At 40.4% G+C, this 72,089-nt stretch overlaps 1 protein-coding gene across 1 annotated transcript; it reads right to left on the bottom strand.

The window, feature by feature from the left end:
* Window positions 1–31,267: 31,267 nt before the first annotated feature.
* LOC142160588 (uncharacterized) lies at window positions 31,268–69,606 on the bottom strand. Its single transcript, XM_075215459.1, has 2 exons — window positions 69,585–69,606; window positions 31,268–33,160 (listed from the first exon to the last, which is right to left on the bottom strand). Exon 2 carries the CDS (start codon window positions 33,096–33,098, stop codon window positions 31,458–31,460), a length of 1,641 nt encoding a protein of 546 aa, XP_075071560.1. The 5' UTR covers window positions 33,099–33,160; window positions 69,585–69,606; the 3' UTR covers window positions 31,268–31,457.
* Between the last annotated feature and the right edge of the window lie 2,483 nt (window positions 69,607–72,089).

Here is a 72,089-nt window from a genome sequence, read left to right as displayed (position 1 = left end):
TTACACAAAACAAGGTCAAGCCTCAGTGGCATGTGCAAGGTACAGTCTTTGATCAGATCAGTCTTTTCAAGGTTATGTTGTCCCCTTATACATCTCTTATCAGTACAATATCACTCAATCTTTACAGGAGCGAAGGATTCTTATAGTGACCTCTCAAACCCAAGGACAATCATCTACACAAAACAAGGAGAGGTCTCAGCAACAAGTATAGAGGAATGCCTTTAATTATCGAGGTCAATTAATGAGTTATGTATTTGCATCCTTTTATATACATCCTGTATCGACACAAACACATACATTCACTTATCTATTTTTCACAAAATAACAAATATATATCAGGAAAACAGGTTATTCAGTAATTTGTTCAAATACCCGTTATACCATCCCCTACTGAACCCCACCTTATATCTTACAGGAAGAGCAGATGGAGTAGAGAGTTGCAAATGCAAAAAACTTCAATACATAGACACTGCCCCAAGGGTTTATAGACAGCCTCAGTATTTTGGCACATGCCTTGCATGACTGTTTGCAATCTTTACAACCAATAAATGGGTTTGTTCTATAATTTAGTATGCATTACTGTTGTGTTCTTAATAGTTTATGTCATCAGTGTCTGATGCTTAACATTTGTTGCTTTATTTCTCAAAAGCAGGACAAAGGTTGTGAAGGATAAATTACAGCCATGCCAGTTTAAGGTCAAATACTTGAGATACTGACTCACCCAGCGGCTAAGACTGACATAGTCACAAAGGTAGCTAAAGGTTGTGTTTTATGCTTATAGAAGCTGCTGATTTTAAGCAAGAGTTTTGTTGTGGAAATATGATTCAACTTTTATAGATTTCATGTGGTATCTGCCCTTCCAAGTTCTGCTTAAACTACATATGTCTCCTGAGTAAAGTGTACAAAGTGAGCCTCTAGATGCACAAAGGGTGGAAGGAGGCAGGAGCCAATCTGAAGGTGAATTTGGCAGACATACAGATATGCATGACTGTGTGAAACATTTGAATAAGGCTTTTGCCACAAGACCTGACATAAGTGAAACCCTTTAGAAAATGTTAAATGTTCATGTTTTTCTATTTGTCATAGTCAGACAGACATTTACTGGATATTGTTATAAATGACTAAGGTGCTATAAAAATTGACCCCTCTGCCCCCTTACATATCCAGGTAGCTGAACTTGTTGGATCGAGAATGGCATGTGAGTTGGCAAAGGGTAAATCAGTTGGTATACACTGGTTTTGAGTACGTTTCTAGGATAGGGGGCGACGTTGAGGCGACTGAGGAACTTTTATGACAATAGCAGAACATGAGTAGCGCACTCACATTACATGGAGGACTGGTGACAGTGACACAGTTACCAACTGGAGAAGCTGTTATTTAATTTAAAGCCAACACACATGACTGTACATGACTTTAATAACAGGGTGGACAAAGCTGTCAAGTGGGCAGCAGGTTTACATATGACAACCGACAAATCAATGTTTTTTGCTTTTCTTCTAAATTATAAACACACAAGAATTAGTTAAAATGTAAGATTTGGATTGGAAAGTATAACCGCCACCCTCAACGATACTCCAATTCAATTCAAAGCTGTGTGGAACCCCTGGACATCCTTTTATGAAGCAGAACCGCCCCTCTCTACCGTTTGACATTCACTTGTTTTAACTTATTATCTATTTGCTTCTTTTTGATTGGAGATAACTGACTAAATACGCCAATCTCTTGCTCTAGCTACCATAGACAAACTCACTCATCCTTATTTTTTTCTCTCCCTCATCAGATACCTCCCTTCTCTTCCCCCCTAACCCCCTGTATGTCTCCCCTCACCTACAAACTATTTCTCTTTGTATTATATACACCAAATCTACATTTAGATTTTACATCACTTTATTTGTTATACGCCTGCAAATGTTGTTAACATGTTATCCTTATATATTTATGTTCTTCTCCATATATACAACTCATTGCTGATGTTTTATACGTGTAATCCTGTTTAAATAAAAAATAAAAAACTTTGTTTCAAAAAAAAAATGTAAGATTTGTGTTCCCTGCAGAAAGAGGCAGTCAGGAAGGTGAAGGGATGTGGTCAGGAGTCCTCTGGACTCTGGAGAGATGAATGAGGTAGGCCCGTGACTCCCAGGTCATATCTTCCAGGACTAGCTGAGGCAGCACATGGTCTGATGGTTAATCTGGTAAGAGTATACTGGTGTGCACCAGACTTTTCTTCTCAAGCTAGTAGGAAGACAATGTCCTGTCTTACTTGAGTGAGGAAAAATGTCATGAAGACAATACCAATAGAGCCATCCCATACCCTTCCTACAGATGGACTTTTTCCAGGTAAAACAAATCAACTTCATCCAATTGCCACCTTACAAGTTTCTCAAGTATATACTGGTGTACTGATGTAACCTATATCTGGGTAAAGGTTCCTTCAAATGTTTCTAGTATTGCTGTGTCATACTCAGCATTTTTATTAGTAGATATGGTATCCCTAGAGTTATATAGAAAGTGATAGGGGTATTCATTCTTACTGGTAATAACTTTTAGATAATGAATTCAACGTATGGGCAGTGATAGTGCGTTACATACTCTTTATCAGCTACAAGCCCATGGGAAAAATAGAGTGAACGGTACCATTTAGAACAAATTGAATAGAGTGATAGTTGAAACTAGATTGGAGTGCCCGGAATCTTGGGCCACTAGTCCTCCCACACTATCAGAATCATTCCTGAGCCACCTCTTAACCTGTCTCCTTTTGAAATACTTTTGACTTTTCCTGAGATGAGTTTATAATGGAGAGACTGTTCAAAAACTAAGTTTATAATGAAGAGACTGTTGAAAATCTGAGTTTATGATGAAGAAACTGTTTGAGATTTGGTAAAGAAAATTAAGTAGTGATACAGCAACAAAAGACGTACGAAACACTGTCTCCTGATATGTTACACTAACTGTCATGATGTTGGACTGGGAGAGTATGTTATGGACTGTAATTTACTACACTCAAGTTGTACAGACAGGTACCAAGTGTTGATGACCAGCATCACATCCCTAAGAGTAGCAGAGGGACTCTTGGACCCATTCTACCTACTGCAGGGAATCAACAGCCAGAGAAGGTGCAAATTACAGCCGAGAATGACACTCGTGAATCTGATCTGTGCCGGGAGATCCAAGGTCGCAGTTAATAACATCTGAGCTAAGGAATTTGCAAAGACTGTTATCCATCATGGAGCAGCATGTTTTCTGCTTTTCCTGTCCAGTGTTTCTCTCATTTTATTCTCTTTCCAGTACAGTCAATTAGAGGCTGGATCAGGTAGTGATACTGAAGAGGTGGGGATGAAGGAGAAGGTGGTAGCACAATCGGTCCAGCCAATTACACTCTTCAATTCAGGGGTAAAAGAAAAGTGTTGCTAACCTTAGAGCTTGGAGACAGTGTGAGGGGCTATTGTCTGAGGAGCAATGTGTCTGTAAGTGCTGTGACCCCATAGTTGAAGAGAAATGCATCCAGCAATGCCAGTCCAGTAATGATTTGGACTTGAGCGGGCATTCATGAGAATGATTATCATTCTTTGGTGGGTAAACTTTTAGACCAAACTGAGTGCTAGGTGTGCTTTCACGTGCCTCGGAGACTATATTAAGTAGGACTTGTTATCTTTCCACTAAATATTTCTGAGGTACTAGAATTATTGGGTGGGAGGTCAGTAGAGGGAAGGTAATATGGCTAGGTCCCTTAGTTTGAAGTATCCTAATATTCGGCAGGCCGATCACCGTTTCATGTACAAAGAAACTTGTATTGGGAGTATTGGGAGACAGGACAGAATGAACAGACAATAACCCCTCCCACAAATTAAAAACTTGTTGATATTATTATAGTGTATTTAACTACAAAAGGTTGAAGGGGAACATAAGTAAAATTATGTTAACAGACATAGGAAGATGTTATTGGTGAAAATGTATTGTTTAAATGTTATATAAGCTAAGACTTGCCTTGGACAGATGGAAATACTAGGCATGAGGAACTTTAATAGAATATTGTGCATTGTAATGTATTATATTGTGCCTTATATCCTTTCAGATAATGTGTTATATATGTCAGATGGTTAACTCAGAGCTCCAGTGGTATATGTTTTCTACAGTAATTTCTGAAATTATGACTTTTTCTCGTGATAATGCAACTGATATCCACCGACAGTGTGATGATACCAAGAGGAACAAATATCACAGAAAATGAAATCTTCTACTGAGATCCTGCAATAAAATCTTGAAAGGGTGAGAGTGTTAGGTGATAGTTTTGTGCACTATCAAAGGGTGGTCTGTGGAAGTCGAATAATTGGATGAAGGAGGTAAATAATATTTCTTGTACACTACAGTCAGTTGCGATGCAAATCATATGCGTCGTAATGTTTCTCACAACATTTAAGTGTGTTTAATGTATTTTACAGTCTTTTTCATATAAATTATAAAATGCGGGGTTAAAGCTAAATAATGTTTCTGACATCTGAATTACAGTTTGGTATCAATCTGCTCATAATTTCATTAAAAAGATTCCAGTGTTACTTGCGAATGCTAGATATAAATAATATTATACACCAAATAATCAGTACACAATAGTCCTAAAAAAACAATGTATACAAGTCTAGAGACGGGAACCTGAGGAAAGGACACCTAGCAGACGAAGAACAATGACCAGAGGAATTCACCAGTGCCATGTTGAGTACCTGAGAGTGCAAGAACCTTTGACCAATGAATGAAGACCTTACAACTGTAACGGTATGTGATGTAACTACTTTTACAACTGTATAGTGTATAAATTGTTGAGCTCTGTGTTTTGGACTTCAGATCGTTCTCATAGAAGCTTGTGTCAGTACTGGCAGGCGTATGCTCATGATTACCAAACTTTACCTTTCAATATACTTTGCAAATAAAACCTATGTGCTTTTGTAACTACAGTGATCGCAGCGGACAATATTTATTGGTAACAAAAAGATGAACATAACAAGGGATAGAGATCTATAGTCACCATATTGGATTACATCACCAAATCTTTTAAGACTGTGGCTACATCCACAGAAAAGGTTACCGACACGCTGTTAAGAAAAATGAGCAGAGTAAGATTTAATCAGTGTCAGAAGATGGACATCAGCTGGTGTGAGATTACAATGATTGACAGACAATGATAATTGTAAAGAGTTTTGAATTCATTTTTAAAATAATTGAATATTGTCCATATCAACTGTAGATGTTGTAGCAAAAATATGTTTAATGTTACATTTTCATATACAGCAAATAGTAAAAGACATAGCACATAGATTGCATATAACCTGGTCTTTCATGATTTCAATGAGAGAGAGACTCATGTTTGGATGCAGGCTTATTTATAAACTTTTTACAATGGTGGGTGTGTCAAAATTACCTCATCACAGAGGTCACATGAGCAGTTACACAGCAGTTTAATGAAAGAATCATCATGATTTGAATCATCAACATGAATCTACATTCTAGGAAATATCCATCAGCCATTTGAAAGGTTAAATAGTACACATCATTTATATATTATTTTATAGCAATTCCCAAATAAACAATATGTATAATAATAATAATAATATATATAATAATATTGCAAATCAGGTTGCACACAACTTATTGTATTATTATTATTATAAATCCAACTTTAACAGTCCACTCTCTGGTAGCACCCAAAACTATCATACGTTTAAATTAATAGTGTAATAATAATAATAATAATAATACAATTCTTCCCTTGTATTAACTATGTGGTAGTTATCTAATTTGTCCTAATCTTATCATAACCCTTTCCTCAAATCTAATCTCTAAACTCTGAAACTCTTTTAAATTTGTGGATTGAACAAAGAAATGTGCTGCTTTTGTTACCACTTGTTACCTTTTTTAAACCCTTAACAGCATTTTCGGTATCACATTTTAAACCCTCCCCTTCTTTAGCTAAGAATAGATGATGCTGGAACTTATAGAAATCTGTTAGTTTTGTTAAAAGTTACTTCGACACATGTTAAAAAAAAAATAGTTTTTTCTCTCACAAGAAGCCTGCTATGGAGAAAGAGCCAAGCTATGTCAAAAAGCTTTGGAGGAAGCCTAGGCATATTGAGAAATTTCAGACTACCCTCCAAAGTGACGCAAATCCAATACTTTAAGACGAGCTGAAATGTACAGGAATTGTAAACTATGTGAAAATACAACTGGCTTCAAGGAGAAGAATAATATATTGTATAGCTTATTTGTATACTGAAATGTAAAGTTGATATTTGTGTGCTACATGAAAAAACAGTCAGTATTTAACTTTTTGGACCCATTTTTAAGGTCCTTGTAGGTGTTTGATCACCAGGGGGTGCTGGTCTCAAACTGTTTGCCCAAACCAGTTATTACATACATAGTTGATCTCAGAATTGGTTTTTCCCATTTTTGCATCCTCTTGGTCAAGTAGAATGTTCCTTTAAAGGATTTTTTAACTTATGTGCAAAATAGAATACTAATTTGCACCCCTTGCATTGTAACATGGTTTTGTCCAGGAGACTGAAATAAGAAGTTTCTCAAGTTAAGATCCTTAGTGAATCAGGCCCCCCCCCTCTCTCTCTCTCTCTCTCTCTCTCTCTCATTTTATATATATATATATATATATATATATATATATATATATATATTATAGTATAGTATAAATATGGGGAGTTAATAGTTTGAAGCATATAGTTCAAATTGTTTACAATATACTGATTATATTTTATTCTTTTTCCTGTTTTCTCTCACTTCACTTAGCTTACACCCACAGGGTTTAAGGACTGTAAACTCTGAAAAGATTTTTGGGATATTTCTAGGGATTAATAGATAAAAATATAATACATAATGAATTTAGACATCTGCCTGTATCCATAGAATTGATATTTTAGTCAAATTGAAATAACCACTGATATAAGTACATTTTATAGAAATAAGTGGATATGTATTAGTGGATATTTATTTAATTTTTCATAAATCACTTTGTTGATCTAGACTATTTAAAGGTTTGAGCACATATATTTAAGAAATAACAATTTATGCAGATGTATTGGTGATTTGCCAGCTACAGATACATATAAATAAATGAGATGTATAAATGCGGTATACTAGTGTAATTTTAGAGATGTATTGATAGAACTATTATCTGAACAAAGCATATGGATAAGTATATTAATGAGTATTAAAAATACAAAGACTAATTAAAATATATATTTTCTTATTTTATGCAAGTTGGTGTTTTTTTTAGAAACAGGTATAGTATGATGATATATATCAGTGGAAGATCACAGGTTTTATATGTTAAATGTCCAAATTATGTTGATAGTTTTTTTCTCTCTCTTGCCCTTGAGTAAGCTCTGGAAATGTTTTAGAATGAACTAAAATGAAAACTGAAATAATTATAAATGTTTGTTAATGACGTAACCTTTTTGTTTATAATTAAATCGGGAGTCTAGAATTAAATTACTGATGGTGTAATAACCTCCAGTGGCAGAAAGGGGCACTCTAACAGCTCAACTGAGGTTTGGTCTATACGGTTGAGACTCAGTGAAAACTTTTTCAAGTCCCTACTTGGGACCTGGGGAATTCAATTTACCAGAAGAGAATGTAGTGGAGATATGTGTCATATAAGGTAAGAACACATATCGTTCTATACTTTTATATACATTTTGTGTTGATAAACCGACTTTCTGCTTTGAGAGTCTAAAAGAGGTGCTGGAGTGGACTTGAAGGGACAGCGCTAATATTGCTGTACATAGTCCTATTGTAATTGCTATGCACAGTTTTTGTTTAGTTAAATAGCGCATATTACGTTTCTATATTGCCACAGATTTAAATATAGATATATAGATATATATATGTGATTCTGTTGTGTTATAATATAGTAAAGTAAATTGTTAAACATATCTAGGTAAGAAGGTTGGCAGCATAGGAAATTGTACTAAAAAAGTGTGTTTGTGATTGTGTGCATATGTGTGTGAATACTTTGTATTAGTACGCAAAGTGGATGGTTAATAGTACCATCTAGCCAAGCTATTAGACCATAAGAATAAAACTATGGTAGAGATAAACCTCAATGGAAGAAAGGTTTTCAGTTGAGAAGAATAGAATATATGTTATATTAGATACGTCTAGCCCTGCGAACGCACAATCACGGACTTTGTGCCTGTATTGGTTAAGTGATCATAAACAGAAGACCATGGAAGTTAGCCAGTCATGACAGGGGCCAATGTTGAGTATGGTAGAACCCCAAGGGTCTGCAATATACATTATGGGTAGAAAATAAGGTATGAAAGCAAAAGTGTATTGTAAGAAGTGGAAAAAAATAACTGCTGAATGTGTGCAACCTTTTCCTAATGTTGGTAGTTTTAACCCTGAGATATTGAGTACAGGTGAAAAGACTAAATTTGTATGTTAAGTTCACAAAATTCTGACGTAAACTTATCAGGTCTGATTCATTAAAGGAAAGTGAATTAAAAAAAATGACTAATTTTGCACCTTGGCAAAACCATGTTGCATTGGAGGGGGAGGTAAATTTAAAATGTGATGGCAGATTTATAGTTGAGGTAGGGCATGTCCTAGATCAACTTTAAATTTCATTGTACAAATAAAGTTATCAAGAATTTGTGTGCTACATGAATAAACAGACAGTATATATCTTATGTGCAAAATAATAAACTAATTTGCACCCCTTGCATTGTAAAATGTTTTTTTTCCAAGAGGAAACATACTAATTTTTATGCCCTACTTTTCTTAATGAATTAGGCCCATCGTGTGTTTAAATTTGTGGCAATATGAGGCAGAATATAAGAATGCCTCATTTGTTGCCCCCATTATCCATGTGCTCCACAGCCAAAGTGGCCGACCAGAACAGTGGGGAGGTTTAATGCACGGCTCAGCCCCAAAACTATGGTTGACCATCAGGATGATGGTACATCTGGGTTAAGTACACAAAAGATGGCTACGAGTAATGAGGTGATAACAGTAATTACAATATTAAAACCGTTTATTGCAAATTTGAAAACACTAAAATATGTAGAATCAGCTCATGTAAGTTGTAGCTTAGAAAAAATTACTGATTGGAAATAAATAAAATAGTAGAAGAAGAAAAGGGGATATTGATAAGTTGTGATAATAAGAAGATGCTGAACAAAAAATCTGCAATTTTTGGATGAATGACAAGACTCCATCTTACCTTGCCAAAGACTGACATCATGATGTCAAAACAATGAAAATTTCTAAGATTCTTTGTCAGGGATAAGATATAGCTTAATTAGGAGTTGTGTGAAATCTGTGTTTCACTATCCAGAGGTTAGCCTGGTGTCAGAAGCAAAATAAGGCAGACGTTTTTGTTTTATCTCTGCATAGTGGAATGGAATGGAAGACAATTGTCTCTTCTCCTATAGTCAAAGATTACCGTGAATTGTAAAAATATATCTGTATTGGCACAAATAATTTCAAAATTGTATTATATATAACAACAATGGTCAGTAAAATGCACACAGACACATTCTGCACGATCCATATTTGAATTAGAAATTATTGAGTGGAGATGTGATCGTGCTTTTGTCCCTTAGGATATTGACACGGATAGATTACTGTCTTGTAGAATTTCTCATTTATGTAGGGTGTGGGAGTTGTGACGATGTATGTGTATAGTACAGTGGATCTTATAGTCTAGTGATATATATATATAAAGAAAAGGATTAATTATGCAGACCTGATAAAGAAAATGTTTTGCTGTATAATAGATTTAAAGAAATTGAAAAGTAGGTTGTCATATCTTAGATGTTTTATTACCTTAAGAAATGCTTATTGCTTTTATTGTTTTAAGAAAGACAGCACGCACCTTAGTTTAATGATGAACAAGGATATTTTGCTGAATTATTGATAATTTAATAGGTGCTGCTGTTAGAAATGAATAAAGTAATAAAGTAATGGCAGATCCCAGCTCGCTGTGGCCAGAGGGTTGTCTTTTGAGTTTTGCACAGCATCAGAATCACTTACAGACCTCTATGTAACCTTTCATTTTTTTAAAAATATTTTTTTGGAGAAGCAGCCACATGTAATGACATATGAACTGTAACAATGAAGTGACCTTTCAAATATTTGATTAGCACAAGTCAAAAAACTGAAAGGACAACAAATGAGTTTGAAGACCTACTCACCAGAATTGTAAAACACTGACTGTTACAAGTAGAAATTTATCGCGTTCTGGTTGTGTAATAAAGCAATGGAAAGGATATTACCAGGTGATGAAGACCACATTACTGAAGGTTGTGAAAAGAGACACTTGGATCCATTCTACCATTTGTAAGAAGAACACCAACCCATAAAAAGACCAAGAAGAAGATGGAGAAATAATTCCACAGTTTAAGAATGTGTTCCAGGAAGCAAAAAATTCAATGGTGCAAGAATCAGCGTACATGGTGCCACCTTGTGTTTGCTTTTCTCCTCATTGATTTCTATAAGTTACAGAATTATCTATTCTTAGCTAAAGAAGGGGAGGGTTTAAAATGTGATAACGAAAATACTGTTAAGGTTTTAAAAAAGTAACAAGTGAAGTCCAGCACATTTCTTTGTTCAATCCACAAATTTAAAAGAGATTCACTAATTTAGAGATTAGATTTGGGGAAAGGGTTATGATAAGATTAGGACAAATACAAGGGAAGAATATTATTATTATTATTATTATTATTATTATTATTATTATTGTTATTATTATTATTATTATTATTACACTATTAATTTAGACTTATGGTAGGTTTTCGGTACTTCTAGAAAGTGGACTGTTAAAGTTGGATTTATAATAATAATACAATTAGTTGTTTGCAACCTGATTTGCAATATTATTATATATATTATTGTTATTATACATATTGTTTATTTGGGAATTTCTGTAAAATAATTTATAAATGAAATGTACTATTTAACCTTTCAAATGGCTGATGGATATTTCCTAGATTGTAGATTCATGTTGATGATTCATCAAACTGCTCATGTGACCTCTGTGATGAGGTAATTTTGTTTAGACACACCCACCATTGTAAAAAGTTTATAAATAAGCCTGCATCCAAACATGAGTCTCTCTCTCCTTGAAATCATGAAAGACCAGGTTATATGCAATCTATGTGCTATGTCTTTTACTATTTGCTGTATATGAAAATGTAACAGTAAACATATTTTTGCTACAACATCTACAGTTGATATGGACAATATTCAATTATTTTAAAAATGAATTCAAAACTCTTTACAATTATCGTTGTCTGTCAATCATTGTAATCTCACACCAGCTGATGTCCACTGATACTTTGTATGGAGATTAGCCTGTTTATTGTGACGGCTATCTATACAGCTTTGACTTAAGTCTTTTGTCCTAGTTAATCTGTTTGATTTAATTACCAGGAACAGTATGTTTAATACACATAGGAGGGACTGAGAAGGGGCTGTAGGAGATAGGCAGCTGCCATCCTTCCCTTATCTGATCCGATCATAATAGATCACTGATTACATGTTTTTAGTCTGGATCTCATTACTTATATTTAGCAGGAGTTTAATAAATTACATTATTTATAAATAACATATTATTATCTCAATATTATAATAGCTGTGTGCTAGGGTAGTTTTAAGCTACTTTTTTTAGCAGATAATTTCAATTTTCTCAAGAATTGCTTACATTTCCTCATTTTTTAATATTTTGCTATCCCATTTGTATTAACAAAGAGGTGTGTTCCGTATATAGGGACATTTTTAATGCATACTAATAAAGATTTATAATTATTAATTTAGACTAAAGAGTGCCCCTGATCACAGATCTTTTTCTCTCCTCTCTTTAAAATATCCAGTAAATGTCTGTCTGACTATGACAAATAGAAAAACATGAAAATTTTACATTTTCTAAAGGGTTTCACTTATGTCAGGTCTTGTGGAAAAAGCCTTATTCAAATGTTTCACACAGTCATGCATATCTGTATGTCTGCCAAATTCACCTTCAGCTTGTCTCCTGCCTCCTTCCACCCTTTGTGCATCTAGAGGCTCACTTTGTACACATTACTCAGGAGACATATGTAGTTTAAGCAGAACTTGGAAGGGCAAATACCACTTGCAATCTATAAATGTTGAATCATATTTCCACAACAAAACTCTTGCTTAAAATCAGCAGCTTCTATAAGCATAAAACACAACCTTTAGCTACCTTTGTGACTATGTCAGTCTTAGCCGCTGGGTGAGTCAGTATCTCAAGTATTTGACCTTAAACTGGCATGGCTGTAATTTATCCTTCACAACCTTTGTCTTGCTTGTGAGAAATAAAGCAACAAATGTTAAGTATCAGACACTGATGACATAAACTATTAAGAACACAGCAGTGCTGCATACTAAATTATAGAACAAACCCATTTCTTGGTTGGAAAGATTGCAAACAGTCATGCAAGGCATGTGCCAAAATACTGAGGCTGTCTATAAACCCTTGGGGGCAGTGTCTATGTATTTTTTACCTCTGTACAGGAGAAAACTGTGGTATTAACAGAAATGAAGTATAAAGAATGGGAAATAAGACAGCAAAGAATAATAATAATACTGATGTGACTTGCAAAAGAACAGAAAAGCGGAATGCAGAAAATGAGATTTACAGCAAGATGACAGCTGGATTGGGCACTATGGGGAATTGGCTCTCAACTATTTCACTAATCCCCTTGACTATTAATTAATCTATAATCCTTCCCCCATTCTTATTAAATTTAACAGGGAGTTACATCACCTATCCAATCCAGTGTTGTCCATCGGCTCCTAAGGAGCCAGGTATCTCTGATCACAACAACTATACAACCTGTGATGGACTTGTGGCTATAATAGATAAGTGCAAAATTAACCCTTTGTGACACATACTCTGTATCTCTCATGTGTGTCTAACTGGAATACACAAAAACAACATTAGAAGCAGATTACATACACACTTCATTTTAAATAATAATAAATCTCAACCAAATAAGTTATCATGAGCCACAATTAGAAGAAAGTGTGTTACAATGACCAAATGTTAACTTGTCTTTTAAGGGAAAATATTGTATTTTTCCTCCACTCCCCATAGTTACTAAATATATTTGTCTGGCTGTCCTTGTCTAAAGAAGTGAAAAACCAAACAAAGTTTAGTTAGCATCAGAAACCAAGCCTAACATTTTCATTCCTTTACTTTCAAAACAAACAAAAAAACCACAGACTGTATCCATTTGTTGCAACTGTTTCTTATGCTAAATAATTCCCTAGCAACTGTTATCTCTAGTCTTTTGTATTCTTCTAACTCTATATAGCCTCATTGCAGCCAGGGTCAAGTAGCTAAAACCATTTATCTCTACATAATGGATATCTCTCACCTACATATGAAACCTCATTTTTTCTTTTTAGGATTTCTGAAACTAAGCCATTACAGGGACACAACAATTATTTTTTTTACTAATAATGATACATGATACACTTCATTTTCCCTGGCTGCATTTTAGTAACTATCCACATAAGGTGAGGAATGTCACTTTACATATTTGCCAATGAATGAAATAGAAGCCTCTCTCCAGACTGTCTGAAAAACTGGTCTCACTGGATTCCATTACTGCCCTTTTTAAGGGTGGCCTGAACTTCAAAGATTAGTATGCGCACTCATGACATTTGCTGCCACTGAGTGAGTACGCCCCTGATATTGGCTTCTCTCAAACCTATTATCACTCCTCTACCAGTTGCCCTGTCTTTTGTTATCTGAACAAAAATGGAAAGACTTCTTATTCTATCTGCAATTTCTAGAAAAATGCCCTCCTTTCCCACAATTATAACATTTTATGGCGTTCATCTGTTCTTACTATGAGGAACGCTGTTCCTGCAGAGCATATTTACAGCCATTAACTTCTCACTCTGCATTTTCTTTTTTTCTAATATTATTTTTATCATGACTAATAGCAGACTCCCGAAGGGCATCCACTGTTATACCCCTCCAATTTGGAATGGCTGTCTGCACTCTAGTTTTTAAGTTTTCTATAAGACTGTCCATCAAAACTGACACGACTACCTCTCTATGGTGAACATTGTCTTTGATGTCCTGAATTCCAGTATATGTAGCCATGTCTAACATTGCCAGTGCAAAGTAATCTACAGCACTTTCACTATCCTTTTGTTTGATAGTAAATATTTTATGCCAATTAATTACCACTGGAAAATATACACTTATATTCTTTATATTTGTCTGATTGTCTTCATCAGTTAAAGTTTTGTCCTTTTCAAGTTGACTATTTTATATAAAATTGGGAATATCAGTACAAGGAGAGAGACAAGCCCTCAAAACTATCCGCCAATCTTTATTTGTTGGTTCGTGTGCATTCCCTAGATCCTTAATATAATTTTGGCATTTAGCTGAATCTTTTCTAGGATCATGGAAATCTGTGATTATAGAGTGCAGTTCAGATCTTCTCCAGGGACAATGCATGACTACATTCCTGACTGGGACCACCCCATCCTTATCTGGTTTCCCATTAGGAACAACTATTGTTCTAACTGGGTGTAATTCAACAATTTCACTACCCCCTTGGTCAATAACTGTAACTATTGTCTCTGCACAATGAATACTTTTATGCTTATTGGAATGTGAGAGGGTATTACTGGGGTCTATAGTAGCTAATTGTGAAGTATGAGCTACTGCAGAAATTAAAGTGTGCTCATCTTTATCCACTTCAATAGAACATTTTTTTAAAAAACAAGGTTAGGTTTACAGGGCTCACTATCTTACCTGGCTGCATTTTGGTTGCTATCCACATAAGGTGGGGATGGCGCTGTTGTTTGTTCAGATTTTAAACCATTGTCTTTATTCTCCTGCGCTAATTCTTTGCACCAAACTTTGCCTTCACTCTTCCACTAATTTAAACACGTGATATGTTTAAGATTTAATTTTCTTGAGCGTAGAATACAAATCTGATCTTTAACTGTATTCAAAACATCAGAATCAAAACTTCCAACAGTAGGAAGTTTTCTCACACACGTTGCAGTTATTTTTGTCCACTTCTCACAATACACAGTTGCTCTAAGATCATACTTCCTGCTCATAATGTATATTGCAGATCTCTTAGGCCCTACCGTATACTTATGCTCTACTGCTGCCCCATATTGGGCTGCCCAGCTCTCATGATCTGTGGTCCTTCAAACTCTTGGGTAGGTTAAAAAATGGCAATTATTAACCAATACAGGTCTCACACAATTTGCGAGTCCGCGGGGTTGTTAACGTTACTAAGGCAACGTTTCTTCACTCTTCCCACTAGGAACGCTTTCTCCTACTAAGGAACCACTTCCCGACTGGAAAACTTTTTTCCGTCGAGGTATCCCTTCCCTCCTAGAAAATATTTTTCTTTCTATGCGAGGTATCCAACCTCCCGCATGGTATATAACCTTCCCACTTGGAAACTTGTTCCTGCTAGGTATCCAAACTAAACGCTAGGCCAGAGGGTACTATTAACCGCCTACGTAGTGTACCACTACAAACGTGAAATACAAGGCAGTATTATTAACTGTCAGTGTAGCTTGCCTATACAAAGTAATCTCTTTGTTTCACTCCACACATACACACTTTCATAAACACTTTACTAGTAATATTTCCTATTGTTGCCAACCTTTTCTTCCTAGATATGTTTAACAAATTACTTTTCTAAATTATAACAAAACAAACATAATTTCTTATATATCTCTATGCATAAATCTGTGGCAGTATAGAAACGTACAATGCACTTTTAAAATAAACAAACGCTGTAAATAGCAATCGGAAAACATGACTATGTAACACAATATTACCTTCGTCCCTAGGTTCCCTTCATCTCCTCTGATAGACTCTCAAAGCATGAATTTGGTTTATCAACAAAAGAGATCAATTTAAAAGTATAGAGCAATAAGCGTTCTTACCTTCTGTGACGCGTCCACCCTTTTTGAGAAACCGAATCTATATGTCTGCTAGTCCTGTTCAGATCCCCAACCTGATATGTTCATCTTTTCGCTACCAATAAATTTTGTCTGCTGTGGGTCCAAAAGCACTTAGGTTTTATTCACAAAGTATATTAAAAGGCAAAGTTTGGAAAGCATAAGCGTGCGCCTGACACAAGCACTAACACAAGCTTCTATGAGAAGGATCTGGAGTCCAAAACACAGAGCTCAACAATTTAAACACTGTACAGTTGTAAAAGTAGTTACATCACATAGATATACAGTTACAGTTGTAAGGTCTTCATTCATTGGTCAAAGGTTCTTGTACTCTCAGGTACTCGATGTGACATTGGTGGATTCCTTTGGTCATTGTTCTTCAAACTGCCGGTGTCATTTCCTCAGGCTCACGCCTCTAGAATTGTACAAACTGGTTTTTATGACCCCTGTGTACTAGTTATTTGGTGAATGAAATAGTAATATTATTTATAAAGTATAAAAGACGTGAAATCCAAACAGCGCTTCACTTTAAACAGCTGCCCGCTGGAATTTAAAGGGAGTATACACAACTTCCCAGCAATTTACAGAAAAAACATAGTTTTATGAAAACCTACAGGCGCTTGTACATATTCTTTATAAAGTAGATAGTATAGAGTGAAAAATACTTAAATATGCTGATGGAAACCCTCCGATTCTTACTTCTCACAAGTTGTTCATGTGGTCATAGAACAAAGAGAGAAGAGCAATATAGTGTAATACAATCAAAATAGTTCATAGAATAATAAGACTATGCTGCATTCAATTAACACAGAAGAGATTCTCTCATATGTTGACGCCCCCTTTGGTGGGTTACTCACAAGAGTTAGGTGAAATGAGAGCTCATCAGATAATGACTTTTCTTTTCTTTTCATAAGATCAGCACACAGATCTGGGGGACACACAAAGACCAGACGACCCTCCAGTAACACAGATCTGGGGGACACACAAAGACCAGACGACCCTCCAGTAACAGATCTGGGGGACACACAAAGACCAGACGACCCTCCAGTCACACAGATCTGGGGGACACACAAAGACCAGACGACCCTCCAGTCACACAGATCTGGGGGACACACAAAGACCAGACGACCCTCCAGTAACACAGATCTGGGGGACACACAAAGACCAGACGACCCTCCAGTAACACAGATCTGGGGGACACACAAAGACCAGACGACCCTCCAGTAACACAGATCTGGGGGACACACAAAGACCAGACGACCCTCCAGTAACACAGATCTGGGGGACACACAAAGACCAGACGACCCTCCAGTAACACAGATCTGGGGGACACACAAAGACCAGACGACCCTCCAGTCACACAGATCTGGGGGACACACAAAGACCAGACGACCCTCCAGTCACACAGATCTGGGGGGGACACAAAGACCAGACGACCCTCCAGTAACACAGATCTGGGGGACACACAAAGACCAGACGACCCTCCAGTAACACAGAATCTACCTGCACAGGAAATAATCTAATATTATTTATAACTAGCGTTCGCACCTTGCGAACACTACACAAGTAACACCGGAAACTTTCTCATAAAATTGTGAGGAGATTGATACCAAACTCTATTTCAGATGTCGGAAACATTATTTAGCTTTTTCCCCACATTATAATTTATATGAAAATGATTATAAAATACATTAAACACACTTAAATGTTATGATAAACATTACGTTGTGTACGATTTGCATCGCAACTGATTGTAGTGTACAGGAATTATTAATTTTCCTCCTTCATCAAATTAATCAACTTCCACACCCTTTTTACTGGAACAGGCAAGGGCCAAATTTCTTCATCAACTTGCAGGTCCAGATGTTCTGGGCCAGAAACAGTTCTGTGTCAGGTGCTTCAGTATTATGTCCCTGCTCTGATGTTTCGTCAGAGGGATTTGCGGGTACCTCACGGGTATTGTGTGTGAAGCCTTCTGGGACCACCAGTTGTACTTCTTTTGTAAATGGCCTCCTCCCATCCTAGTTGCCCTGTAGATTATCCCCTTTTGCCATTTCACACTCCTCACTTCCATCCCTGATCACTGATAGGATGAGAGCATACCACATGTTGACCTCATCACTGCCAGGTGTGCTCTCAGGCTATCAGTGACTGAGGGCTGCTGCATCATGTCAAGGAGGGAGAGAGCGGGAGGAGAAGAACAGAGGCAGAGAAATGAATATGTATATATGTATACAATATGTATACAATATAATATGTATACATGTATATGTTCACTTACTAATCCCCCACTAACTTACCTCAAACACTGTGGGTGAGTCATTAAGGAGAGCAAAGCAAAAACAATGAGTAAGTTTATGCCTGGACAAACCATGTTACAATACAAGGGGTGCAAATAAGTTTATTATTTTGCACAAAGGTGAAGTACTGGCTGTTTTTTCATATAAAACACAGATACTTGACAGCTTTATTTTTACACTGAAATTTAAATCTAGGACATGCCTTATCCCAACTATAAATCTTTTCCCCACTTGTTAAATTTACCTCCCCCTCCAATGTAACATGATTTCGCTCAGGTGTAAAGTTACTGCTTTTTTATGCTTTGCTCATCTTAATGACTCAGGCCCTGTGTGTTTAAGGTATGTTGAAGTCGTATAATTGGATGAACGAAGTATATTGATTAATATTGTTTTACCGTGCGATTGCGATCAGTATGCCACGTGTTACGTGTCATGGCGCGATCGCACGATAAAACACGCATACACTCACACTTTTACATTCATCTATTTATATATTTCATATTTATAATGGTTCCATTCCACAGTGGTTTATGAGCAGATGGTATTTGTTTTATAGTTATATATATATTAAGGTTATATGTACACTTTAGTGATATTTGAGGTTCAGGTTACAGGAAATATGTCATGTTTAGTATCATCTTAATCCCCTATTTATCCGCAGTTGTCCGGTTCACTCGCCGAAGGGATCGCACATTGCATACTCTAGTTAGCGATGTTAGGGAATAAATGTTTAAAATGATACTGTCTGTGTTATGTAAATAAACTAGTTTAAACTGGATTCTGGGCAGGAAAATCAGAGTCATCATCTGGAGAGCAGACCCCCACCCTTGGAATGTTGACCCCCACCTTTGGAGAGGGTTGTTTGAACTGGCCTATGATCTGCATTACACTGGACCCTCCTGAAGCCTGGACCTATAGAAGCAAGCCACATCATCTGTATTGTTTTCTCTGTATCACTGAGTGTATATATATATACAGCTCTGCTGGGACTAACAAAAACAGTCATCACTGACCACAGTCTTCTGGACTGAAGGACTGTCTAGCTGGATCCAGCAGAGGGTGCAGCGGAGCACAGCATATGTATGTATTATTTGGTATCGGCTGTACTGTATTATAATTATGTAATGAACTGCTAAAACTTTTACTTTTACTAAATAAATTGCTTGTGCTTTGGAACCACAAGAAATCGCATAGACAATGCTTATTGCAAAACGATAAAATTACTTTAATAGGTAAGTGAATGGAGGATTAGTGAAGAGGCACAGGGAGGTGGGTGAAGGGGGACAGTAAGTTTATTTTAAAGATTTTATAATAATATTTCAGTGAAACATTATTATGTTCTTACATTAAACAGTATGACAACAATATATTACAGAATTACATTGCACAGATTTTTAAATATCTAGGGATAGCTTTACGTCACTGGCTATAAGATATATAGAAACATATGTGATGTCATTATGGGTGTGGGTTTAAGATGTGATGTCATTCGGGGGCATTGCTATGAGATGTTTTACAGTTATGTGATTTATTTTGGAATGTGACTGTGAGATGTTATACATCTTTTATATCATTTGGGAGTGTGGATATGGAATGTGACACATTTATAGATAAGAATGAATAGACACAGGGGCATCACCTGGCAACCAATCAAGATCAGGGTGCTGGCAACAACATCCTCTGTGTGGTGACCCTGTTTGTAAAACATATCTGAACCATTGCTGCCGGCTCTGACCTAGTTGTCCTGTTTATATATTTAGCTGCTGCCTTGTGAGACTAGTTCTGGAAGCTCCAGCATCCATGGTTCCTATTAGAATCCATGACTCTGTTAGAACCAATAGCAATACTGTGGGTTCCTTACAGGAACTATTTATAATGGGCAGATCTACCCAAAACACTGTGACCCTGCTCACCCTCTGTGGTTAGGGTATTATTTTATTGTAGCATTAACATGAAACAACTTGTATAGCTCAGTTGACCAACGGGGTGTAAAATCTATTTAATATAGTCTTATTCATGAAAGAAGAAATGTTTTAGAAGAAAAAGGATATAATTGTCTAATATGGAACTTTCATTGTATAATCTATATGTCTTTTATTATGGCACTAGTTGTTCTTGTAGAAAAATGACAAATTGTCATTATTACTAGAAAATTACATTTATGTATCTAATTTGTTTTCCCAAATAAAAGCGGGAGGTTTATGTCCTACTCTTACAAAACCTTCTTCCTCTTCATTTACATAGGGCCATCGTTGCTGTATAGAGGATGTTTGCTCATTCATATTATTCCTTGCTCCAGTAGAGCTTACAATCTGACTTACACAGGTACAACTATTAGTTTTGAAAAACAATTAATATAGCAATATATTTTTTTGGACCATAGGAGGTAATGAGAGATCCCAGAGGAAACCCACATGGACCGTTGTGAACAAGCATAATCCGTGCAGATAGAACCTTGATGGATTTGAACCCAAGACCCTGTGAGACAGCAAATCCAAACTCCTATCACTCTGCACAGGGATGTTTTAGTAAAGAGTCAAAAAGGGAAAACGCCCAGGATTCACCATCACACTTGATTGGAGACTTCATTCTTCACGTCGAAAGATTTCAAGAGTTTCAAAGGGAAGTTTCTCACATTTGAAGTGAAATGTAAATTTAAAGCTATAAAAACTAAATTCTAGTCTCATCCTTGTAATCTAAACACTGACATTTATATTGACCCAACTTTATTCCACAATCTAAATATAAACCCCCATTATCTTGTAGTCCTAGGCCTAGCCCAACCTTTATTTCAAGCATAATCATAAACTAGATAAGTTATAATATAAGACCAACCATAAACCCATTTTAAAATCTAATACAAATCTATCCTAAACCCAACTCAAAGTCTAATACAAGCCCAAATATAAACCCATCTCAAACTCTAATCCAAGAATAGTCATAAAGCTAACTGAAGATCTAATGCGAGCCTAACCACAAATTTAGCTCAAGATATAATACAATACTAATCATAAACCCATTTTAAAATCTATTCCAAACCTATCCATAAACCTAGCTCAAGCTCCAATCGAAGCCTAACCATAAATCTGACTCAAGATCTCATCTGACTTATTCAAGTTTTTGTTTTCCTGGCAATTGTCTGAAAAAGACATGTGTTCTGAGAAGGTCCTAATTTATACAAATATGTAGATATGTAGGGTATAGCTTTACAATTTATATTCCCTTGTGGTAAGTTTCCATAAAAGGTTGCTATTAATTTTTGTACTTTTAATAGTGTTCTTTTATATATTTTTTAAAATATTACCTTCTTATTTAAGCATAGCAGCTCCACCCCCTGCACCATTGGTAGTTATGCCTGTAATAGTCGTTTTGTCGCTTACCAATAAACATTGTCCAATGCGATTATTGTGGTTCCAACGCACAAAGCTATTTAATAGCTTCAGATAGCAGGATTTACAGCAGGACATTAAGACACATAAAATATATGAAAATAAACAAGAAAGTATAAACCGAATACATTACATTACACCAGCGCTCCCTGGGCCCAGTTCCTTGTTCAGCCTTGTAGTCAGGAAGAGAGATTTACACTGGCCCAGCAGCTTAATTATATGCAGTCTGAATTAACACAAACAGTCATGATGTCCCAAATATACACAGATAACACTCAGAGAGCTCTTCATTGGTCCAGGGTTAATGGTGTTCCAGTAGACTGCTGGTCATAGGTCAGTTCATTTAATCTTTTCACAAAGGAGGAGGTAACTCCAACTGTTGCCTTCGTGTCTTACTCAAAGTACTTTTGAGTATTAATCTCATATTCTTCTTAACTTGCGACCGCTAGATGTGATCGCTACTCTGTTGAAACCGGGTTAATGTTGGTAAAATAAGCTTTAATATGAGACCAAACTCTTTTCCTTTTAGAGGACCTGAACTATAAATACATTTACTATAATATTATCAATGTATAAATGATCTCTAATACCTTTCGCTAATAAATAAATGTGGATTGGAACGTTAATAAATGTGTACTATTTACAAGTGTAAGTGTGAATGTAAATGTGTGTGTTATTAATCAGTGCGATTGCATCATCATTACATGTGGCGTACTAATCGCATGGTAAAACAATATTACTCAATTTAGTTTACTCCATCCAATTATTTGACTCCCACACACCCTTGAATAATCTGTATTACAATACTCATACTATATTAATTACTTCTAGTTAACTAATACTCAGTGCTTTCTGGTTAGAGTTAGTTTCCCCATATAGGATAAGTGTGTTATATATGATTAGTATTACTACCTGAGTTGAAGCACTCTTGAGACAGTAAGTGTAAAAAATACTTATGTTCTTTATTCATCTATATGTATATACTGGGGATCTCAGTAAAAAAAATGAACAAGATTAATGTTTGAGTATTGTAAGTATTTGTACCTTAAGATCCAACCCTCTTACATACGTTACTAATCATACAATGTTTCTTTTAAGAAGATATATACCATATGACAAGAAATCACACGTAAATGCTATTGACAGTTATTAAAACCAGTCAGACATCCTATATCATAAGGTCAAAAAGCATATGTAATCTTTACATTCCTATAGACCAAGGTTCATCTAGAGACATCTGACATCTGTTTAAATTCCTATTCATGAAGCTAAAAACACTGAAATATATATTTTAACCCATTATACTTCTCAAACTATTAATTAATTCATCCAACTTATAATATGCAAAAACTTGACATAAATGCCGGACACTTTGCTGTCTCCAAGATAAACAGGTTCTGTATAATGTGGATCAGGTCAGTTAGTTGTTGGGGAAGGCTGAGGAGGATCCAAATATCATAGTACATATCGGTAATAATTATAAAGTTAAAGTTATATGGACAGTCATCTAAAAAATGTCTGCAAACTTACACAAGCACCTACAAGGTCGCCTTATCTAATATATTATCTGTGCCATGTGCTACACCTACAAGACAGCGGGCACTTAGGAAGATTACAAAGTGTCTGAGAAGTTGGTGTAGGAAGGAGGAATTTTGGAGAAATAGGACAATATCTCTCGTGACTTCAGGTTCTACAGTAAGGACGGACTACACCTGGATGGGGAAGGTGCAGCTTTTCTAGGGAGAAGGTGATTAGATATCTGGAGGAATTTTTAATTTAGGAGCCAAGCTGAAAGTAGAAGCTGTGTGCAAGATGGGAACAGGATCTAGTTGAGATAAATGGGGGAAAGTGCATGATATTAAAAGTGTTAGTAAAAATATAAAATATATGGTAACAAATGTTGTGGTCTGAGAACAATAATTATGAAATGACCACGTCTAACAGATGTGGCTGGATCACACTCATTACTGGGCAGTGAATTTGGAAGGTTCTTGCATGTTAAGGAAGGAGGTCGGTGTATGTGTAGAACCTGTACAAGAGTCCGTATTGGTAGATATACATGGATAAAAGTACATATTAGGATTGTCACAAGCCGCCTGGAACATTATGCTGAAATTCAATAACTATTGCACAACTAAAAGGGCAGCAAAGAATGATGTAGTCCTCATCTGCTTCATATTATTTATCCAAATCCTGTATAAGCTGGGATAATGGGACAATGAGACGGGTAGTTCTGTCAAAGGAAAAGCCGATATTTGTGTATTTTATTAGACAATGAGGTTTCACGGGTGGTAGAAGATCCAGTTAGAGGGGATCTCTTCTGGTGTTGGTCGTAATATGACTGATAATAATTTAATATATAGGTGAGAGGGGAATAAACGGAACAGGTATCACAACATGGTAATATTTTACTTAAAATCAGCACTGTTCATAGATAGATTTTATTATTTTATGTCGTAATATATTTCTCTGATTAATGATAATGTGAATCATTTTAAGAATTATGAATAGAAATGATGATGTTATTATAATCCACACTAATTAATATAGAAGAACTGTGGAGTGCCCACTAAGTAAGAGAACCTTTTCCCTTTCTTGTATATATGTGAATGCACTTTGTCTCTAGGGGCAGCGCCCTCTGCTGTAACCAATAAGGAATTATACTGTCATTAGGTGTTATCTTCCTGAGCATATTCTGAGCAGATGAATTCACATTAATATTAATATTTCACTCTTACATCCATTATAGATAATTCTGTGCGGAGATTTCACGTCTCTTTTCTCTCAGTCCCTTATATACATTACCTGAGGGACTAATAATCCTCCTCTACTAATAACCTGCAGCCAATACATATTATTATATAATGACTAAAACCGGCTTTGTCACTTACCAGGAAAGATGTAAATTACACTATCACTAGCTCTACTTATGGAAGTATTATATCTGTTACATCTTCTTTAATAAATAAACTCTCTATTGAGTCTATAGACCTCTCCTATTACTTCCTATCCTATTTACTCAGTTTGAAGTAAAGAAAAAAGAGAGATAAATATAGAATAAAAACGACACTTCAAGAACAGTAGATTTTCTCAGGTGAGGCTTTTCTCGCCCCTCTGCTGAGCCTATTATGGTATCTTTGAGCTGGTCACATTCCCACATTAATTAGTGATATGTTTATGCAGAACCCACATAAATTATCAGTTATTTTTTCAGAAGACTTTGAATTTTCAGAAAAACCTTTACCCTGCTTATATCTCCTGGCACTGCAAAAAAAATCTACCCAAAATGTATAAAAAAAAAATATTTAATTAAAAGCAAAATCAAATGTGTGAATTTTTGTTCTAAACACCATAAGTTCTTGCTTTGGCATCCATACAACTTTTAAATTCTGTACTTGAAAACAATAATGCATTTTTTTGCTAATTTACACGGTCTTGAAGGAAATACATAACATGTTTAGGAATAATCTGGGTAGCCCAACAAGGCATAGCATTGTAAAAATTAGAAAACATACAGCATCAAAGGTGGTTTGTCCTGAGTTTATTGAAGCCAGAATGGGGTACAGGAATGGTGAGTTTTATTTTTCCCCTTTGAAGTCCATGAGTGCAGAGGACGAGTGGAACTTTAAGGATTGGGTTAAACAATAAATCCTTTATTACAATATCCAACTGTTCAGTTTTAAAGAAACACTGTACTCAGCAAAACAGCGAATAGGAAATGTATCTATTACTGTATCAGACGTCTGTGCGCTCTGGGGGAAGTGATGTATTTCCTGCACTACTCTCACATGAATCAGTTACATGATGTTATGTATCCAGACAGTGAATTACATGCAATATTTTGTTAAATGAGAAGCAGTGTTTCAATTGGCTTTTATTTTAGCTTTATGTAAGTAATTGTTTCCCAATCATGAAATATTGAAACTAATTTGTACTGATCATAACAGACACAGATTCAGGCAGATTTAGTATTTAACTTCAATTACAGGTTATCACACAGGTAAAAGTGTCTGTAATTAGTGAAAGAAATCCCATCACCAGGTGACGAACCAAACGTTCATACACTTCCCCCATGTGAAGAGTTATCAGGGCTCTTAACTTCAAAGTCCTCTGCAGAGATTTCACAGAACTTCCACCCAGCCCACATTACATATCAATCAGATGATGAGAAGATTACAGCAGATGGCTGCAGCACTACATGTAAACTTACATCATAAGAGTTATAAAAACAGAGTTAAATGTGTGTTTATTTCAGGTTAAAATGTATTTAGAAAATAACTTCTTACAATAGCAAATCTAAATACCAGGGGGTAAATGTATCAATATGCGGGTTCTTCAACACCCGCGTGTTTAGCCTCTTCCGCGATTAAATTTCAAGCGGCGCTGCATTGTAAAGGGAAGTTAACCCTTTGCAATGCCGCTTGAAATTTAATCGCGGAAGAGGCTGAACACGCGGGTGTTGAAGAACCCGCATATTGATACATTTACCCCCAGGTGTTTTATCATATCCTTTCTTGGTTTACAAGGTATACAAGTTTTTCTTCAATTAACATTCTAATGCAATGTTTATTAAAATCAGAATATATTGTCAAGTATATATAATTATAATTATGCCTGCACCTAGCAATTAAAATGTAACATGTGTGGTAAAGCCTTACGTTACATATATATGTATATAAGCTTAATGCAATGGTCATTGTGAGCGAAAACTGCTTCTCTCAGTTACTATAATAATACATCTCAGGAATGGAGCCTCAATGAATGGTACAATTGGTAACAACTGAATAATTGATATTGTGTATGATACGTTTCACCAAAATGGCAATAATGATGAGAGAAGAATAAAACAACATCAATCATTGGTGTTTAAATTGAAACTGTAAAAACATATAAAAAAATACAATTATTATTCATGGTAAATCCTGTTACTCAATTACATTGGAAGTTGAGTAATAAAAATAAACATCTTTATAAAAATCTTGCTATGCTAAAGCATCCATTTAAACCCCAGGGTCGTGTGATTTGACTAAAGACATAGGGTTTTCCAAGATATATCTAGATAACATTGAATTCTGAGATAGTGGTAAGAGCTTTTTAGTGCATTTAGCAATTTCTTCTAGAAGACTCTGTACCTTCACCTCAGCTCTGCAGGGGATGATATGAGGAACACAGGATGTGAGATGTGCTGGATGTGATGTGTGCTGGATGTGATGTGCTGGATGTGAGATGTGCTGGATGTGAGGTGTGCAGGATGTGAGATGTGCTGGATGTGAGGTGAGCTGGATGTGAGGTGTGCTGGATGTGATGTGTGCTGGATGTGAGGTGTGCTGGATGTGAGATGTGCTGGATGTGAGATGTGCTGGATGTGAGATGTGCTGGATGTGAGATGTGCTGGATGTGAGGTGAGCTGGATGTGAGATGTGCTGGATGTGAGATGTGCTGGATGTGAGATGTGCTGGATGTGAGATGTGCTGGATGTGAGATGTGCTGGATGTGAGATGTGCTGGATGTGAGGTGTGCTGGTGGTGAGATGTGATGGATTTGAGGTGTGCTGGATGTGAGGTGTGCTGGATGTGAGGTGTGCTGGATGTGAGATGTGCTGGATGTGAGGTGTGCTGGTGGTGAGATGTGCTGGATGTGAGATGTGCTGGATGTGAGATGTGCTGGATGTGAGATGCGCTGGATGTGAGATGCGCTGGATGTGATGTGTGCTGGATGTGAGATGCGCTGGATGTGAGATGTGCTGGATGTGAGATGTGCTGGATGTGAGATGTGCTGGATGTGAGATGTGCTGGATGTGAGATGTGCTGGATGTGAGAAGTGCTGGATGTGATGTGTGCTGGATGTGAGATGTGCTGGATGTGAGATGTGCTGGATGTGAGATGTGCTGGATGTGAGGTGTGCTGGATGTGAGATGTGCTGGATGTGATGTGTGCTGGATGTGAGATGCGCTGGATGTGAGATGCGCTGGATGTGAGATGCGCTGGATGTGAGATGTGCTGGATGTGAGATGTGCTGGATGTGAGATGTGCTGGATGTGAGATGTGCTGGATGTGAGATGTACTGGATGTGAGGTGTACTGGATGTGAGGTGCGCTGGATGTGAGATGTACTGGATGTGAGGTGCGCTGGATGTGAGATGCGCTGGATGTGAGATGTGCTGGATGTGAGATGTGCTGGATGTGAGATGTACTGGATGTGAGGTGTACTGGATGTGAGATGTGCTGGATGTGAGATGTACTGGATGTGAGGTGCGCTGGATGTGAGATGTGCTGGATGTGAGGTGTGCTGGATGTGAGATGTGCTGGATGTGAGGTGTGCTGGATGTGAGGTGTGCTGGATGTGAGATGTGCTGGATGTGAGGTGTGCTGGATGTGAGATGTGCTGGATGTGAGATGTGCTGGATGTAAGATGTACTGGATGTGAGGTGTGCTGGATGTGAGGTGTGCTGGATGTGAGGTGTGCTGGATGTGAGATGTGCTGGATGTGAGGTGTGCTGGATGTGAGATGTGCTGGATGTGAGATGTGCTGGATGTGAGATGTGCTGGATGTAGGATGTGCTGGATGTAAGATGTACTGGATGTGAGGTGTGCTGGATGTGAGGTGTGCTGGATGTGAGGTGGGCTGGATGTGAGATGCGCTGGATGTGAGGTGTGCTGGATGTGAGGTGTGCTGGATGTGAGGTGTGCTGGATGTGAGGTGTGCTGGATGTGAGGTGTGCTGGATGTGAGATGTGCTGGATGTGAGGTGTGCTGGATGTGAGGTGTGCTGGATGTGAGATGTGCTGGATGTGAGATGTGCTGGATGTGAGATGTGCTGGATGTGAGGTGAGCTGGATGTGAGGTGTGCTGGATGTGAGATGTGCTGGATGTGAGATGTGCTGGATGTGAGATGCGCTGGATGTGAGGTGCGCTGGATGTAAGGTGTGCTGGATGTGAGGTGTGCTGGATGTGAGATGTGCTGGATGTGAGATGTGCTGGATGTGAGGTGTGCTGGATGTGAGATGTGCTTGATGTGAGATGTGCTGGATGTGAGATGTGCTTGATGTGAGATGTGCTTGATGTGAGGTGTGCTGGATGTGAGGTGTGCTGGATGTGAGATGTGCTGGATGTGAGATGTGCTGGATGTGAGATGTGCTGGATGTGAGGTGTCCTGGATGTGAGATGTGCTGGATATGAGGAGCGCAGGATGTGAGATGTGCTGGATGTGGGGTGAGTTGGATGTGAGATGTGCTGGATGTGAGATGTGCTGGATGTGAGGAGAGCTGGATGTGAGATGTGCTGGATGTGAGATGCGCTGGATGTGAGATGTGCTGGATGTGAGGTGTGCTGGATGTGAGATGTGCTGGATGTGAGATGTGCTAGATGTGAGGAGCGCTGGATGTGAGGTGCGCTGGATGTGAGGAGCGCTGGATTTGAGGAGCGCTGGATGTAAGGAGAGCTGGATGTGAGGAGCGCAGGATGTCTAAGCTCTTAAATACTGAGGGGGACCAATCAGAGGGCAGAGCATCAGCTTCCATAAACAGCCGCAGGAGGCTGTTTATTAATTAGCAATCGGCGCGCACCCCAGCTGTCAGGCTAATTGCTGGGGCAAGGCGGCAGAGGAGAGAGTAGAGCGGCCAGCAACAGATCTAGCCGAGTCGTTCGGGCTTGCACAGTGGCTCATAACAGATAACAATTATTTTTAAGAATGATTACTGACCCCGAATATGAGTGTGCTAGCTTCATCAAGGAATGGTTAGACTAACATGGGATAACAAAAGCTATTATTTGTGCAAAGAATTCAAGGTCCATGATTATTGGTATGATATGTATAAATACAATGAGTGGTGTTCTTACTGATGCTCAACCTCTCTAAACACAATCTACTGCCTTATTGTACTCCTGGAAGAAGTAAAGTCAGGTATAGTTATAGTAATATGTCAATCAAACATTTGACCAAATTCTGTGGAAATAATCTTCATGTGGTGACATCTAGTGGACTTTGTGGGTATTACAGGAATCTATAGTTTTAGAAACTTCAGTTACTTAAAATATCAGACTAATCCAGTGGTTCCCAAACTTTTGCAGTTCGCGGCACCCTTAGAGTCTCCATAATTTTTTCACGGCACTCCTCAAAAATAATTACTGAGCAGTCCCGTTTTATAAGTAGTTGGGTCAAAAAAACGTAATAAGTATTTAGGTCAGGACAGAAATACTTATTTAGTTGTATGTAAAAATAATACACATAAATCCAAGGGAAAAGAATATTTATTTTTTTATTTTTCAATTATATTTCTGTCAAAGAAAAATTTACTGCTAACTCACTCTGTGCCCCTTCTGCATCTCCGATCACTCTGTGCCGCCTCTGCATCTCTCCTCACTCTGTGCCCCCTCTGAATCTCCGCTCACTCTGTGCCCCGTCTGTATCCTGGGGGTCAGGAAGAGAAAAAAAAGTAAAACAACAGAAAAGTTACAAATTCGGCGGCTCCCGGGACCCAGCATCCTCCTCTCTCCTGCCGCTTGTCACTGAATGTCGGGCATGATGATGTCCCTCCCGACATTCAGTGAGAAGCGAGGAGGAAGGTTGCTGGGTCCCGGGCACTACCAGATTGGTAATTTTTTTGTTGTTTTTTTTTTCTCCTCTTCCCGGACGCGGCACACCTCGGAGCCGCAGTGCACACTTTGGGAACCACCGGACTAAGGTATAGATCAACTTCTAGGGGTTGGTTTAGAATTATGTGTATAATCTGCAGCCGAGCAGACCATGTTGTACTGTAAAGAGTGCAATAACAAACATTTTTGCCCGCAGGGCAATTAGCTATTGCTCAATTAATGCATTTGGCTGCCAAAGGTATTGTTTTGTCTTAGCACTTTACTACCACTTAATACAAGTGAAATTAATGTATCCAATTGTAGCTAATCCCAGTTATTCTCTGTGTGCTAATGTTATGCCATCTATTTTTAATGACCATTTTAACAAATCATTTTAAAGACATCAGCAGCAGCTATTTACTTTGTGTTATCTGTATCACTTCATTAATTACACAATAGTGTTATTTACTTACATCTACCAACTACAGAAACGGCAAATCTTATGCAAATGAATCACATCAGATATAATAAAGGAAAATCACCCATTACAGATGGATTCTGTGTCTGGTAAATCTGGTGCAGATGTTTACACTGATCCAGCTGGGAGACTTTACTGACTACCGACCATTGTGTCTGCTGTAGATACAAATAGCGTCAATGTCTACCTCCAGAGGTTTTACCTGATAATGTAAATACAAATAGCAGCAATGTCTACCTCCAGAGGTTTTACCTGATAATGTAAATACAAATAGCGGCAATGTCTACCTCCAGAGGTTTTACCTGATAATGTAAATACAAATAGCAGCAATGTCTACCTCCAGAGGTTTAACCTGATAGTCATTGCCGCTATTTGTATTTACAGTATCAGGTAAAACCTCTAGAGGTAGAGATTGTTATGGTCAATATTATGAAGAATATCAGAGAATAAAACTTAAGAGGTATTTGGAAAAATAGCCCAACCCAGAAAAGTTAAATCCTTTTCTACTATATAACATATTAAAATGATTTGTTAGAAAATCAATCTGGAAATAGGGAGAATAAAATGTAAAGAATTAGTTTTATATATTAAAAATAAGACACCATAGATCTGATGATAAAATGACGTCTTCCCTGTATATGAGAGTGTAGTGGTCTGGACTATACACCCGTATGACCACATCTTACTGGTATCTTCTCCTATTATGTACTTATTCAGCGCTGGTTCTTGTAGTTTGCTCCATATGTAAATCAGTGTACGTTACTTGTTGTCCAGCTGAAGAAGGTACACATCATTTTCTCTGCTTTCTTGAAATTATTATTTGGCGCCTTCTGGATCTCCTGTAACATCTCCTCCTGCTCTCTGACCTCCATCAGTGACTTGATTCTCTCCCTATATCCTGGTTTGGCTTCTTGTTCCTCACTCTGTAGCCTCAGATCAATGTAATCTGTGACTGACAGCTGGTTTGGTATTAGAGCGATTTCATGGAGACGCTTCAGACTCTGAGAGGATTTACAAATGAGTAAAAACACTGCATCTTTCACAAGGTCATATTCCTCTTTTAGCTTTATGAAAATCTTTCCTGCATTCATCACCTCTCCAGCAGCTTTTTCATATCTATTTTTCAGCTGATCAGAGGTTCTTTTAACTATTTTAGTCACATAATCCCACTTATATCTTTCATTAGTATGATCCCTCCAGGCACATTTACCTGGGCATTGTGTACAGTGTCCATTCTTCATAGCATCACACAACCACTTCATACTGTCAAAAGGAATTCTGCAGACATCGTCACATGTAAATTTGCACTTTGAGCAGTTTGTTGTGTTGTTATTTACCTTATGCATTTCTGCAACTGTTATATATACCTCATACTCAAAGTATTTATTTGCAGCCATTAGACCCTTGTTCTGCTGCAGAGCTTCCTGTGTTTTCCTTATTTCATCCAGTTTTATTAGTCCAGCCTTTATCTGTGTCTGTAGAGCCTGAAGAGTCATCTGAAGCTGTTTCCGTTCCATGAGGACTTCCTTGGTCAACTTCAGACTTTTGGATTCTAATTTGCTCAGATCACTGAAAAATGTTCTCATACTCTCTACCCCCATGTTCCAGAACATTTCATTAAAACTCATGTTACTCGCCTGATTGTTGGCAAATAGAGCTGAATTGTTGAACTTGAAGTGAATGGGGTCACCATTACTGTCCAGAGGGCAGGGGATGTCAGCATGTTTAATAGCTTCTAGTACTGGAGGTGTCTCAGCATCTGAGAAGTTGATGAGAATAAATATGTTGTCTTTGATATCTTTTCCAAAAATAGAAAAAACAGAATTAAATATATATTTCTGGGTGGATGTCAGCCGAGGCAAAGAAGCCTGAACTACAAAGCACACAGCATCGATCTGATCAATGCCGCTGTGAGCTGTAAAAAATGCATCAATGTCCTCTGTGATCTTCTTGTCTTGTTCTATTCCTCTGGTGTCTCCGAATCCTGGTGTATCTATCAAGGTGAGGGAATAAGGGATTTGGTTCCCACTTTCATAATTTATCTTGTAGGCTGTAACTACAGAGGTTTGACTGTGAGCTTGAGATTTATTTGTAACCTCGTGTACAAGTTTGTACCTAAAGTCATCTTTCCATTCCACACCCAAGATGTAGTTGGCCATTCCATTGATCAGTGTTGTTTTTCCTGATCCAGTAGCTCCTAGTAATAGAATCACTTTATTAGGTATCTGATGATTTTCTTTTCCAAAGTTGTACTTATGATATCCAGATTTACAAAGATCCAAGTTCAGCTGATATACAGAAGGTTTTCCTTTTTCCTTTTCATTTAGTAACTTGCTATTTTGTTTGATACGTTGATGTTTGATATTCAAGGATGTCTGTTTTGTTGCCATGACTACAGTCTCATCACTTGGAGCACTGACTTCGGAGTTCCCAGATTTTGTTGAGCCCTGGACTAGAGAAGGGGAAAAAATTCACACAAATCATTTTTCGGATCACGGCCCAAAACATTCAATCTTAATCAGCATTTCAATTGCAAGTCAAGCGATGTCCTCTACTTATTACAATATGAATCTACAGTAATATGTAGAATGTGGGTCAGACAACTCAGCACTTCAATAAGTGGATATAAGAACATTTATAGCTCATTAAGGGGTCTATTTACTATTAAATTGGCGATAGAGCAAGTTTTCTATCGCCACTTATCACATTAGCATGAGAACTCATTGCGCAGTGGAACTTTAAACACTGATTCAGGCTTTCAGTTCCACTTATCAAAAAATAAAATGAAAAGAAATAGAAACAATATTTAAAAATATATATTATATAAATATATTTTCTGTGCTCTGCTCCTGACATTTGTGCCATCCAGGCGTCTGTAAGCAGAACCTCTGTACCATCTAGGCCCTGCACTGGACCCCTCTACCACCAAGGTCTCCTCCAACTAGGCCTCATCACCATCTTGTCCATACCACTTAGGTCTCTACTCCATCTATTGCCCCTGCTACCTAAAATTTCAAGATACCATCTGCACCTGGACTTTCCAAGCACCATAAACTTCAGAGCCCCATACCATCTAAGCCCATACACCTCTGCTCCATCTAGGTCCTGCACCATCTAAGGCTCTGTACAATTCAACTTTCTGCACCACCTCTATCAGACACCATCTTGGCCTCTATACCCTCTAGGTCTCTGCACCAGCTGGACCTTCCAGGACTCTGCTCCATCTAGGCCCTGCACCATCTAAGTCCCTATACCATCCAACCTTCTGCACCACCTCTATCAGACATCATCTTGGACTCTATACCCTCTAGGCCTTTGCACCAGCTGGACCTTCCGTGACTCTGCACCATCTAGACATTTGTACCATCATGGTCCTATCTAGGCCTCTGTACGATCCTAGCCTCAGCAACTTACAGACCTTAACACCACAGTGTACCCCACTATGCCTGATTTCCATTTGCTCCTATTGTCTCTCCATACCCCTCCCTTTAGAATTCAGAAGAAAGAGGATGTGGTCGCACTAGTTAGACACACCAACTACACATCTCTTTCTACATTTTATCGGTATCATGTTCTCAACAGTTCTAGGTATATGTTGCCATCATTCTTGTATTGAGGTGCTACCATCCAGTAACCAAATAATCAGAAGTAAGCAAAAAAGCTAATAAAAGAAGTGGGTCTTAAAGATGCATTGTGTAGTAATGGGTCTCTTATTTTAAATGCACATGTACCAAGTAATTAGAATTAAACATAACTTTTATTAGTAAAAGTTAAAAGTTTGATTTTAAAAAGCAGCAAAATATAAATGTGAAAAAGTGAAAATAAAGTGTTTTAAAACTTGCCGTGCATGACTCTTATTCCTCACTTATATGTAATAATAGTACAACTTATCTTAAATAATCAGCTTAGAGGGAGTCAACCTCCAAATAAGCAATAATTTACATATATATGTTGATATTCCAGTAATATTGTCCCATATTAGTAATTACTGGAAAAAATATATTGGTTCAAATCAATCATAATCCTTTTCTGATATTGTCTAAGTAACTCCTACAGCAAAATGTCAGCCACCCTGGTTAATTATAGCCATTTCATTTCAGATCTAGCTGACATGACAAGTTGTTAGCTGTTTAAATCATAACTAAGCTGCTATTACTTAGTTCTCCTATCATAATACTATTCGGAATAAACAGATAATATCCACAGGGTGCAGTTAGATAATCAGAGCTGTGGCATAGCTTAGTCTCTTTTCAGAAGGATAAATAAACATCCAGTGACAGCGAGTTAATTGCAAACTACCTGTCTGATTGTGTCAATCAGAGCAGTTGGGCAGGACTCTCTCCCTAGCTCTCTCTGCCGAGCGGACCTGCACATACTGTGCAATCCACCGGCAGCATGCCCCTGCTAGGGGGGGCGATCGCCCCGATCCACCCCCCCTTGGATCCGCCACTGGGGGGAAGACACCAGGGGTGATGACATCATCACCCCTGGCCCACACACAACGTCCACATGTGTGTTGTGAATCACCACACACACGTCGCTGGGGAGGCTGGGAGTTTCTGGGTCTGTACTATAAAAGCCAGACCCTGGACTCCCCCTCGGTCTGCCTGTCTGCCCCTGGACAACGAGCACTACCCTACACTACAGAAAACATACACTATACTGCAGAAAATATATATTACATTACAGGAAAGGCAATATACTATTCTATAGGGATACACTACTATACAGAAAATATACACTACACTACAGAAAACATACACTACACTACAGAAAAGGATTCTATACTACAGGAACGTTCCCTACATTGCAGATAAAGGATTGGATCCAGGATACAAGCATTTGATAAGTATAATTTATAATACTATATATATATATATATATATATATATATATATATATATAAAGCTATATGTGTTTGTAATGTTGAACTATTCAATGTTTTAACAATTTATATACATATACCTGTGTAGCTATTGTTTGATATCTGTGATAGTTAAATCAATATTATAAATACTAATTCTTAAGAATACATATGTAAAGAAAGTAGTGCAAGGAATAAAGGAATAAAAGAGGTGAACTTAGGGCTAATTTTATATTGATAAACTATGTTATCTTTAACTTTATGATATATGTGTGAACTGTGAATGCAGGGTTTTCGGTGTTAACAGTAAAATACTTTGATTTAAATACATACATATGTTGTGAGTACTGGTTGTTTATAACGAATATATACTGTGAAGTACTGCTGAGATACAGTGGTTATTGGATAAATAATTCTGTAAAGCTTAAGTGTTATTTAGTGTGGTCAAAGACTGAGTAAGGCAACATTGTGTAAGGAAAAGTGCATAAAAGTGTGAGTTTTATAACGAGTGGAGTGCAAAAAAACAAACAAAACAAAACACCCGAGAGAGAGAGCTGCGCCCTCTGTTTCGGCAGCGCTGTCCTATACAGCAGTCGCGGCGCTGTCAAAGAAGCGTCCGCGGCGGTGCTGTATACAATACAGCACTGCCGCGGACGCTTCTTTGACAGCGCCGCGGCTGCTGTATAGGACAGTGCCGCTATGGTGGCCACTTAATTAGCGCAAGGGGGGGGTTTCTGGAGACTCTGAAACCCCCCCTGTGTGCGCCACTGTAGTGTGTCTGAGAACAGAATAAGAGGATAGCACGGTGGCTAAGTGGTTAGCACTTCTGCCTCACAGCGCTGGGGTCATGAGTTCAATTCCCAACCATGGCCTTATCTGTGTGGAGTTTGTATGTTCTCCCTGTGTTTGTGTGGGTTTCTTCCGGGTGCTCTGATTTCCTCCCACACTCCAAAAACATACTGGTAGGTTAATAGGCTGCTATCAAAAATTTACCCTAGTGTCTGTCTTTCTCCCTCTCTTGGTCTGTCTGTGTGTGTGTGTTAGGGAATTTAGACTGTAAGCTCCAATGGGGCAGGGACTGATGTGAGTGAGTTCTCTATACAGCGCTGCGGAATCAGTGGCGCTATATAAATAAATGATGATGATGATGATAGCGTGCGCATGTGAGGCGCAACCACAGGTCCTTTTATATTGTCCCAACCCCAAGCAAGAAAACTTGACAGGTAGTTCGCAATTAACTCCCTGTCACTAAATGTTTGTTTATCCTTCTGAAAAGAGACTCAGGCTATTGTCTCAGCAACCTGCTTGAGAACTAAGCTATGCCACAGCTCTGATTATCTAACGGCATCCTGTGGATACTATCTGTTTATTCCGAACAGTATTATGATAGGAGAACTGAGCAATAGCAGCTTAGTTATGATTTAAATAGCTGACAACTTGTCATGTCAGCTAGATCTGAAACCAAACGGCTCTAATTAACCAGGGTGACTGACATTTGAACCAATATATTTTTTCCAGTAATTACTGATATGGGACAATATTACTGGAATATCAACAGATTTATGGAAATTATTGCTTATTTGGAGGTTCACTACACAGTGCACCTTTAAGATCCAGTTTTTTTTTCTCATTTTTGTTTACTCCCTCCCTTTACAATGTAATGTAAGGTCTTACGGGCTGGGTCCTCTACAGAATGTCTCCTGTCTGTCCACTCTCTGTCTATCTTGCTTGTCCTGTCATGCCTTATGCTGAATTGTTTCTGTATGCTACGCAATGTGTTATGCTAATTGCATTCGTATATTTTAGAGATGAGCGCACTCGGATTTCTGAAATCCGAGCCCACCCGAACGTTGCGGATCAGAGCCGGATCCGAGACAGATCCGGGTATTCCCGCCAATTGCAAAACTGAAACCGAGGCTCTGAGTCATAATCCCGCTGTCGGATCTCGTGATACTTATATTCTCTAAATTCCCCGCTAGTCGCCGCCATCTTCACTCGGGCATTGATCAGGGTAGAGGGAGGGTGTGTTAGGTGGTCCTCTGTCCTGGTAGATCTCGTGCTGTTCAGTTCTGTGCTGTGCTGTGCTCTGTGCTCTGCTCAGTCCAGTGGTGCTGTGTCCTGTGCTCTGTCCTTCTGAGTTCAGTGGTGCTGCTGGGTCCTGTGCTGTGTCCTGTTCAGTCCAGTGGTGCTGTGTCCTGTGCTCTGTCCTTCTGAGGTCAGTGGTGCTGCTGGGTCCTGTGCTGTGTCCTGTTCAGTCCAGTGGTGCTGTGTCCTGTGCTCTGTCCTTCTAAGGGCATAGTTATTTCCCCATTTTTCCCAAATTATAAAAAATTTCAAAAAAAGTTATAAAAAAAATTACAAAAAAAGTAATTATAAAAAAAAATAAAATATCCCAAAACAATCCTGCAGTATAAGTCCATTGGTACTGCTATATTACAAAGTTCACTCATTCTGCAGTATAAGTCCATTGGTACTGCTATATTACAAAGTTCACTCATTCTGCAGTATAAGTCCAGTGGTACTGCAATATTACGCAGTCCAGATACTTGTTTGGTGGAATTCAGAACAATTGAGGTTTTTTTTTATTATATTGTGGCCCCGGTATCAAATTGGGTATCGGGGCCACTCCACTACGCAGTCCAGATACTTGTTTGGTCGAATTCAGAACAATTGTTTTTTTTTATTATATTGTGGGGACCACTCCACTACGCAGTCCATATACTTTTTTGGTGGAATTCAGACCAGTTGAGGTTTTTTTTTATTATATTGTGGGGACCACTCCACTACGCAGTCCAGATACTTGTTTGGTGGAATTCAGAACAATTGTTTTTTTTTTATTATATTGTGGGGACCACTCCACTACGCAGTCCAGATACTTGTTTGGTGGAATTCAGAACAATTGGTTTTTTTTTATTATATTGTGGGGACCACTCCACTACGCAGTCCAGATACTTTTTTGGTGGAATTCAGACCAGTTGAGCGTTTTTCTATTATATTGTGGGGACCACTCCACTACGCAGTCCAGATACTTGTTTGGTGGAATTCAGACCAGTTGAGGTTTTTTTTTATTATATTGTGGGGACCACTCCACTACGCAGTCCAGATACTTGTTTGGTGGAATTCAGACCAGTTGAGGTTTTTTTTTATTATATTGTGGGGACCACTCCACTACGCAGTCCAGATACTTTTTTGGTGGAATTCAGACCAGTTGAGGGTGATATATTGTGACCCCGGTACCAAATTGGGTACCGGGATCACTCCACTATGCAGTCCAGAAAGCTACCTCGGTGAAACGTTTTGGACTACAAACAATATTGTGAGGTGTGAGGGTGTTCAGAATAGACTGGAAATTAGTGGAAATGATTGTTATTGAATGTTATTGAGGTCAATAATAGCGTAGGAGTAAAAAAAAAAAGCCCAAAAACTTGATTTTGGAACTTTTTATGCTTTTTTCAAAATAAATCCAAACCAAAATCTTTCGACAGGTGTTTTGCGAAACAAATCCGAACCCAAAACAGAAAACACGAGACACCAAAAGTGGCCGGTGCACATCCCTAGTATATTTAATATTCTACTTATCTTTCCCAACGTATGATTACTTTTTCTCATGTATGTCTTTGTTGCCTGATTTGTTATGTACTCTAATAATTCATAGCTGTTTGTTCATTGTATAACTATGTACTGCGTAATTGTGTATTTATTGTTTCATTTTGTAACTGTGTACTTAATTTATTCCTCTATATATGACTCTGCGGACCTTTGTGACAACTTATAAATTAAAGATAATTATAAAATGTTGGGGTGTCATAATTTGGTCCGGTAGTGTGAAAGTCACCCCACTCTTTATCACCCATAATTCCCCATAATCGTGGTTTCTAATAATCCAAACATCTGTTTATTAGCCCCTGACATGTCCACCTCTGTAGCTATGGAGGGTTGTACAGTATTTATGATGGCACCTGGGACTTGTTAGATAACATTCCCCATGTCTAAGATAATTTAATTTTGAACTTTAAATGGTGTTAACTAAGTTTATAGTTATAAATATGTGTTGCACTTATTGCATATGGCTACTTTTATCTATTGACTGTATATTTTTATTGTGACACAAAGAATATTAACAAAAGCTCAATATCATATTTTATGAGGTATAAAATGTTTTTCTGCATCCTGAAATGCACAATAAAAAGACTGAAACCATTTGCTGCTGAGGCTTTTCTCATCCCTGTGCTGATCCTGTTTAATATCATCAATATCTGTTATTTGTTTATGCAGCATCCATACAAATTATACCTTGTTTTAACAGAAAATATCATTAGCTTCCTTATACCTCCTTACACTGGAAAGAAAGTTTTTGTTTTGTTTTCTAAAATTGCCTGAAAGTGAACATAAGCGAATGTGTGTGTGTGTGTGTGTGTGTGTATGTGTGTGTGTGTGTGTGTGTATGTGTGTGTGTGTGTGTGTATGTGTGTGTGTATATGTGTGTGTGTGTGTGGTTTTTTTCTGTACACACCACTAACAAATACGTTGTGGTAATTGCTTCTTCCAATCAGCAAAGAACAGTGTACTACACATATGTTTTCATAACAAAATCTGCACTTAAATATGATAATGTATGTTTGTTAGTTTGAATGAAATGTATAAAATGTGTGGCAATAATATGGGTAGCCCAGCAAGGCACCATTACAAAATTAGACAACCTACTATCAAATGAGGGCACTACTGAGTTGAAGAAAGAATGAAGGAGATCGAGGCACTTTAACCCCCATCACTGACTTATGGACAATATCTGTAGTGTAGGGTGTTATTGTCTGGTGATCACCAGATAATAACTACTAAGGAGGCACGTAATTTGAACGAGGGGCTTATCTACTTTCAAATAAGGGGTCTCCATAGCTCCGTGGAGCCTGTATGAGGGAGATATGAATATGAATATATATCCCCTTTAATGAGCTCCTTCAAGTTTTCTGTAGTGCAGGGTGCTAGTGTCTGGTGATCACCAAACAATAAATAATAAGGGACCACAACATGTGATACAGGGGATTCCCCAATCCCTTGACTTCTTCATGATTTATGTAGTGTATGTAGTGATTGTCTTTTAATAGGGCACATTGTTTAAAAGAGGAGACTTCTATCTTTTAAAAGATGCTGCCCCTCAGTGTGTGGGTACCAGAGTGGGGGAGGTAGGGCACTTTTGTGCCCTCATCCATCCCCTGCACTACAGATTGTTTTCTGTAGGCCAGTTTCCTATCTCCACCACCTCATTAATGTAATTGCTGAATGGCAAAGATGTAATCAATGTCAGCCTCTACTCTAGGCCCCCACTGACAGGAAATACCAGTGGGCGAAAAGTAAGTATTGTTGTAAGTACTTTGAAACACATCAGTGCTAAGAACGAGTGGAACTTGTCCTTATAACTGAAAGTTTTTTTAAAAAATGCTATTCATTTATTGTCAGGGCTGTATGGGTGGTAAGGTGGTCTAGAGTGTTCACTCATTGCTCAGCCTTCCAGGAGGGGAATAGTACCTATGTCTTTTACAAGCAGGGCCTCAACATTCCAGGATCCAGACATGTAGCAAATGCGATTAAGACATCAGCAGCAGGTTGCAAAAGCTGTTAAAACAGGTAGCTCTCTGTGGAAATTGCTTTTGGCAATGAAACATGTCAGATGGTGTGATTAGATTGTCATATTGAGCCTTTATTCATTCTGCTAATCTTTATGCTACAAAGGACTATGAAAGACACCTGATTGTGAGAGTCTGGTCTGTGGTAACAGCGGTCTGCAGATGATTTTGTGTTAGACACCTGTAACGGCTCCCAAGCAGGACTTTCAGCGGGACCGAGCTCCACGAATGTGCTCAAGACAAACTGCAGCTTGGTGAAAAGAAACCCATCAGTCGAGGCTTATTAGGAGTGTTTGTATCACCCTAATAAATCAGTGTGCTATCATGTGAGATGCGTATCTACAGGTGCAGATGACACAGCTGAGTTTTACATGAAATCTTCTATCCCTGAGTACAATACATGATCTGAAAGAGTAAATGTGCAGACTCATTCATATACATATGTTGCCATTTTTTGATCAAAGCAGTTAGGTTCATACCTGCTGTTAGAAAAGTGACAGGATGGACTGTCTATGTCATCCTGTCTGTTGTGTTGCTGGGTCACTCCCCCTGACAGTGTACCCCCTTGCTGGTACACCTGGGCTGGTAACCCTGAACTCTTGTCTTCAGATCAGGCTTGCTGTGGATGGTTCTCTCAAGCCTATCACACTGGCCAGAGCTGCGGGTAGCGGGCAAAGCATTGGTACTTGAGTGCTGGGTCGCAATCTCAGAATAGCCGGATAACGGAATAGATTAGTCTAATCTGTGGTTACAGGAATTACAGCAGGTAATTAGTCGTCAAAGCAGGATCTTGAAGCAATGATCTTTAATTAGCTCTAGTAGCCCTTATAAGGACAGTTAAACACCAGTCTGTGGTACTAGCGATCTTTCAAGAGTTACATGGTCAAACAGCTCTCCTTTTATACACACTCTGACACACCTGTTAGCATCGGGTAACACCTCCCCCTTATCCTAGATGGCTCTGCAACGTCTGAAATATTCCAAAATATCTCAGGACTTAAAATCCTCTACACTTGGAGTTAACGCGTTTTAAGCTTTAACAAAAGTTTCATAAATCTCTTGATTTATTGTTTCCTGTCTTAGAGACATAAGAAGCCTAACAAGTTTAATACCCCCCTTCCCCACCCCCCACCAGTGCCTTCAGGCATATGACTCGAAGATAAATACATTTCCTATACCAAAATGCAACACAATATAATAAAAATCAGTACATTTGCAATTATATAAATTGGCACCCTGCCCTATTACCTTTAATAAATTTATACAATCAGTTATTTAAGTATGATCCAGCCACAATAAGGATTTCTGTTCAGTTTGTACAAATTTACAAGCATCTATATAATGACTGTTATCTGTGATAATTTCGGATTCACAGTCTAATATCTGCAATAGAAAGTTGGATTTGTATTAAAAACTGTGACAAATATTAGGTGTTATTGGGAATATCCCATAACAAATGTTCTCAGAATTGCAGCCAAGAGATCTTTTATGTGTTATTAACAGTAGCAATAACTAAATATTTGGGTACACAGCTACTATTGCTGTTTTATTAAGGTTATCTGCACTGGCGGCCCTGATCTACCAAACATACCCAGCGCTGAAAAGTTTCATACTAAACTTGTAGGAGAAGCAACACCGTCTGTCAACAATTTGATACTGGTGAAACATTCCTGATTTTGGGGGATTGTCCTGTGCTGTCAAAACTGTGTTCTCATTTCAGATACAGTTGGGAGTTGGGAGGTATGTTCTACTCCATGCTGCTCTGTTTGTGAATGGGGTGCTGCTTTCATTTAACAGTGTTGGTGTAGAATGCATGTGTTTTAAGTAAAGAGGTTGGAATGAGACTTAGCTCTATCTAAAGAGACAGCCACAACTCTTAAATGCAAATCACGCCAACTCCAGTGGAGGCCTGATCCACACTGGCAGCGTATGCATGGTCCTGAGCCCTGATTTGACTCCACCTCTAACATGAGAGCTCTTTTACAATATTTTCAAGGGCCACTTGAACTTCCTAGTGTGCCTGTGTGAGGAGAGAGGGTGGGGCCCATATTACCATTTCACCCAAGGCCCCATGGTGTCTATATATGGCTCTGAAGACCATCATATTGTAGGTCAATTAAAATACCTGGGCACCTGCATGGGTCAGGTGGTTATGTGCAGACCCCACATTTTTGGCACGGTTTCTGGAATAGGGTTCATGGGTATGGGTGGGCTGAGCCTTGGGGCCCGGGCCAGATTAAGGGCCACATAGACCTGAAAATTATAAAGGGCCTATTGTGAGAAGTGCCGTCCCACTGGAGGTGTGGCCAGTGATGTGTGGGTGTGGCAAGCTGTGTGTGGGTGTGGCCAGCACCATGGAGGGCATAGCTTGCACTTCCATCCAGCCACTTACATCTCCCTCCCATCCTTCCTTCTATAAAGAGTGCATCACTAACTGGTTGACACAGCTTGTATGTAAAGTGAAGAGTGGAAATACGTTCCAGCTATCCTGATGGACAGTTGAGAGGTAAATATATGTTATTTTATTGACCATTGAAGACAAAAATACAAACAATGGTTGATTATTTCTATTTATAAAGTGTTTAACAGAAACATAAATGAAAAATGCTCAATTTTATGTTTTTAACATTGAACAAAGTACAGGGTGCTGAAAACTTAAGAAAAATTAATAAAAAAGATAAAACTTGAATCTATGTATGAATATTTATGAATACATTGTATATATCTATATTTGTCCTCTATAGGTACATACAATAGACAGTGTGGGTGTCCACACATAAAAAAAAATATATATATTTTTTTCCCTCCTGGCTGGCCGGGGCCTATTTCTGTAGAGAGGCCTTGGGCTGCAGCCCCATCAGACCCATTGTTAATCCGGCCCTGCTTGGGGCAATGGGTATCTGCCCCTGGGCCTGACACCTATTAAGTGCTTTTGGGACAGAATCCAGCCAGCTTTGTAGTACACGGTGTGGCTGGCGATCGACTATACATGGCCACGTCATACACTAACACAAGATTGTTCTACAGGGCTCCCATAGCCTACTGGAGTCCTGTACGACTAATATTGTTATAGTGACTGACGAGGACGCATAGGTCACAACCAATACTCCCAGGCAGGCCAGATGCAGCTTACTTATAACAAAGGCTCCCATTCAATGCCCTGAGTCTGCTAGCTTTTATTAGACCGGGGGCCCACACTTTGTCCTGTGCAGGAGAAGAGACAAACAGAGGAAGACAGAAAAAAATTACATTAACATTTATCTAGTAAAGTACATGTTCAGTATTTTAATATATTATTATTTTTATTATTATTATTATTATTATTTTTATTATTTTATTATTATTAGCATATTTATTTTAATATTTCACTATTAAAAATAGCTTTTCAGCTGCATAATATTTTATAAAACATATAACTTTTATAAACTGTTTGCTTTTTTAAACTTATTTAAATGAATAAAGTTTGTTTTTTCTAGTACTCTAGTAATTAAGCGGGTGCCACTTTAGATCCCAAGCACCGCACCACTTCCTTCACTTGAACCAATGTTCTACTTGAGCAAATCATGACATGAGGCAGCGACAGTGGTTCAAGTGGAAGGCACATGGCACTGGTGAGCTACATTGTTGCTTCTATAATTAACAAGTACCTTTCTTTTTTGTAAACCAATCAAAACAATGTAAATAGCATTATATAGCATGCTGTAATCCAAGAATAAAGCATTTTTTAATGCTTTTGCTCTGGTAACATTATCTTATGATGGCATTAACAAAACAGGGAGTACAACCTCAAAGCTTAATAAATACTCCCTACCCTAATGGGTTTTGGCTGGTGGTAGCACTATTATTATGTAGGGAGAAACAAGCCCTTTTGTTGTAAAAACGCTTGTATTCTCCAGCAATAGAGCTTTTTGCCCTTTGATAAATCAGCCCGTGTTCTACACCTTAAATCACCCTTTAAGGATGGACTGCTTATCATGCCAGTACTGTGTGCTTGACCCCCAGACAGCCCCTGGTCAAGGGTTAGTTCTTCAGTGCATCAATGATGAATTGCAAATGTAATTCATCATGGATGCACTGAACTAACTCCTGCAGTACTAGTAGCCAGTGCTATGCAACGGGGAGTTGGGGCAGGTTCTGGCATTGGAAGTAGGTGATACGCGGAGCAGTAATGTGTTACTGACTTGCAGACAACTGAACCTGCCTGGAGAGTGGACACTGGAAGATATATACTAATTATCTTGGTTGAATGAAGGTGCCAATGACATCCTGGTGGGAATGTCTACATTAGTATGTGAGCTATTAGGGATATTTGTGGTAATTACTATGGGTTTTATATTCATTTTGAGGCTTTTACATATATTGAGAAGTGGGAAACATTAACATTGGACAGTATATTAATTATGGATATTCTCCATTAGAAGCACCTGATTGGTGATTGCTTATTTATTAAATAGTGCATAGCGCACAATGCATATATATTATCTGATGGTTGTATGCTAAGTGCTTGGGATTCTCCCTGACAAGATTACCAGGAGCTCAGAGAGCAGCTGTGGTGTCCTGCAAGAGGCCTGAGACAGAGGACTAGCTGGAGACGGACAACAGAACTGGATTCCAGCAGGTATGAGCTCAGGAGAGTCCTTTAATATAAAGACACATAGAGAGAAGCTGTAAGCCTGGACAGAGGACCACTTGGAGATGGACAAGAGGAACTAGATCTCTCAAAAAGGATCTCAGTATAGTCCATGTTTCAGAGAGAAAATAAGGGAGATATCACAGCCGAGGAGGGAACCTCACTGTCTGTGTGTCCAGTCACTAAACAGAAGATGGTAACTGTCCCACCGGTAAGGGTTTGAGATGGATCAGGAAGTAAGGTAATAACCTGAATGAGGGTTAGGTGTTAATTGTTTTCTTGAAGCTCGTGTTATATTGCAGAATAGTTGCTGCCAATTGTTTTTAACTACTTTAGTTCAATACATTATTGCCCCAATTTATTTTCTTTGTTGTTAATAAACACTCATAAGAAATTAACAAGTCCCAAATTACGTCTCCAATCACAATCTATATACATTCTCTAGTCTTAACCTTATATTGATTGTTTGGTTTGAGGTTCTTTTGGAAAAGGAGTTATTAACCCAAACACTGCTGTGTACTGAACTCTGCCTAATTACCAAGCACTGCTCTGTACTGAACATTGATATTAACCCAAATATTGCTGTGTACTGAACTCTGCCTACAGTTATTCACTAAGTTATTTACTAAGACATATAAAAATAGTTTAGTAGAGACCTTTACGTGGAACGTCACCTTAGAAGACATAAATAAAATACCACAACAGGAACACAAAGCAATATATTTAATTTGAAGACAAGAATACCTAGAAATCCCTGCAACAGACTGCAGTAGACAATTTGGAATCAATTTATTGTAACAGGGCTGCATACAGGCCAAAGAACCAAAGGACCTGCTTATATGAAAGTGTCCTGGATTTACAATAAACCTCACTGGATCTTCTGTCTCACATATTACCCTTAGTTCAGTACATTTAATTATTATACATTGTTTGATTAACTATTGCAGACATCTCTCCTTTTCCAATTAATGTAAAACCCTTGGGTATTAGGGTGTTTGCTGATGACTATTTACCACAGGTTCATCTGATACATGTTTGAGTAGTTGTGACTTTATCATTTCACCAAAGCCTTAATATATCCTGTTGTAACAGATCATAGAGTATATATATAATATATTTGTGTATATTTTTTATACCTTGTGAATTACTTGCCGCTGTACTAAAACTGTGCATTCTTAGTATTTGAATGACTATAATTGAATAGGTTATAATCATGAGTCAAATTATTTTATGAATAAATTAGTGGGCCAAATTTCATTAATGATAATAGGAAGGGAAACATTTTTTATTTTATTATAGTGCCATACTATTTATTATAGTGCCATGCTATTTATTATAGTGCCATACTATTTATTATAGTGCCATGCTATTTATTATAGTGCCATACTATTTATTATAGTGCCATGCTATTTATTATAGTGCCATGCTATTTATTATAGTGCCATACTATTTATTATAGTGCCATGCTATTTATTATAGTGCCATGCTATTTATTATAGTGCCATACTATTTATTATAGTGCCATGCTATTTATTATAGTGCCATGCTATTTATTATAGTGCCATACTATTTATTATAGTGCCATACTATTTATTATAGTGCCATGATATTTATTATAGTGCCATACTAGTTATTATAGTGCCATGCCATTTATTATAGTGCCATACTATTTATTATAGTGCCATGCTATTTATTATAGTGCCATGCTATTTATTATAGTGCCATACTATTTATTATAGTGCCATGCTATTTATTATAGTGCCATACTATTTATTATAGTACCATACTATTTTTATTATAGTGCCATGCTATTTATTATAGTGCCATGCTATTTATTATAGTGCCATACTATTTATTATAGTGCCATGCTATTTATTATAGTGCCATGCTATTTATTATAGTGCCATACTATTTCATTAACGGTGGAACAATTTTTTTTTTTTTCTGATGTGGCAGCACTTACTATTTCCAAAAGTACATACGTGTTGCACTACAACTGGCAGCATGCACTTGAAAGGAGGAAAGTGTGAGGGAAGGGGGTGGATTTGTCTTTATGTAATGAGAGAAGGAGGGGAATTATCTGAATATAATGAGAGAAGGAGGGGAATTGTCTGAATATAATGAGAGAAGGAGGGGAATTGTCTGAGGGAAGGGGGGCGTTGCGTGAATGTAATGAAGGAAGGGGGGCGTTGCGTGAATGTAATGAAGGAAGGGGGGGTTGCGTGAATGTAATGAAGGAAGGGGGGGTTGCGTGAATGTAATGAAGGAAGGGGGGGTTGTGTGAATGTAATGAAGGAAGGGGGGGGCTGTCTGAATGTAATGAGGAAAGGGGGGGTTGCGTGAATGTAATGAAGGAAGGGGGGGTTGCGTGAATGTAACGAAGGAAGGGGGGGGTTGCGTGAATGTAATGAAGAAAGGGGGGGTTGCGTGAATGTAATGAGGGAACGGGGGACTGTCTGAATGTAATGAGGGAAGGGGAGGTTGCCTGAATGTAATGAGGGAAGGGGAGGTTGCCTGAATGTAATGAGGGAAGGGGAGGTTGCCTGAATGTAATGAGGGAAGGGGGGATTTGTCTGAATGTAATAAGGGAAGGGGGGAGTTGTCTGAATGAAATGAGGGAAGGGGGGAGTTGTCTGAATGTAACGAGGCAAGGGGGAGTTGTCTGAATGTAATGAGGGAAGGGGGGACTTGTCTGAATGTAATGAGGGAAGGGGTGACTGTCTTAATGTAATGAGGGAAGGGGGGACTGTCTGAATGTATTGAGGGAAGGGGGGACTGTCTGAATGTATTGAGGGAAGGGGGGAATGTCTGAATGTATTGAGGGAAGGGGGGACTGTCTGAATGTAATGAGGGAAGGGGGGACTGTCTGAATGTAATGAGGGAAGAGGGGGTTGCCTGAATGTAATGAGGGAAGGGGAGGTTGCTTGAATGTAATGAGGGAAGGGGACTCTCTGAATGTAATGAGAGAAGGGGGGACTCTCTGAATGTAATGTGGGAAGGGGAGGTTGCGTGAATGTAATGAGGGAAGGGGAGGTTGAGTGAATGTAATGAGGGAAGGGGAGGTTGAGTGAATGTAATGAGGGAAGGGGAGGTTGCGTGAATGTAATGAGGGAAGGGGAGGTTGCGTGAATGTAATGAGGGAAGGGGAGGTTGCGTGAATGTAATGAGGGAAGGGGAGGTTGCGTGAATGTAATGAGGGAAGGGGAGGTTGCATGAATGTAATGAGGGAAGGAGGGACTGTCTGAATGTAATGAGGGAAGCGGGGACTGTCTGAATGTAATTAGGGAAGGGGGGACTGTCTTAATATAATGAGGGAAGGGAGGACTGTCTGAATGTAATGAGGGAAGGGGGGAGTGTCTGAATGTAATGAGGGAAGGGGGGACTGTCTGAATGTAATGAGGGAAGGGGGGACTGTCTGAATGTAATGAGGGAAGGGGGGAGTTGTCTGAATGTAATGAGGGAAGGGGGGACTGTCTGAATGTAATGAGGGAAGGGGGGACTGTCTGAATGTAATGAGGGAAGGGGGGAGTTGTCTGAATGTAATGAGGGAAGGGGGGACTGTCTGAATGTAATGAGGGAAGGGGAGGTTGCGTGAATGTAATGAGGGAAGGGGAGGTTGAGTGAATGTAATGAGGGAAGGGGAGGTTGAGTGAATGTAATGAGGGAAGGGGAGGTTGCGTGAATGTAATGAGGGAAGGGGAGGTTGCGTGAATGTAATGAGGGAAGGGGAGGTTGCGTGAATATAATGAGGGAAGGGGAGGTTGCGTGAATGTAATGAGGGAAGGGGAGGTTGCGTGAATATAATGAGGGAAGGGGAGGTTGCATTAATGTAATGAGGGAAGGGGAGGTTGCATGAATGTAATGAGGGAAGGAGGGACTGTCTGAATGTAATGAGGGAAGGGGGGACTGTCTGAATGTAATGAGGGAAGGGGGGACTGTCTTAATATAATGAGGGAAGGGAGGACTGTCTGAATGTAATGAGGGAAGGGGGGAGTGTCTGAATGTAATGAGGGAAGGGGGGAGTGTCTGAATGTAATGAGGGAAGGGGGGACTGTCTGAATGTAATGAGGGAAGGGGGGACTGTCTGAATGTAATGAGGGAAGGGGGGACTGTCTGAATGTAATGAGGGAAGGGGGGACTGTCTGAATGTAATGAGGGAAGGGGGGACTGTCTGAATGTAATGAGGGAAGGGGGGACTGTCTGAATGTAATGAGGGAAGGGGGGACTGTCTGAATGTAATGAGGGAAGGGGGACTGTCTGAATGTAATGAGGGAAAGGGGGACTGTCTGAATGTAATGAGGAAAGGGGAGGTTGCGTGAATGTAATGAGGGAAGGAAGGACTCTCTGAATGTAATGAGGGAAGGGGAGGTTGCGTGAATGTAATGAGGGAAGGGGAGGTTGCGTGAATGTAATGAGGGAAGGGGGGACTGTCTGAATGTAATGAGGGAAAGGGGGACTGTCTGAATGTAATGAGGGAAGGGGAGGTTGCGTGAATGTAATGAGGGAAGGGGTGACTGTCCGAATGTAATGAGGGAAGGGGAGGTTGCCTGAATGTAATGAGGGAAGGGGGGACTTGTCTGAATGTAATAAGGGAAGGGGGGAGTTGTCTGAATGTAATAAGGGAAGGGGGGAGTTGTCTGAATGTAATAAGGGAAGGGGGGAGTTGTCTGAATGTAATAAGGAAAGGGGGGAGTTGTCTGAATCTAATGAGGGAAGGGGGGACTTGTCTGAATGTAATAAGGGAAGGGGGAGTTGTCTGAATGTAATGAGGGAAGGGGGGAGTTGTCTGAATGTAATGAAGGAAGGGGGACTCTCTGAATGTAATGAGGGAAGAGGGGGTTGCCTGAATGTAATGAGGGAAGGGGAGGTTGCTTGAATGTAATGAGGGGACTCTCTGAATGTTATGAGGGGAGGGGGGACTCTCTGAATGTAATGAGGGAATGGGGGAGTTGTCTGAATGTAATGAGAGAAGGGTGGACTCTCTGAATGTAATGAGGGAAGGGGAGGTTGCATGAATGTAATGAGGGAAGGGGAGGTTGCATGAATGTAATGAGGGAAGGAGGGACTGTCTGAATGTAATGAGGGAAGGAGGGACTGTCTGAATGTAAAGAGGGAAGGGGGGACTGTCTGAATGTAAAGAGGGAAGGGGGGACTGTCTGAATGTAATGAGGGTAGGGGGACTGTCTGAATGTAATGAGGGAAGGGGGGACTGTCTGGATATAATGAGGGAAGGGGGGACTGTCTGAATATAATGAGGGAAGGGGGGACTGTCTGAATATAATGAGGGAAGGGGGGACTGTCTGAATATAATGAGGGAAGGGGGGACTGTCTGAATGTAATGAGGGAAGGGGGGACTGTCTGAATGTAATGAGGGAAGGGGGGACTGTCTGAATGTAATGAGGGAAAGGGGGAATGTCTGAATGTAATGAGGGAAGGGGGGACTCTCTGAATGTAATGAGGGAAGGGGGGTTTCCTGAATGTAATGAGGGAAGGGGGGTTGCCTGAATGTAATGAGGGAAGGGGGGACTCTCTGAATGTAATGAGGGGAGGGGGGACTCTCTGAATGTAATGAGAGAAGGGGGGACTCTCTGAATGTAATGAGGGAAGGGGAGGTTGCGTGAATGTAATGAGGGAAGGGGAGGTTGCGTGAATGTAATGAGGGAAGAGGGGACTGTCTGAATGTAATGAGGGAAGGGGGGACTGTCTGAATGTAATGAGGGAAGGGGGGACTGTCTGAATGTAATAAGGGAAAAGGGGACTGTCTGAATGTAATGAGGGAAGGGGAGGTTGCGTGAATGTAATGAGGGAAGGGGGGACTGTCTAAATGTAATGAGGGAAGGGGAGGTTGCGTGAATGTACTGAGGGAAGGGGGGGTTGCTTGAATGTAATGAGGGAGGGGGGACTGTCTGAATGTAATGAGGGAAGGGGGGACTGTCTGAATGTAATGAGGGAAAGGGGGACTGTCCGAATGTAATGAGGGAAGGGGAGGTTGCCTGAATGTAATGAGGGAAGGGGGGACTTGTCTGAATGTAATAAGGGAAGGGGGGAGTTGTCTGAATGTAATAAGGTAAGGGGGGAGTTGTCTGAATGTAATAAGGGAAGGGGGGAGTTGTCTGAATGTAATGAGGGAAGGGGGGAGTTGTCTGATTGTAATGAGGGAAGGGGGGAGTTGTCTGAATGTAATGAGGGAAGGGGGAACTGTCTGAATGTATTGAGGGAAGGGGGGACTGTCTGAATGTAATAAGGGAAGGGGGGATTGTCTGAATGTAATGAGGGAAGGGTGGACTGTCTGAATGTAATGAGGGAAGGGGGGGACTCTCTGAATGTTATGAGGGGAGGGGGGACTCTCTGAATGTAATGAGAGAAGGGGGGACTCTCTGAATGTAATGTGGGAAGGGGAGGTTGCGTGAATGTAATGAGGGAAGGGGGGACTGTCTGATTGGAATGGGGGTAGGGGGAACTGTCTGATTGTAATGGGGGAGGGGGGATTGTCTGAATGTTATGTGGGAAGGGGAGATTGTCTTTATGTAATGAGGGAAGAGGGGCCTGTCTGAATGTAATGCGGGAAGGGGGGTTGTCTGAATGTAATGAGGGAAGGGGGAGAATTCATGTATGACTTTTGTATAACGATATTATTATTATTATTATTATTATTATCATAGATTTGTAAGGCGCCACAGTGCTCCGCAGCATTGTACAGCAGGGGAGACAAGGACTCATATCAAATAGGACATACGTAAAACAAGAACAGACAAGGCAGACAAAATGAATGGAGACATGAAAACAAAGGGTATGGGGGACCCAGCTCATTAGAGAGCTTACATTATAAAGGGAAGAGGGCACATCTGAAACAAATATGAGCGAGTGTGGCTCAAAGTGGAGATTGGGATGGTTGTGAGGGTGCATTAGTGTGAATAATGTTATCGAGGATAAGGTCACCTCTAAAAAAGAGATGGGTTTTCAAAGAGGATCTTAAGAATTTAAGTCTGTTTGGAAAGTCTGATTGATTGTGGTAGGGAATTCCATAAGTGGGGAGCAGCACGGGAGAAGACTTGTAGGCTTTAGTGAGAGGTGGTTATCAGAGACGAGACAAGGCGCAGGTCAGAGGTAGATCTAAGAGGAAGGAAGAGAGAGTATTTTGATATGAGATTTGAGATGTATAAAGGGGTGGTGTTGTTGAGGCCGTTGTAGGTAAGGGTGAGTAATTTAAATATGTTTCTGGAGGACATAGGGAGCCAGTGTAGGGATCTGCAGAGTGGTGCAGCAGATGTGGAGCGGTGAAATAGGAAGATCAGTCTTGCAGCTGCATTTAGGAAAAATTGGAGTGTTGATATAATGGTGTCAGGAATGCCAGATAGCAGGAGGTTGCAATAGTCAAGACGGGAGATGAGAGAATGGATAAGAGTTTTGGTAGCATGTTGAGTAAGAAAAGGGACTATACTGGCAATGTTTTTAAGGTGGAGTCACACGTGACTGGGAGAGAGTGTGGATATGAGGAATAAAGCAGAGGGCGCAGTCAAGTGTGACAGCAAGGCAGAGGAAATTGTGGTGTTATTGACAGTGAGGGAGATTTGAGGCAGGTGTTGACTCTGGCAGGAGGGAAGATAATAAGCTCTGTTTTGGACATGTTGAGCTTTAGGTAGTGTTGGGACATCCATGTGGAGATAGGAGAAAGACAGTTGATTACACAAGAGAGTACAGAAGGAGAGAGGTCAGGGGAAGAGATATAATGATAGGGGCACATGGGCACATCACAGATAAGGGAAAGTTGAAGAGTCACAAGGAAGACATAAGGGAGAGGCTTGATGGGGGACACAGGACAGGTAGCCCTGATTTTTTTTAATATGTTTTACATTATACTATATACTGTAAAAATGATTTTAAAATAATTTCACTATCAAAATCCCCAAAAGCATTTGGGCGCCGCTTTGTCCCCCAGACCCCCAGCCGTTCAATTCAAATTTCCATACCAGCACTTCTAATTTTCCACTTCCACCACTGTATATAAATAAATGTGAATATTCAATATACATTTCTTCAATCCTTGTGAAATCCTTGTGCCAATTTAAACTCAGGGACAAAAACTGCATAAGGTATTTCAAATATATATAACCGATGCACGGAGAGAGCACAGTAATCATATGTCTTCTGGAATGAGATTTGCTAATGGCATAATGCTATTATATTTGTTTTATTTATATAATTGAATGGGGAATCAGATCTGTGTGAGGTATCAGAACAAATATATAGAAGGATAAAGATTTTGGATTATTTTCTGAACAAGCTATGATTCAAACCCACTAGGGATCTCTTCCCCACATTAGCATATACACTGCCCCTCTGAGAGACCTCCAAGAAAACTGTTCATAAACCGCCTGTATGTTATGAAAACTGGTCAGTCTTCTTGGAGATCATTCAAATAGACAATTGTCCTACTTCTGTTGTTCCCCCATCATACAGATTATACTGCATAAGTGTTAGGAACCCCTCCAGCCGGCACAACACAACCCGGAGTCTACTCTGCCAGTCAGGTGTTCACTGGAGCCCCTGATGGTGGGGACAGACTGGGCCGCAGACTGACAGAGGGTCGTGAAGTGTGTACCGGCTGGGGAGAACCCAGGCAAGAAGAGTCAGGTCCACGCAGAGGTCAAGGGCCGGCAGCAGATAGCAGTATCGATGAACAAGCTGAGGTCAGAGGTCACAGGCAAAGTAGCAGAACGGGTAAACAAGCCAAGGATCAGGGTCACAGGAAACACGACCGAAGTCCAATACAAAGCCAAGGGTCATACACGGGAAGTCAAATATAGATATCAGGATACAGGAACTGGAACTAGCAGGTCAGCAGACTGGAGCACAGAAGCTATAACCGGCAATGAGGTAGCAGGCCTCATTGCCTTAAATACACAGCTGGCCCAATAGGAACTTACATGCACCCCTGCAGACTAATGAGCAATATGACTCCAGACCAATCAGGGCTGGTCCCTGATAGCTTGATAGTTACAGGCATTTAGCCTGCATGTGTGTCAGACTCCTAATCAGCCCACAGGCTGTGTCCTCTTTCGCGCCTGCGCCCGGCTTCCAGCACCGCCGGGACGCAGCGCTACATAACAGGCGTCCGGCCGTTGCCTTGACAACTGCCGGGTAGGAAGGGGAAGTGACGTCCCGGTCGTCATGGTGACGGCCGGGACGCCAGGGCACGCGGGAAGTGAGCCGCGGTGGCTGTGAGTATCGCCGCGGCTCATGACAGTACCCCCCCTTGAGGAGGGGTCAAGGGACCCCGACACCCAGGTTTTCTTGAGAATTTCCTGAAGAACTCCTTCAATTGTTTGGGAGCATGGAGTTGTCTCCGCGGAACCCAAGAGCGTTCTTCTAACCCGCGGTTCCTCCACTGTATCAAAAAGTGCACCTGTCCCTGCACTTTTTTGGAATCCAAGATTTTCTGAACACTGTACCTCTGTGGCTTCCATGAAGACTGGGCTTGAGCTGGATAAAGAACTGGTTTTAACAGAGAACAATGAAATGTGTTGGGAATTCTTAACGAGCCCGGAATTTTTAACCTAAATGCGACAGGGTTCACCTGCTTGATGATGGAAAACGACCCGATGAATTTAGGGCCCAACTTCTTGCAAGGTTGCTTCAGTCTGATATTTTTTGTAGACAGCCAGACTTTCTGGCCAACCTTAAGAGAGCAGGTGGTACGGTGTCGGTCCGAATTTTTTTTTGCAACAAGTGAGGCTTGTCTTAAAGATGAGAGTACTTTCTTCCAGATAACTCTGAGACCCCTGGCAGTGGAACGGATCTCCTGGATACCAACAGACTGGAGTGAATACAAAGAGTTAGATCTGGGGTGGAAACCATAATTGCAAAAAAACGGAGAGGTTTTGGTGGACGAGTGACAGGAGTTGTTACAGGCAAACTCCGCCCAGGGCAACAAGGAGGACCAGTTGTCATGGAACTCCGACGTGTAGCATCGCAAGAACTTCTCCAAGGACTGGTTAACCCTTTCAGTCTGCCCATTTGACTGAGGGTGGTATGCTGATGACAAACTAATCTTGATTCCCAGGAGGGTACAGAATGATCTCCAGAACTGCGCTATGAACTGAGAACCCCGATCGGAGACGATGTCTGTAGGGAGTCCATGGAGGCGGAAAATGTGTTGAATGAATAAGACGGCCAAATCTCGAGCAGTAGGAAGCCTGACTAGCGGAATGAAATACGCCATCTTGCTGAACCGGTCTACCACGACCCAAATGGTATTGTGTCCCGCAGAGGGTGGTAGATCAACTATAAAGTCCATGGACAGATGTGTCCAAGGTTTAGCAGGAGCGGCTAACGGAACTAACTGCCCTACCGGGCGAGTCCTGGGAACTTTGTTCCTGGCACAAACTTCACAGGACAGGACATGACTTTTGACGTCAGCAGACAGAGACGGCCACCATACAGTACGGGAAAGGATTTCCGGTGTTTTGTAGATGCCAGGATGTCCAGCAGTCCGACTGTTGTGTGCTTCAGCAAGGACTGTCTTCCTTAGATGAACTGGGACAAACAAACATCCTACCGGAGTGTTATCAGGCGCCAACCTCTGGAACCTTTGTAAGGTACAACTCAAATCTTGAGTTAATCCGGCATGGATCATTGACACAGGAACAATAGGCTCTGGGTTAGTGACTGGAGCATGATGTGCCAGGAAGCTTCTGGACAGGGCGTCCGCTTGAATATTTTTAGAACCAGGACGATAGGTGATAATAAAGTTGAATCGGGTGAAGAACAGCGACCACCGAGCCTGACGGGGGTTTAGACGTTTGGCTGACTGTATATACTGCAGATTCTTATGATCCGTTATGACGGAGATCTGGTGTGCAGCGCCTTCCAACCAGTGTCGCCATTCCTCAAAGGCCCATTTAATTGCTAGCAATTCTCGGTTTCCTACGTCATAGTTGGTTTCCGCTGAGGAGAATTGGCGGGATAAAAAGGCACATGGATGCAAGCGGTGAGTCTGAAGATCTTTTTGTGACAAGATGGCTCCAGCACCGACGTCAGAAGCATCTACCTCGAGAATAAACGGTACCTTAGGGTCCGGGTGTCTGAGGACCTGAGCGGACACAAAAGCTTCCTTTAGGGTTTTGAATGCAGTTATTGCTTGCTGTGACCAAACAGCTGGATCACCTCCTTTGCGGGTCAAGGTGACAATAGGAGCCACGATGTCAGCAAAACCGCCAATAAATCTCCTGTAATAATTGGCGAATCCCAGGAATCTCTGGACCGCTTTGAGGTTATTGGGTTGTACCCAATCCAGGATTGCCTGGACCTTGGTTGGGTCCATAGAGAAACCTTCTGGGGAGATTATATAGCCCAGGAAAGATACCTTCTTAACCTAGAACTCACATTTTTCGAGTTTAGCATAGAGGTGATGTTCCCGTAATTTCTGTAGGACTTGTCTGACATGACCCCGATGCTCAGACAAAGAATTGGAATATATGAGAATGTCATCTAAGTAGATAACAACAAAGTGTCCCAGGAACTCACGTAACACCTCATTAATCAAATCCTGGAACACAGCAGGAGTGTTACTAAGGCCAAACGGCATGACCAAGTACTCGTAGTGGCCCGAGAGCGTGTTGAATGCCGTCTTCCACTCATCACCTGCTCTAATGCGTATGAGATTATAAGCACCATGAAGGTCAATTTTCGTGAAAACAGTTGCTCCTCTTAACTGGTCAAAGAGTACAGAGATGAGAGGAAGGGGATAGGTGTTTTTAACCGTAATCATGTTCAGCCCTCGATAATCGATACAGGGTCTGAGTCCACCGTCCTTCTTGGACACAAAGAAGCACCCTGCTCCTACTGGAGACTTGGATGGCCTGATGAAGCCTTTCTCCAGATTTTCATCAATGTACTCCTGCATGGATTTGGTCTCTGGACCGGAGAGAGAGTACAAACGTCCCTTGGGGAGTTTAGAACCTGGAATTAACTCGATGGCACAGTCGAACTCCCGATGCGGTGGTAGAGTATCAGCAGCCTTTTTAGAGAAGACATCCCAGAACTCATGATACTGTGAGGGAAGCTGCTCCAGAATGGACTGAACCACACGTAGAGGTAGTGTCAAACAGGACTGTGAACAATAAGAGCTCCACTGGACAATCTCTCCTTTTGCCCAATCTATGACAGGGTTATGGCGGGATAGCCAAGGGTGGCCTAAAATCAAAGGAACTGACGGGCATTCGATGAGACGGAAGACTATGGATTCGGAGTGGAGAGCCCTAATGCTCAATTGTAGTAGCGGGGTCTCCCAGGTAACCTTACCGCCTGGCAATGGAGTACCATCTAGACCACATACCGTGATGGCGGATTCGAGTTTAACCCGCGGAATTCCAGCAAAGCGGGCAAACCCGAAGTCCAAGAAGTTGCCTGCAGCTCCACTATCGATAAAGGCCGACAGACCCACAGAACAAGCACTGAACGTGAGCTGTGCAGGGATCAATACCGCATTTATCGGGGAGACAATTTGCAGACCTAAGTGAACTTTCCCCTCGTTCCCTAGGCATGCTCGTTTCCCGACTTATTTGGGCAGGAACGGGAGAAATGGCCTCTTGTGCCACAATACAGACATAAGCCTTGTGAACGTCTCCTGTCTCTTTCCTCAGGGGAAAGACGATATGCTCCTAATTGCATTGGTTCCTCACCATCCTGGGAAACAGGAACGAAGGCGGATGGAGGTGATGATGTCTCCCTTTCAGTTTTCCGCTCCTTATACCTCCTGTCAATTTTAAAGGAGAGGTGCATCAGATCCTCCAGAGAGCTAGGAGACGGGTATTGCACCAACGAATCTTTAATCTGTTCAGATAGGCCGAAACGGAACTGACTACATAAGGCAGGGTCGTTCCATCCACTATCAGGTGACCATTTTTGGAATTCAGCGCAGTATTCTTCTGCTGACTGCCGGCCTTGTTTCTGAATGTAATAAGGGAAGGGGGGACTTGTCTGAATGTAATAAGGGAAGGGGGGAGTTGTCTGAATGTAATAAGGTAAGGGGGGAGTTGTCTGAATGTAATGAGGGAAGGGGGGAGTTGTCTGAATGTAATGAGGGAAGGGGGGAGTTGTCTGAATGTAATGAGGGAAGGGGGGAGTTGTCTGAATGTAATGAGGGAAGGGGGAACTGTCTGAATGTATTGAGGGAAGGGGGGACTGTCTGAATGTAATGAGGGAAGGGGGGATTGTCTGAATGTAATAAGGGAAGGGGGGATTGTCTGAATGTAATAAGGGAAGGGGGGATTGTCTGAATGTAATGAGGGAAGGAGAGGTTGTCTGAATGTAATGAGAGAAGGGGGGATTGTCTGAATGTAATGAGGGAGGGGGGGCTTTGTGAATGTAATGTGGGAAGGGGTGGTTGCGTGAATGTAATGGGGGAAGGGGGGACTGTCTGATTGGAATGGGGGAAGGGGGAACTGTCTGATTGTAATGGGGGAGGGGGGATTGTCTGAATGTTATGTGGGAAGGGGAGATTGTCTTTATGTAATGAGGGAAGAGGGGCCTGTCTGAATGTAATGCGGGAAGGGGGGTTGTCTGAATGTAATGAGGGAAGGGGGAGAATTCATGTATGACTTTTGTATAACGATATTATTATTATTATTATTATTATTATTATCATAGATTTGTAAGGCGCCACAGTGCTCCGCAGCATTGTACAGTAGGGGAGACAAGGACTCATATCAAATAGGACATACGTAAAACAAGAACAGACAAGGCAGACAAAATGAATGGAGACATGAAAACAAAGGGTATGGGGGACCCAGCTCATTAGAGAGCTTACATTATAAAGGGAAGAGGGCACATCTGAAACAAATATGAGCGAGTGTGGCTCAAAGTGGAGATTGGGATGGTTGTGAGGGTGCATTAGTGTGAATAATGTTATCGAGGATAAGGTCACCTCTAAAAAAGAGATGGGTTTTCAAAGAGGATCTTAAGAATTTAAGTCTGTTTGGAAAGTCTGATTGATTGTGGTAGGGAATTCCATAAGTGGGGAGCAGCACGGGAGAAGACTTGTAGGCTTTAGTGAGAGGTGGTTATCAGAGACGAGACAAGGCGCAGGTCAGAGGTAGATCTAAGAGGAAGGAAGAGAGAGTATTTTGATATGAGATTTGAGATGTATAAAGGGGTGGTGTTGTTGAGGCCGTTGTAGGTAAGGGTGAGTAATTTAAATATGTTTCTGGAGGACATAGGGAGCCAGTGTAGGGATCTGCAAAGTGGTGCAGCAGATGTGGAGCGGTGAAAGAGGAAGATCAGTCTTGCAGCTGCATTTAGGAAAAATTGGAGTGTTGATATAATGGTGTCAGGAATGCCAGATAGCAGGAGGTTGCAATAGTCAAGACGGGAGATGAGAGAATGGATAAGAGTTTTGGTAGCATGTTGAGTAAGAAAAGGGACTATACTGGCAATGTTTTTAAGGTGGAGTCACACGTGACTGGGAGAGAGTGTGGATATGAGGAATAAAGCAGAGGGCGCAGTCAAGTGTGACAGCAAGGCAGAGGAAATTGTGGTGTTATTGACAGTGAGGGAGATTTGAATCAGGTGTTGACTCTGGCAGGAGGGAAGATAATAAGCTCTGTTTTGGACATGTTGATCTTTAGGTAGTGTTGGGACATCCATGTGGAGATAGGAGAAAGACAGTTGATTACACAAGAGAGTACAGAAGGAGAGAGGTCAGGGGAAGAGATATAATGATATGGGCACATCACAGATAAGGGAAAGTTGAAGAGTCACAAGGAAGACATAAGGGAGAGGCTTGATGGGGGACACAGGACAGGTAGCCCTGATTTTTTTTAATATGTTTTACATTATACTATATACTGTAAAAATGATTTTAAAATAATTTCACTATCAAAATCCCCAAAAGCATTTGGGCGCCGCTTTGTCCCCCAGACCCCCAGCCGTTCAATTCAAATTTCCATACCAGCACTTCTAATTTTCCACTTCCACCACTGTATATAAATAAATGTGAATATTCAATATACATTTCTTCAATCCTTGTGAAATCCTTGTGCCAATTTAAACTCAGGGACAAAAACTGCATAAGGTATTTCAAATATATATAACCGATGCACGGAGAGAGCACAGTAATCATATGTCTTCTGGAATGAGATTTGCTAATGGCATAATGCTATTATATTTGTTTTATTTATATAATTGAATGGGGAATCAGATCTGTGTGAGGTATCAGAACAAATATATAGAAGGATAAAGATTTTGGATTATTTTCTGAACAAGCTATGATTCAAACCCACTAGGGATCTCTTCCCCACATTAGCATATACACTGCCCCTCTGAGAGACCTCCAAGAAAACTGTTCATAAACCGCCTGTATGTTATGAAAACTGGTCAGTCTTCTTGGAGATCATTCAAATAGACAATTGTCCTACTTCTGTTGTTCCCCCATCATACAGATTATACTGCATAAGTGTTAGGAACCCCTCCAGCCGGCACAACACAACCCGGAGTCTACTCTGCCAGTCAGGTGTTCACTGGAGCCCCTGATGGTGGGGACAGACTGGGCCGCAGACTGACAGAGGGTCGTGAAGTGTGTACCGGCTGGGGAGAACCCAGGCAAGAAGAGTCAGGTCCACGCAGAGGTCAAGGGCCGGCAGCAGATAGCAGTATCGATGAACAAGCTGAGGTCAGAGGTCACAGGCAAAGTAGCAGAACGGGTAAACAAGCCAAGGATCAGGGTCACAGGAAACACGAGCGAAGTCCAATACAAAGCCAAGGGTCATACACAGGAAGTCAAATATAGATATCAGGATACAGGAACTGGAACTAGCAGGTCAGCAGACTGGAGCACAGAAGCTATAACCGGCAATGAGGTAGCAGGCCTCATTGCCTTAAATACACAGCTGGCCCAATAGGAACTTACATGCACCCCTGCAGACTAATGAGCAATATGACTCCAGACCAATCAGGGCTGGTCTCTGATAGCTTGATAGTTACAGGCATTTAGCCTGCATGTGTGTCAGACTCCTAATCAGCCCACAGGCTGTGTCCTCTTTCGCGCCTGCGCCCGGCTTCCAGCACCGCCGGGACGCAGCGCTACATAACAGGCGTCCAGCCGTTGCCTTGGCAACTGCCGGGTAGGAAGGGGAAGTGACGTCCCGGTCATCATGGTGACGGCCGGGACGCCAGGGCACACGGGAAGCGAGCCGCCGCGGCTGTGAGTATCGCCGCGGCTCGTGACAATAAGTATTATATTTCTGTATTTTTTCCCATTATTTTGTACCTGTATTTTTATTATTATACCCAATGCCCTGTACCCAGGGCCGGATTAACCCGAGGTCTAACTGGGCTATAGCCCAGGGGCCTCGGGAATCCATGGGGCCCTTCAAAGTCCTCAGCAGCATTATTGATCGGTCCGGAGATGGGGGCGCCCCCAGCCCGATCAATGCTGCTGAGCACTTTCACTGCAGTCCTCCGTCCCCGGCGCTCTGTAGTCTGCTTACTGAGGAGATCTCGCGAGAGTTCACTCTCGCGAGATCTCCTCAGTAAGGAGCTTACAGCGTGCCGCGGAAGGAGGACTGCAGTGACAGGTAAGCCCCCTTAGCCCAGGGGCCTCCATTCCCTTAATCCGGCCCTGCCTGTACCTTTTATTTTAAATCTAAAATTTAATAAGGTTGTACTTGATACTCTAACAAATTCATAAGCCTTTGGTCTTGAGAAGTAGTGTTTAGCTGAGTGGTAGGCTAACATGCACCAAAGAGGGTGTCAACATGTACATTTCTGTAACAGAGTTTAGGGTCCTAGTGCCCTAATTCAATTGGTGTTGGCAGATAATAGGTGTGTATGGATGTGAAAGAACTGTTACTAGGGGTGATTCAGTGAGATCTGTGTTCTGTGTGATAGTTGAGTGCCGAAATAATGAGTAACTCCTTACAGTAAACATTAATGTCACAGATGCCAACATCCCTTTCAGCAATTTTTCTTGCCATCTCTAATGGCAATTGGTGGATCCTGGTGACCAGAAAATAATTTTGGCCAATTGAGCGAACAATCTTCTCAGGTAGTTTGGCTGTACACACAAAGGGCCTCATTTATGAAGCGCAATATTGAGATTGATTGAGTGCGCTCAATCAATCTGATTATTTGAAACTGCCCTTGCCACCGAAACTGCCCTGGCCACAGTCACCAATGATCTCCTCTCTGCTAAAGCCAGGGGCCACTTCTCCCTTCTCATTCTCTTGGATCTCTCGGCGTCCTTTGACACCGTTGACCACCCGCTCCTGCTCCACACCCTTCAATCCTTTGGCCTCTCTGGCTCCGTCCTGTCCTGGTTAACCTCTTACCTTGCTGACCGTTCCTTCTCGGTCACCACCTCTGGATCTCTCTTCCCCCCCTCCTCCCTTCCAGTAGGGGTCCCCCAAGGCTCTGTTCTCAGACCCCTACTGTTCTCTCTTTACACCTCTTCCCTGGGCAAACTCATCAGCTCCTTTGGTCTCAAGTACCACCTTTACGCGGATGACACCCAACTTTACCTTTCCTCTCCTGAACTCTCTCACTCCCTCCTTTCCAGGGTGTCCGCCTGCCTCTCTGCCATCTCCTCCTGGATGTCCTCTAAATTTCTCAAACTTAAACTTGCGAAAACCGAACTTATTGTCTTTCCTCCCGCTCATTCCCCCTGCTCTTCCATTCCCCTGTTCCTCAACTTCGCTGCCTCGGTGTCATCCTCAACTCCTCCCTCTCCTTTGCCCCTCACATTCTCTCTCTTGCAAAATCTTGCCGCTTCCAGCTGCGCAACATCGCACGCATTCGGCCCTTCCTCTCCCAAGATGCCACTAAAGCTCTTGTCCACTCTCTTATTATCTCCCGCTTAGACTACTGCAACCTCCTCCTTACTGGCCTCCCCCGCTCTCATCTCGCTCCCCTTTGCTCCGTACTCAATGCTGCCGCTCGGCTCATTTTCCTTTCTCGCCACTCCTCCTCTGTCTCCCCCCTCTACCAATCCCTTCACTGGCTCCCCTTCCCCTACAGAATCCTGTTCAAGCTCCTTACACTTACCTTCAATGCCCTCTCCAACTCCACTGCTCCCTACATCTCCATTCATGCTCCATCCCGCCCTCTGCGTTCGGCCAATGACCGTCGCCTCTCTTCCCCCCTGGTCACCTCCTCTCACGCTCGCATCCAAGACTTCTCCCGTGCTGCCCCCCTCCACTGGAACCAGCTCCCCCGCTCCATCAGAACTTCACCCAACTTGTCCAGCTTCAAACGGGCCTTAAAAACCCACCTCTTCCTTATAGCCTTCCAGTCCCCGACTTAACTGCCCTCCTTCCAGTCTCCCACCTACCTCCCTCCTCGTCGCTCTCCTCTCCCCCCCTCTCCGTCTATGCCTCCGCTCTTCCCCTTTCCTCTTCCTACCCTTGCGTCTCTGTCCGTCTTACCCTCCCCTTAGATTGTACGCTCCTTCGAGCAGGTTCTCCTCTCCTCCTGTTCTCCACCACCTTAACTCTGCTCTCCAGCTCCTTGTCTCTTTCGTGAGGCCCTTCTACCCCTCTCTCTACCCCAGGGGGCTCTTACCTTTCATCTAGCTGTACTCTGAGCTTCCAAATTACTGTGCTTTTTGTTAACTGTTCCGTGCTGTCTCACCCTGTACCGTGTTTCTGTCTGTCCCTGTACGGCGCTACGGATACCTAGTGGCGCCCTATAAATAAATATTAATAATAGTAATAATTTGGAGTACCGATACCATCAAGATATGTTCCAGAATGTGTCCTTATATCCTTGGGTGTAATATTTATGTTATTTATTGTAACACTGAACACTATCACCTCCAAAGTAATGACTAGACAAAATGAAGATATCCCTTTTTGCAGACTTTATTTATTCCTGAGACATGACAGAAAGGCATATGTAGCAGAGAACAGTTTCACAGTGAAATCTAAAGTTGGATCTGTCTTCACTTCTTTCTGACTTGAAACTAGGAACTCCAACTATATTTTCAATATAATATTTCAATATAATATTTGCAATAATAATAATTATTGAAACTTAAAATAATAACATGAGGATTGGGGCAGGATGTGTGGCATGGCCATGTCATAATAAAGGCATGGTCACACCCTGGTGTTGTACCTTGTTCCTATGAAGCATCCAGCCACCCCATAACCCCCCTCCCTCCAGTCACTGTAGAGAAGCAGTGTACGGAACATACCTCCAAACTTTGTGACCCACAGGACAAAGATGTCCTCAGTTGAGACAGTCCTGCCTAAATCCGGACAGTTGGGAGGTATGGTGTACATGGCACATAGCCTGACCATGATAGGAAAAAGAGAGGATTCAGTCTACACAAAACATCAGCATCTACCCTTCACATAAGTTACAATTGTACATCACTTGTGTCAGTAAAACTTGTACCTGTACATAACAATAGAATATCCATTCACTTATGCATGATTTTCACATTGGCAGAGAGTTACAACGGCACAAACTAAACCCTGATCCCTCTTATCAAATATCGTTATTTGTAAATTTTGCAAGGGAAAATGACACCAAACACCAAAAGCTTGTACATTAGGAAAGTAATAAAAAAGAGAAAAGATATGATACTGTCCCTCACACAATAGCCTTCAGATTCGAACACTTGGATTATAAAAGCAAGTAATACTTATTCTTTGGGAGGCATACTGCTCGGTCAAACACAGGACCGTGTCTTTTGGCTGCATTTTAGTAGAAATGTGATATTGCCCCTAACACAATAGCCTTTAAACACTTGGGATTTTAAAAACAAGAGATATAGATAGATAGATAGAGATATATATGTATACAGATATATACATACAGTAACGGAGTCAAGAGTGAGGTGTATGAAAACAGGTATATTTCAACTTGGTTTCTAACCTACTGCTTTTAAAACCCCAGGGGAATATGTGCTTATAGTAGCTGTGAGCTGCTATATTTCTAAATGCTTTTGGAAAAGCCAGAAAAAAGAGTCCAGGGGTTTGTGGACGGAGAGAGAGGGGACAGGCTCCATCCATTAGGCCTGTAACTGGGTCTTCCAGTTTACCTGTGAAACTGCTGCTTATCAGGAGTTGCACCTGAATGGTGCTGTTAAAAGGCTGCTGATCAGCACAGTCAGTCTCTCACTGCCTGGGGACTGAGACTAGTTAGTCTCAGTGAGAGAAAAGCCTGATATTTGCCTGTGATTGAACTGTGCTGACACTGCTTATGTTTTCCTTTAGTTTGTTAGTGTGACCGGATGGGCCTCCTATGCCACCCTGTCTGTTGTTGCCTTGCTGCCATCCCCTTTCTTTATCCCAAATTGCACCCCTCTAAACACAGTAGCAGGGGCTTACAATGCTGCCACCACTAGGCTCCTTTGCCGGTACCTAGAACCTGTTCCTTCTGGGTAAATTTTGCTGCTAGTGTACCCCCTTGCTGGGCACCTGGACTGGTAAACCTGACCTTTTTTATTTAGATCAGGGTTGCTGTGGATGGTTCCTCCTGGCCTATCACATTGTCCAGAGCTGCGAGTAGCTGGCAGAGCGTTGGTACTGGATACAGGTTTCAACCTCAGAACAGCCAGATAATGGATAAGATTTGTGGTCACAGGAATTACAGCAGGTAAGTAGGCGTCAAAGCAGGATCTTGAAGCAGTGATGTTTGATAGCTCAAGTAGTCCTAATAAGGACATTTACATACACTAGTGTAAGTTACTAGTAATCTCCAGAAGTACAGATGGTATAGTGCATTACAGGGCCATTTTTATATACATTCTGACACACGTCAGGAGGCGGTAACACCGCCCCCTCTACCTAGATGGCTCCACAAAGGCTGATAAATCACATCCAATAATTACCCTTTCGGATATAATATATACTTTAACCGTGGAGCTAAAGCAATTCAAGCTTTAACAATATTTACATCAATCTCTTGATTTCCTAAAATTGGGTGTTAAGGTTCCAATTTTACATGCATCCTGTTTTAGAGAGATAGCAAGTCTAATTATCCCCTCTTGTGTTTTCAGGCTAAACAGACGTGTTGGCCACTGAGATGAAAAGGTTTGATTAAAATGAGATTACCTGCCGTCAGACAGTCATAGAAAGCAAAACCAAATTTCCTCTCCTGGCACTGTCTCAGAATTAAATACATCTCCTATACAAAACACATACCAATATAATAAGATAGGCACATTTGCAAAGATATACAGAGGTGCCCTGCCCTCCTAATTAAAATAAATATCTACAATAAGTTATTTCTACGTTTTAAACAGTAAGCTTAGTTAGAGGCGGCCGGCAAGGTGTTTATTTTGGAGTTTTCTTTTCTTTTGTAGTTGTCTGCTTAATAAAACTGGCTGAGGCCAGTTACACAGAAAACCCTGGACTTGTGTGACTTCATTGCTGCTGTTCACTAACATCTGCCCCTGTATTTGGCACCTGTTCCCCTCACGTGGTCTCATATTATATATATATATATATATATATATATTAGAGAGAGAGTGTGCTGCTCAGTCATAATTAACCATTTTGTTTTTTCCATTAAATAGTTCAGCTGTCACAGATACTGCCTTCAGATTGAAACACTTGTGATTTTAAAAGCAATGGCAAGAAAGAATACTTTTTGTCCACTCCTAATTAGTTTACTAACACACTATTACAACCAATAGTCAATTCTTGCCTACGCATCATTCTCTGATCTCTAAATAAACACATAAGATTTGTGCAGTAAAATCACAGCTATTTCAACATAAATTGCTACTTTCACCTTGTCCAACACTCTACAAGAGACTTTATCAGCACAGAAGTGCAGCAAATGTCCTACCCATAATCTATTACTTCTAAAATGGCAGCTGAGAAAAGGAGGGACGGCTACATATAGAAGATATTGATCAAAAACTTGGGAGATTTGACATTTTACCTCATTTTAAGATATGAATTTGGCGCAACAAACCGAGTCATGACTCGAAACAGTACCCAAAAATTCGGATCGGTACGAATCAAAACTGCTTATCTCTACTATAGATATATAGATGGATATACACAGAGTACAGGACTATCACTGTGTGTAATATGTATATACATACCTGGCTGTGTGTCAGTGTGTATATAGATATATAGATAGATATACACATAGTACAGGACTATCACTGTGTAATATGTATATACATACCTGGCTGTTGTGTCAGTGTGTATATAGATATATAGATAGATATACACAGAGTACAGGACTATCACTGTGTGTAATATGTATATACATACCTGGCTGTGTGTCAGTGTGTATATAGATATATAGATAGATATACACAGAGTACAGGACTATCACTGTGTGTAATATGTATATACATACCTGGCTGTTGTGTCAGTGTGTATATAGATATATAGATAGATATACACAGAGTACAGGACTATCACTGTGTGTAATATGTATATACATACCTGGCTGTGTGTCAGTGTGTATATAGATATATAGATAGATATACACAGAGTACAGGACTATCACTGTGTGTAATATGTATATACATACCTGGCTGTGTGTCAGTGTGTATATAGATATATAGATAGATATACACAGAGTACAGGACTATCACTGTGTGTAATATGTATATACATACCTGGTTGTGTGTCAGTGTGCATATAGATAGATATACACAGAGTACAGGACTATCACTGTGTGTAATATGTATATACATACCTGGCTGTGTGTCAGTGTGTATATAGATATATAGATAGATATACACAGAGTACAGGACTATCACTGTATGTAATATGTATATACATACCTGGCTGTGTGTCAGTGTGTATATAGATATATAGATAGATATACACAGAGTACAGGACTATCACTGTGTGTAATATGTATATACATACCTGGCTGTGTGTCAGTGTGTATATAGCATACTTGCCAACTCTCCCGGAATGTCCGGGAGACTCCCGCATTTTGGGGGAGTCTCCCGGACTCCCGGAGGAGTATGGCAAAATCCCGCATTTACAGAAATAGGGCCACAATACCGCGATTCTCCGGGAATCGCGGCATTTGGCCCCGCCCCTGACTGTAAAATGACGCGTTTGCGTCATTGCGTCACGGGGGGCGGGTCCAAAATGACACGATTTTGGAGCCCCGCCCCCCGCACGCCCACCTCCTCCACTGAATCTCCCGGAAAGCAATGGGAGAAAGTCGGCAAGTATGGTATATAGATATATAGATAGATATACACAGAGTACAGGACTATCACTGTGTGTAATATGTATATACATACCTGGCTGTGTGTCAGTGTGTATATAGATATATAGATAGATATACACAGAGTACAGGACTATCACTGTGTGTAATATGTATATACATACCTGGCTGTGTGTCAGTGTGTATATAGATATATAGATAGATATACACATAGTACAGGACTACCACTGTGTGTAATATGTATATACATACCTGGCTGTGTGTCAGTGTGTATATAGATATATAGATAGATATACACAGAGTACAGGACTATCACTGTGTGTAATATGTATATACATACCTGGTTGTGTGTCAGTGTGTATATAGATATATAGATAGATATACACAGAGTACAGGACTATCACTGTGTGTAATATGTATATACATACCTGGCTGTGTGTCAGTGTGTATATAGATATATAGATAGATATACATAGAGTACAGGACTATCACTGTGTGTAATATGTACATACATACCTGGCTGTGTGTCAGTGTATATATAGATATATTGATAGATATACATAGAGTACAGGACTATCACTGTGTGTAATATGTATATACATACCTGGTTGTTCACTCCGGGCTTTGCACTGTGCTCACTGCATATATCGCACTAGGCAATAAGCTGCTGTGCTCACTTATAAAGACACTCCCAGGATTCCATTTGTTCATGTTCCCTCCCAGAACTGTCCCTCTATAAAAATAAAAGGTAAAACAATATAAAACATATACATAATATTTACCTGTGTACGGTGGTGTAATGACATGTTGTGCACTGTACTATGTTATATTATATATGTATGAAATGCACTTCATTGTCTTATAAACATACAAATTTCTACCTTTATCCTTTTCATAAAGTGAGTATAATTTTGTGTAATCGTTTAATAGTGGTAAAAGATATCAATAACTGCTCCGATCAGATTTTGATCTACAGCTTCCCCTTGTAATCTGATCCTATTTTGGACACATTAGCCCAGTATGGAGACAGATAGTGACACTCCATAGTGAAAATAACTTTCTTAAATAAAACAAACCTATCATCAATAAATACTGTGGCTAGATGACGTAGAAACACTTATTGTAGAATTTATTTCAAGTAGTGGCACAGGCGCCAATTTATATCATTGCAAATGTACTGATTAGTACTAATTAGACCTTTTCATGTGAAGTGAGAAACACTTTAGCCTGTACACAGCAGGGGGCTACTGCCTTTCTTTCTTGTGTGGCCTTTCATCCTGCATCCTCTTATTGAGGATATTACAGACTGATGTGAAGTTTACAATCGCGTTAATTCCAAGCTTGGAGGATATATCACATGCGGATTGTAAATATCTAACAGAGAGAAGGAGAATTACTACTTATATGGAAGGCACACTCATGGGGAAAATCCTGTGTTGTTGAAGGGACACTTCATTGTGGATAACAAAAGTGGATAGAAATGAACAAATAAATAAACTGACACTACACTATAAAACTACTATTTATTAGTCATGCAAATAAAACTGTATTGTTAAAAAGCAAAATATGTAAATTTCGGAGTCTTGGTCAGGTACGTATATTCAGAAGATCAATTCACTTTATTTGGTTCCAAAAATATATACCGGGAGTCTCCATCTATGGTAGTTATATTATACAGATGTCTTATGATGGGGTCTTGAAATACCAACAATTCATGAATGATGATCATATAAAATAAGTGTATTGTGTTTCCATCATATGGACATGAAGATCATACAGTCACGTGTGGTTTACACAAATGAGGTATAAGGTAAGTGTCACTTTAATGAGTATGTCACTATAATACGTCAGTAAAGACCAAGAGATCCACAGTAATAAGGAATATATAGAGTCGTGGTAAATGTATTACTGTGTTAATCATCAAATCCCACAAATTGCCATGTTAGTATATAGATGGCAGATTATTTCATGTTTGTATACACCTGTTCTGCTGTGCCAGTACAAGGCTAGTATATCTCCTTTTTTTTTAGTTTAAATACGTATAGCATCAGTTAAGGACATTCTACATGTGTTCTTGTTAGAGATGGGCGGGCTCGGTTCCTCGAGATCCGAATTCAACCGAATTTAGGGTATCCGAGAACCGAGCCGAGTACGCTCGGTACTCTCCCGCCCATTCGGTTTCAAAATCGAGGCAAAACGTCATTGTGATGTATTTGTTTTTCTGAGCTCCGATTTCAAGAGATTTAAAAAGCATAAGTACCAGCCTCCACAGCAATCCATTGCTATATGACAGGGAGAAAGCAGGGTTAGGTCACACTGGCTATATCAGTGCAGGGACAGTGATTGATTGTATTCAATACCATTGAAAGCTTAATACCAGATTGTTACAGCAGTAAGAGGAGAAGAGAGGAGGGTTTTTTATTCAGTTTCTGGCACTCCAAGTGCTATTGGGGTGTTCCCCATTCTTTTGCAGAAATTTATCTGGCTGTGAAAAAAGTACTATATTGCAGCAGTGTCAAATTCAATTTGTAGCACTACAAGTGCTTTGGGCTCAGAATGGATTCAAAGCAGTCCACATATGAGCAAAATGAGCAACCAGGTTCTGTCACCAGTCCTCATGGTAGTGTTCCCAGTACGTCATCTGGGAAAGGCGATGTCAAACTACACCGTCTTTTGAAATCATCCAAAAAAACACACACCCAAAAATTTTTTACGGTGTTGAAGCGAAAACAAAGTCTAACTGAGGAAAAGTTAAGTACAGATGAAAAAAAAAATTGCCAACATGCCATTCTACACACGCAGTGGCAAAGAGAGAATGAGGCCTTCACCTTTCTCTATTAGTGGCAGATCCAAAAATGTTACCGAGCCTACAAGTGGTGCACAACTACTGTTACGCGTCAAAGCCGCGCTGCAAGATAACAGTAAGGCATTGGAGGATAATGTTTGCTCTGAATCAGAAATGACACCAATCCCTGTGGTATGTCTAATCGTGAGCATTCTGTTAGTGTACCCATAAAGAAGGGCCCTTTCAGCAGTTCTGCTGATGTGTGCCTGAACAGCCCGAGTGAAGCCGGTGATACACCAATTGAGGATGCCACTTTGGAATTAG

This window comes from Mixophyes fleayi, chromosome 6 (genome assembly GCF_038048845.1).
Source record: "Mixophyes fleayi isolate aMixFle1 chromosome 6, aMixFle1.hap1, whole genome shotgun sequence".
Classification (NCBI taxonomy): domain Eukaryota; kingdom Metazoa; phylum Chordata; class Amphibia; order Anura; family Limnodynastidae; genus Mixophyes; species Mixophyes fleayi.
The sequence above is the reverse complement of the archived record's forward strand: the minus strand, read 5'-3'. Positions and strand labels throughout refer to the sequence as shown.

What these genes read in the sequence shown, in the direction of transcription:
- LOC142160588 (XM_075215459.1), bottom strand. Translation starts at nt 33,098, where the DNA reads ATGGCAACAAAACAGACATCCTTGAATATCAAACATCAACGTATCAAA.